The 72,089-nt window shown below is 40.4% G+C and overlaps 3 protein-coding genes across 4 annotated transcripts; 2 read left to right on the forward strand and 1 right to left on the reverse strand.

Annotated features, from left to right (window-relative positions):
* Nucleotides 1-11,090: 11,090 nt before the first annotated feature.
* ythdf2 (YTH N6-methyladenosine RNA binding protein F2) lies at nt 11,091-18,476 on the reverse strand. Its single transcript, XM_075447698.1, has 6 exons — nt 18,278-18,476; nt 18,027-18,051; nt 16,743-16,822; nt 14,256-15,950; nt 12,921-12,986; nt 11,091-12,543 (listed from the first exon to the last, which is right to left on the reverse strand). The coding sequence occupies exons 1-6, from the start codon at nt 18,302-18,304 to the stop codon at nt 12,520-12,522; spliced, it is 1,917 nt and encodes a 638-aa protein (XP_075303813.1). The 5' UTR covers nt 18,305-18,476; the 3' UTR covers nt 11,091-12,519.
* Nucleotides 18,477-26,267: 7,791 nt separating this feature from the next.
* Nucleotides 26,268-31,224, forward strand: vgll2b (vestigial-like family member 2b). 2 transcript variants are annotated; one of them, XM_075448645.1, is made up of 4 exons: nt 26,268-26,603; nt 26,971-27,316; nt 29,170-29,582; nt 30,173-31,224. In XM_075448645.1, the coding sequence occupies exons 1-4, from the start codon at nt 26,517-26,519 to the stop codon at nt 30,356-30,358; spliced, it is 1,032 nt and encodes a 343-aa protein (XP_075304760.1). In that variant the 5' UTR covers nt 26,268-26,516; the 3' UTR covers nt 30,359-31,224. The 2 variants fall into 2 exon arrangements, with proteins under 2 accessions (XP_075304760.1, XP_075304761.1); XM_075448646.1 differs by having other exon boundaries at nt 26,271-26,603; nt 29,170-29,616; nt 30,173-30,317.
* Nucleotides 31,225-42,052: 10,828 nt separating this feature from the next.
* On the forward strand, nt 42,053-44,894 carry ctsl.1 (cathepsin L.1). The gene is made up of 9 exons (XM_075447849.1): nt 42,053-42,150; nt 42,405-42,509; nt 42,675-42,817; nt 42,962-43,159; nt 43,248-43,439; nt 43,800-43,965; nt 44,101-44,206; nt 44,382-44,485; nt 44,653-44,894. Exons 2-8 carry the CDS (start codon nt 42,410-42,412, stop codon nt 44,479-44,481), a joined length of 1,005 nt encoding a protein of 334 aa, XP_075303964.1. The 5' UTR covers nt 42,053-42,150; nt 42,405-42,409; the 3' UTR covers nt 44,482-44,485; nt 44,653-44,894.
* Nucleotides 44,895-72,089: the final 27,195 nt, after the last annotated feature.

Genomic DNA, 72,089 nt, shown 5'->3' on the forward strand with positions numbered 1-72,089 from the left:
CCTGTTGAAAGGCCAGGAAAAAGCATTTGGGTGACAGATACTGCTAGAAAAGGAGAATGAAAGGTAGGGAAACAGCGACAGATGTAGGCCAGTGAGGAAGAATAAAGAAACTTAATGTAAGTGGAAAGAAAGAGACCCTTGAGCACAAGAACCTGCATGAATTGGATGCTTCAATGATAAAACAGCATGGAGGATACACTGAAATGATCAGAAGATGCTGAGCTTATAATGTTAATGTCAAATTCCTCGTTTAATCATAATTAGTCAGTTTGTCCAGCACTGTTTAATTTGTTCTGATTACACACTGTGTTCTTTCACTTAAAAGCGTGAGTACACGTCGATTAATTTACAGAGATCATTCTTACGATTTAAAGCAAACTGTAGTTTCCTCAACTCTCAGACACTGAGAGACAAATTACATGTAAAAAAAGAGAGCCAAACACACAATTTGAACATCATGGCATTATTGTTTATGTAACACTCCTTGACACATGGAGGTAGGATGGGATACTGAAGGTATTCTAAAAAGGATTGGGAATATGAAATCCAAGTTACACATGAGAGAGAGCGCTTACAAGAGAGAAAACATGTTGAGAGAAGAAAATGTCAGAGAATGAGAGGAGAAACAAAGAATGTTCGTACGGATTGTGCAGGAGTGCAAAAATGTCCACAGAGAGCATGAAGGAAAGAGCAGGCGATGTAGTTAATGGATGTAAATTAATTGCTGTCATGTGGATTTTGATCCCAATAAATCAGGGTCAGTGTGGTCTCCAGTGCCATCTCTCCGTGGCTGGGAAAAGGCAGGAATGAAGATCCTTGATCTGATACACTGAGACACACTGGCACGCTCATATACATCCACGTGAAGTTAGGAAAACACACAATTTAGATGTGAACTAGAAATATAAGAATTACTGATGCAAGAAAACTATTTGTAACTTTTTTGCTGTACAAATTATCCTAAATAAGAAAATAAAATAATAATAAGTGCAGGGAAATTATTAGGATACTGAAACATTACTGAAACAGAAAGTGGAGAAATTGCCAACATAACATTTTGGGTGCCGAGTCCTTTCCCATAAGATCCTCTTCTTCATCACAAGCAGCTTTTTAAAAATGTACTTCAAGTCAAAACAGAATACAGGATGCCAACTAGTGCAGACCTAACTGGGTTATAAATGCAATGTGGTTCAATGAATTAGCAATGGTTATTACTGAAAATAACCACTGTGCTTTCTGCTTAGCTAGGCTGCAAAATTGATTTACCTTATTTCCTCAGTCTATGACCATCACAAAGACATCCTGTTATTATGAGGGCTGCGAGAAGTATTGTACGTGTTAATCAGAAAATAGGTGAACCATGTACTTTAATTACAAATCATACAAGGGCAATTTTAAAAACAAAAGCTCCATAATGTGTTGCACACACTTTAAAAGAAGCTGCCACACTGAATTGTAATTCAGGGATGAAAAAAAAAAATGCCAGTGCTGATGTTAACGTTTCCATATTTTTTTAATACAATTTACAGTAGAGTATGTCCATCCTGGATGCTGTACCCTGTGTTTTCTTTGATACTGTGTGACCCAAAGCAAATTCACTCATGTTCAAACAATAATATCTGAACACGAGCAAAATGGTGCAAAATGGGAAGTAGGTCACATCGCAATTTATTTGACAAAAAAGGATGGGGGTGGGGAACTGGGGCATGGAGTATGCAGAGGCAGAAGCAAAGGGGAAGGTTTTTGGGACCACAGATCAGATAGTGTGAGGTTGTGTGTCTGTGTATGTGAGAGTGATTGATCTTGTATACTGTGCGGTCAACCCGGAACTACAGTTAAAAAAAGTTAAGACTCATTCAAATGGCTGGTGTGGAACTGGAAAACAAACAAACGAACAAAAAAGCAAGACTTCAAGCTAAAAATAACATAAACTTACTACTTTTTTTTTTTTTTGGCAATTGAATAGACATTACAAAGCACACGACAAATAAAAGACACTCACTCGTCACAGATTTTGCCCGTGAAAGTGAAACTGATATTGCAGTCAGTGGACCATTTCAGTACAACTGACTCAGAGAATGTCCGCAGCATTGATCAGCTATCAATGAACAGCCCCACTACCCCCGCCTCTGACACAACTCCAACCGTTAATATTCAAGAACTAAATAAAAAATCCACATAACCTCCCATAAGCACAGGTATTCCCTTTCACAGACACCCACGTACTCATAAGCTCTCCGGCTTCTTCTGATTCTGTTTAAATCCTGTCATCTCGGAACATCACGTCTGTATGATTTCTAAGTGCATGTAGGCCATATACTTCTGTGTTCCCCGCTGGCCTACGGTGCTAAATGCTCCAGCTTATCAGGCAATACACTCGAGGACAGTGATGCTACCTTCCCTTGTAGTTCACAGAGAGGGCCAGAATTCTGTGTAATTGCTGAAAACTGGGGTAATCACATTTTTGGTAGATTAAAAAAGGCTTCTCGGTAAAAATGCAACAAGGTGTTGTTGCTATGTAAAATCAACTGTGAACTGCACATTTTAAAAATAATACAGGAAGAGGTGATTGTGTAGTAAAAAGGAAAATTGGATTTATATTCTTTCTCTAAGATGTAGCAGATGTTCTAATTTGATACATGTATGCAGAAAAATTCTGATGCAGCATTTCATTTTGGAACCTCTGCAACCAAAGCAGACACAGAAAAAGAAAAGAAAACCTTATTGGTTGAGATTTGAAAATAAGAAAAATATTACAAATATTTCACAGAATTGAAAAATCTGATAAACATGCGCATTTATACAAATGTACGTCCAACAAAAAGACCGAGGAATATTAAGTTTATGCGGCGCTATTTGTATTTTTAAAGACCGTGTACTGTACATACTCTCGACAATCTGCACAGACAGCGCAGAGGACCTACAAAGCCACATTAACACATGAGAGAGGCTCTGGAGCACCAGTCTTTTCTAATGACTCGATAATCCGACCCAAATGCTGCCTGCTTGCTAATCTCTCCATCAGATTACCAAACTAGGGACGAGCGCTGCCTATTTGTCCCTGCCCGTCTCTCTGTCTTCCTGTCTGTCTGTCTCACCCGGCTTGTCTCTTTGTATAATCGCCTGCCTCCTTCTGCTTGTGTTTCTCTGTACGATAAAAAACTCTTTGCTTGCCTCTCTCTGATCATCGTAATTGTCTGCGAGGAGGGTTGCATGCCTCTTCGCCTGCTCTTATTCTCACATGTATGAGCTTTTGAAATTAAGGGCGAGGTGGTAGGACATCAAAATACAGAAGCAAATCTTTCTACCATCATGCCAACATGCACAGGGCTAAGCAAGCGTTATGTGAACATATATGCAGTATATGTGAAATGTAAGGCATGTAACAGAATGGCTATGAATGATAAAGCTTTAGCCTCACTGAAAAAGACTTAAAAAATATCTAACACAAATGACAGTTTATTCCTCAAAAATTTCAACAAATCAATGAGAAGAAAACTATTTTTTAATGCTTTCTTTTAAATTATAAAATCCATCTATTCATCCATCAAAAATGTAAGACCATGCTGTCTCTATCGTTTCACCTCAAGCTTTGCTGCTACGCTACTGTGCATTTCATGTAATCACATCCTAATCGATGTTATATTTGTCACACGTCAACCATGTCTGAATCTAAATGTTAACTATACAACACTGCCAACAAGGCCCCACAAAAAGTGTCTTTGATCTCACAGAAATCCCTCTGAATCTCTCTCTCTCTATGTATGTGTACGTCTGTGTGGTGTTTGCACGCGTATGTTTGGAGCATCGTGTGCCTCTGTCCTATGTACTGCGGCTCAAACCGCTGCTCACAACCTGCAAAAAAAAACTTTTGACATTTAGATTTTTGCACAAGAATATTTTAGGCCGCAAATACAAACTGAACAAGTCTTCGAATTTTCCCTTTTTCATCCCCACATGTGCGAGCAAACTGTGCAAATTCAGTGACAGACCAGAGCCGGGCTGCATTTTCCATGAAATGTATCAAATTGTATTTTCACTCCACGGAGTTGTGTTATTCTGTGTGATATTAGAAGTCGATTTTTTTTTTACACATTTTCTAAACTGAGATGAAACAGTATGAAATAGCTGTGTGTCAAATTGCCACTGTGGAGACGCGCAGTCGTTTAGCCTGTAGGGTTTTGGTAATGCTCGGCAAATATCTCACTGACTGCAGCGGCCAAACCACATGATTTCAACTTCCAGGATTATTTGAAAATATCACGATCACAGATAAGTGAACATAGGAATCAACAATCAACTTGCATTAGTGCTGCTAATGTTAGAATCACCTCAGCAGTGACTTTTACAGGGAGTGTTTTTAAATGTTGAAACACCTACAGCACTATTCTTAGAGGTATTATATATGTAGATGACAACATTATTTCATATGAAAAACACAAAATGTTTCTTTAACTGCTACATATATGACTGGAGGTAATATATGCCTGTGCTATGGCAGAGATCTAAACAGATTTTGAAAAAAAAAAAAAAGTCAAACTAAGACTGACAGGCATTATAAGAAGAAAAAAAAGTAGAATACAATAGGATGAGTCAAAAGATGAGCACATAGAAATTATACTCATATGAGATGGATTTCTTCCTGGGTAGATATGACAATTGTAGATGTCGACACATTTCAAAATAATGAGAGAGGTTAGCAGAGAGGATATCGGGATGAGCTAAGTGGTGAAGTGAGGCATGAAACGGGAAAGAGCTGGAGGAAGCAAGAGATGGGAAAGGTTTGGCAATAAAAAAAAATAAAAAAAGAGTGGTCCCTGCCATATTCAGCTCTGTTAGTGGGCCTGTGTCTGCACGCGTGTGTGTGTGAGTGTGTTCGACAGGGAGAAGGAGAAAAAGGAGGGGGTGATACTGAGGCTGTCCATTTACTGGGATCAGCTGATGGCCGCGGATGATGGAGCGGAAAAGGGTCAAGGGTCAGAGCCTTGCATTGTCAGCCTAGCCCTGCTCTCCCATGGGGTTCCCTCCCTCTGTCGGCCCCCTCTTCCATCCATGCCCTGCTGCCTCCTGCACATTTACATACATTTATCAACACTGTGCGTCGTCGTCATCGCCATGAAGGAGGATGCACTGCATGCAGTACTGACTGACTAACCGTGCAGTCTATCCCACTGCAGCTCATGCATCCATTGAAAACTCCATTGAAATATTTGTAAGAATTTTACCGTGTGCTCAGTCTTCGGTGCGTTATGTGTATGAACATCTGCATGAACTGTGTGTGCTGTTTATCTGGACAAAATGCACGTTTCCATGCACATCTGTGTGTGTAACTGTGTGTGCGTGTGCAGGACAAGACAGGAGCTCCCATCCCTCCCCCTCCTCCCCCAGTATTAGGCCTACCCTCTCACCCCTCATCCCCCCTCCCATTCCCATCACCCCCACACACACCTCCCCCACTTTGCCTGTGTAATCCCTGCCAGCTGGCCCTGTTGGCTAATCCCTCTGCACTGATCAGCTGGGCCACGCATCCAGTACGGGACAGGACAGGGACAGGGGCAGATAGGGGCGGGACACTCTATATGTGTGTGTGTGTGTGTGTGTGTGGTGTATCTGCATGTGTGTTTGCGTGCAAGTGTATGTGTGGTGGGGGGTGGTGTCGACCAGAAAGCATAAATTGAAGCCCGTGCCTTTGCCTCGGCGCAGTGTGTCTGTGTGTGAGCCAGTTGCCTGTTCCTCTTCGTCCGTCCATCCCTTATCTCCCTCCTTTTCCTACTTCTCCTTTGGATCCTTATACATATATACCTACCTGGCTTATATATGTATGTTCTACATCTTGGGCTTTTTTGTCTTCCTTTTTGGTTTTGCCTTGAGCAGGTCCAAATGGAATTTTTCTAACGGTGGTGACTCGGTAGAATTTAGCTGAGTCTTTTTTTTTTTTTTTTCCTGCTAACCTCTCCTCCTTTCCCCCGACTGCATGCGTGACACCCGCCTGCCTCCCGTCCCTTCAGCCCCCCTTGTCCGCCATCCCACCACCCCCTGTGTGCCTGCTCCCCTGCTCTTCCCAACCCTGAAGGACCTTCACAGGATGGAGCTGCGCAGTCACAGCCACAACTACAGAAACAACAATAACAAAACCAGGAGCGAGGACCTGAAGGCGGAAATACTCTGCAGCTTCCCTGCTATTTTTTGCCTCGTCTTTAGAGAGGAAGGATATATTTGATCAGGGAAAAAAAAAAATCTATTTGCGCGACAGTAGTGTTCTGTAGGTAAAAAATAGAAAAGAAGTGAGCGCAGTGGTCAAGAGAGAGAGTTTAGATGCAACACTAGCATTTTTTTTGGAGTCTTGTGTAATGGCAAAAAAAGCTTCAATTCTCTCAAATTTTTGCTTTGCATAAAACTTTTGTATTTCTTCTTTTCTAAATGATCTATTTGTATGGTGTTATGAATCACAAGATGGAGATTGTTGTTATTTAGATTGTCTTTTTCGAGCCTATACATGGCTAGAGTTACATGCGCAGAGTGCACAGAGAGAGAGAGAGAACAGTAAAGGGATGGAGAGAGTAGGAGGGAGGGTAAGAGGGAGATAACGACACAGCTTTACCAACTGTAATGAAGAACTGCTTGGTCTGGTTAAACCGTACCAAGCTCTTAAACATAAAAGCCGAGCCAGTGCTACGATGAGGATGAGGCATTGCGGTGCATCGTTGTGTGTCCTCATAAATATCCAGTCGTCATCCTTTGTTTTGCTCTGAGGGGAAGATGGTCTGCAGGAATGGTAGCAATCAGGTAGCTGGGCTGCTGCTCTCTTTATGGTGCAACAAAGGTAGCTTTGCTCGCTTGCTCTATCTCACTCCCTGTTTCTCTGTGCTCTTGTCTCTCTGTGATGTCTTTTTTTTTTCTTTAAATGATGTGCTGTACTGTGTTTAAACAGAGGTTATTTGAATGGTGTGAATTCTTGCTTTGATGATCTCTAGATGTTTTTTCACATTTTGCTGCTGGAAACACTTTTTTTTTTCCGCACATCTACAATTGCATGCATGTACACACTGTGGGCTGTTCAGAGGAATCACAGCATCTCCGGTTTATATCATGTATGTGTCTTTTTCCCTGTATTGGCTGTATAGAAAACCTGTTTTCATGACGAAGTGAGAATGCATGTTTGTGTGGGATTAGCATGCAATGTAATTCGACGTGTGGAAAAACCGCATAGCCGTCTTTGAGCCTACAGGGATGACAGATCACAGGTGTGGAGGGTGGAATGAGAAAGTCAAACAGGGATGGACTGAGGACAGACACCCCCCCCCCCCCCAAAAAAAAGATGTACTTTCACGTCGAAAAAAAAAAAGGCTGTAGAACATCGTCACAAAAAGTAACTCAGAACGCTTTGCAAGTTTGGGTTTGGGCTCTTTGTGTTCACAGTGGACCTTGATTTAATTTCAATACAATTAAGGCACGCGGTGAATGCCAAGAGAGAAACCACAGTCCTCGCTCACCTGAGAGACCAGCGTTTAAGCTACAGGACAGGAGAATGGTTCCGGTGACTGCACATATGGATGTTCCTCACAATCCTATGAGATTAACGAGAGACGCAGGAGAATGCACATTAGGCAAAGTTACAGAACAGTGACCTCAGACAGATGTACAGATCAGTGAAGGCAAACCAGAGAGGGTATATTGTTAAGACACAGAGGGAACATCGCAGAGCCACCGACGACATGATCACTGGGCACCAGTCTGCTAATATACTGGTTTCCATAATGTCAGAACAAACAGAGCCGTAGGCAGTCTACCAGTGCCGCTCCTGTGGCCAAATGGACAGAGGGATCACACTAGGGGGATTTGCCATGTGGTGACAGAGGACCACTTCAAAGGTCTGCGTGTTTACGCATGAGAGTACAGAGGAAAAACAGAGAGAATATGCTATTTGGGCAAGATGTGCTGCTGGAGAATTTTAAATCTCCTCTGCTATCAGTCCCATCACAAAATGTAACGGCCTCCTGGATCACTCATGCGTGTTGATTTATATTTCCAATGAACAAATTACCATCAAAACTCTGAAATACATTTTTGATGCGTTTCAAATGATAGTTTTGTGTTTGCTTGTATTTTTGTTGTGCAAAACCTCTCAATAAAGAAGTAATTTTATGAGCTGCGTTTCTATTTGTGGTATCTAGTATTTCTTCTCAAAGTAAGAAGAGCCCAAAGCGTCAAGTAATTTAAATAATGAGCGTCAATTCTACTCCTATAATCACAGCGCTGCATCAAATGATTCAAGCAGCAAATTGCTGCAGGCAACAGAGATGTGAGTTGACCTACATCTCAGATGATGGAGGCAGAATACGCCATAAAAAACAAAGCTGTGAATTACCGTATGAATCCCTTTCAGTCTATTTTAAATTCCCTATATTGACTGTAGTGTTAATTCTAATTTTGTTCAGTTTTTAGTCCAGTGAAAATATGACAGTATGACCATACTCAAAAAACTAAATGTCAGAGTATTTTCAGAATTTAAGCAAGAGAGATTTTAAGAGAAAAAAATAAAGAATATGTACTACATCTATTGCAGGTTTCTATGCTCCTTTATGTTGACATGACTGTCAGCTCCACACAATTAGAGCGTGCAGGGGGTGAGTGTGCCACATATGTTGAGACAGAGGTCATCAACTGTTGTTTGAGCCCCTTTGCCTGTCTACGCATTATGCATTTTGATAACAATACAATTAGGAGACCTGAAGAGATGAGGGGGTAACACTCAATGCACCAGCACTGCGGGACCCCTGGAGATGGAGAGCAGGTGACCGCATACAGAGCCTCCTTTTTGTGGTAAAATCATTTGTCATTGTGACATATTCTTATACATAAATAGTCCACATATCATTTCAGCTGCAAAGGCTTTCAGTTATGGTGCCAAATAATGCTGGTAAATTAATGACTGTGTAAAATTACAGACCAAGAAAATACATATTTGAGCTATGTTGACTTCAATTTTTCCCCTCATATTCATATGTAGCATGTAACAAACTATTTTTTTGCCTTATGTAGTTTATGGATCATGTGTGCAAAACAGAAGTTATAAAGAGACGGAACATGTGAATTTAGAAATAAACGTTAGAAATAGCCAACACATGGGCTAATATAGCCTACATTTCAAATAAAAAAAAATTCAGATCACATATATTGATTATATGGAGTGTGTTTTCAAACCTTCCACCACCACCAATTTTGATATGCGCAGGAGCTTTTTCTTCCTTTCAAAGAAAATACTGAAAAAGAAAATCTAATTTAGGCATGTAAATAGATGTCGGGTTGGCGACATGGTGAAGCGTGACTAATGGAAGAAAGAGACGGATGCCTTATGATAATGAGGGGAGGATAAAGCAGAAGCATGACCTTGCAGTGCAACATTAAGCCAAAGACGCTACTCTTTTAACGTGAAGCTCTCAGACACTCTGCACGGGACACCGTGTAAGAGAGATGATTCTAAACATGTTTTAACTGTGTGAAAGAAAGGCAGGGTCACTGGCTTGTTTGTATGGCGAAATATGTAATTATCTCTCGAATTAGTGTCCCACTTGCATCCTGACTATTCTGAAGAGTTTGAATATATTTAGCCTGTTAAGCTGAATGAGATATTTCGAAAGTCAGCTAAAGCTAAACATGGCTTAGGATATATCAAGTTCCCTCTCTGAAAGCATTCAACACGTCGACTTTCTGAACATATGAAAAGTAAGAAGTCCTTCATCTCACACTTTTTTTTTTTTTTTGCTTCTCTCCATCTCCTGCACGCACACTTAGCTTGGTGTGCGCTCCTCCGTCACTTTCCCTTTCTTCTCCTCGGTAGCGTGGCATCTCCCAGCGCCTCTGCTTTATGGCCGCTCATTTGCATCCATGGGGGGGCTAAAAGGCGTCCCCAGAGACGCTCAGATAAGGGCCACAGGAGATCCCCTCGAGGCAGCGTGCCTGCCACGCACACACGGCACGTGCCGTCGACCTCCGTCCAGACACACACACACATACATACAGAGTTCTCTTACTAAAAGCTGGGACCTTACAACCCCCCCCCCCCTCTTCAAATTTAAAGATTAAGATTTATCCTCGCCTGGTGTGATCCTGTCGGGCCAGAACAGACCTTTGGTTTGTGCGCTGAAATTATGTTAAGGCTATCCTACACAGTGTGGACTGTGGTACTATATGTTGCCAGCAACAGCTCTGTGATTTTTGTATTTGTTGTGCATCGTAAATGAGAGCACTCATCACTGAATTTAGACTTCTTAGACTGAAAGTACGACCCAAAGAAACCGGCGCCGTAACCAACTACAGATTCTGGCATGGGACACATGACAGAAAGGGGAAAAAAAGAAATTGGGGTTTCTAAGTGTTTTGTGATCAAAACAATAGGATGCCAGGAGTTAAAAGGTGTTCGCAAACACACAAACAGGCACCAGAAAATTCTGCATTTGCCATTTCCATGTGTTCGCGCCGGTTTTTGAGGGCTATACAAATAAGAACGGTTTGTGGAGAAAATTTAGAAGGCTATAGAAGAAATAAACAAAAAAAGATCAGTGACTAATTTATATCCACTGACAAAAAATTAAATGAATAATAGTGAAGAAAAAAAACCCGCTTAGGGACCCATTCAAGTCCAAATGTGACAATGCAGGGCCTTCATAGCTGGGCCCCGTATTAGAAAAAAGGAGCAGGCTTAAGAACCTGTGCAGAGCAGTGTTGTGTCGCCCTCTTGTGTTCGCTACAATTACTACAACCTATAACCATAAAGGACAGAAAATGGCGGATTGCAGATTAATTGTACAAAGGGTTTATGCATTCTAAGAGGACATCGCTGTTCAAGTTAAATGTTCACTAATCCAAGAGTATACCGAAAGCGTTCCTTCACAGCCCAATTCTGAATATGTAGCCCCACTTTTAATGCACCCACAATCAAGTCGTTCATTCACACCAAGCATCATCAATAACAGCATACACATCAGTGATAAGGTGCAAATCAAAGGATACTAACCTAGTAGACACTCAACAGGTACAGTCGGCCACCAATGTGAATAAAAAGGGCCAATGAGGAGAAGAACCCACTATACTTTGTGGAGCATTTTTATTATGCCACAAATAAAAGCCAGTAGTTCTGAAATAAGTTTTTTTTTTTTCTCCTTTACTTTCTTTTTTTTTTTTTCTTAAACTCAATGACATTCTGAAAATGGTTGCAGCTGATTGTGGTTGTGACTGGCTAAGCAGAAACAAGGATCTGGGAGTGTGGAGGACAAGGAGGGATCGGAAGGCAGAGAGGAAAAGAAACACACAGTACCGACGGGTACAAAAATCGGAAGTCTCAGCTGGGTGGGATAGCAGGCTACATGTGAGGGTGAGCAGAAAAAACAATCACCGATACCATGTGAGAAAACAAATGATGCACAGACAACACTGCTGTCCACAGTCAAACAAGGGGAATGCACACTGTTCTGCTGAGTATACCACATTTATTACTTTTGAACTGATTAATAGAAAGAGTGGGGGCAAGGCCACTCACATAAGTCTTAAGAAAATGGAGGAAAGAAGGGAAAAAAAACAAAACAGCCCATAGCAACAATGAATTAACGTATCCAAGAGAAAGAAAGAGGGTAAATTAAGTCCAATGAAGACTGTCAACAGAGGGCCCCATTTCTTTTTTTTTTCTTTTTAGACCATAAAATTATACATTGAGCAAAGCTCATCAACTTAACATTTCCTCTGAATTCAAACACTTGACCCCGTTCCCTACTGTTCCTCTCCAGATACTCCTGACCCTACCTCCCCTGCACACTCCATCCGACACATGGGAAAACAAAATGGAGGGCCTTTCTGAACATCTGCAGTCCTCTCAAACAAAAACATGACGAGCATGTGCAAAAGACTCTGGAGTGAGCGTAGTTGGCACCGGCCTACGTTGAAAATCCACTGACGAGGAAGCTCCGCTGGATCCTGGTGTGAAGGTTTAAGAATCCTCTTAAGACAAGAGGCCAGGGTGGGGAGGGCAACAAAGAAAATGAGACACACCACCCATTCTTCACTTTGGGACACTAATATTAGCCAACACTACAAATTTCTATCAGATTTGTGTGTTTGTGTGAGAGTTACAGACTTGCTCTTGGACCATAAAAAAAAACAGATGATGATCCTTTTCATTTAAAAAAAAAAAAAAAAAAAAAAAGGAAAGAGGAGAAAGCAGCATACAAGGGAAAAAGCATATGTAGTGGAATGGGGTGGGGGCAAACAAGATTTCACCTAAGGATGCTATGCATTTAGTTGTAGTCCTATGAATAATCGTTTCCTTTTTACTACAAGTTCGAAGTAAGTCTTTAAAGTCAAAAGAAATCAAAGTCTTCATTTAGTTGTTTTTTCTTTTTTTTGTCCTTTGTTAATTCTTCACCCCTATTAGAATTTCTTAGAGAGATCTTGATGTAACGGGGTGGACAGGGCTTTGGGGGGCGAATGGGGGGCATTGCAGTCTTTTGACCAAAGCACCAACTGCTACTTGACTCGTCCTTGGCGCTCCTAAAAAAACAAACAAACAAAAAAATAGGAGGACAGCCAGTTAGACATCACAAAAAACAACATAACCACGCACCTGCAAACCACAACAGAACCCTCCAGTTTATTCTGTTTGATCATTCACAAAGTCAATTATGCAAAGCCCGCTGGGGGGGTGGTCACTTTTTGATATTTAATGTTTTACAACTTAGACTTGGAAATGCTTGATATCTTATTGTTGAGACACCTTTAGCTGTAGATATGCAGAAAAAAATAAATAGATGATTTATTCTGATCATGAAGCTTGTGAAAAACTACAAGAGCTGCTTTCTTCATCAAAGACTAAAAAAAACATCACCAAGAAGGCTTTGGAGATCAAAATAGAAATAGAAATAAGTTACCTGAAGCCTGTAATGACTCCTGTTGCTTGGGTTGCTGGGATATGGCTCACTGCCTTGGACCTCCACCTGTCACACATAGGAGTGAAAACTGAGCACAACTGAAGAAAGTCGAATGCAAACAAAGCAAGTCTCTGTATCCGTCAGATGTTCACCACTAACAGGACCAAACGGATGATTCAGAAACTAGTCTGGATTAACCAAAGCAGGGGATTTTTAAGTAGAGTACATCTCTGCCCATAGACAAAAAAAATAGAGCCAACAAAATGGGGTAGTACTCAAATTTTTTTTAAATGACTGCCCTGTTAGAAGACAAGCTTTATAAAATGAGTTTTTCTGGCAGAGATCATCATTAGCAGGTTCTGCAATAAGTAACTATATAGACCCTTTCTCAGCCATCAACAACATGTGTCCACAGGATTTTTCAAGTTCTAAAGTTTAAGGAAAAGGCTACGCAAAAGGAGGGACAGCTGCTTTCGAGAGCTGTTGGTTAGTCGCGATAAGATTGTGCACACTGAAGAGCTTGCTTGGAATTTCAAAAATGAAAACAGTCGTGCCACCACTAAAAACAAAGAACATTCAGAATGAATGTCAATAACCATACAACTGTGGTTGTTGCATTCATTCATGTTGCCATCGCGTGTAAGAAGGCAAGCAGACAAAGCCAATGAATCCTTAATAATTTCATAAGCTCACAATATTTTAAAATTACTGGTCAACTAAAGGTTTCACGAGTCCATGTATTCTGACTTTTAAGCTATTAACAGTAACCTTCAGGCTGCACATTTCTCCTGCTTTACAAAGCTGCAAACTTTCCCTCTGAAGCATACTTTAACCACATAAATATCAGTGGAATTGATCAAAAATACCATAATGCACACACACACACCTATACAGTAACAATTTACATGAGGTTAACAAGCTGTAAAGTTAATATAAAGGTAGTGAATTTCTGCTAAAAGATCAAGAGGAAATGGACAAATATCACTATTTATACACTGTAATACAAAAGTGCTTCCTTCCATCACCAAAAAGTGCTCTGAGACAAGAGATTGGTTAAAAAACAAAACAAACAAACAAAAAACAACTTGCATAGGTAACACAAAGATGGCTGTCAAAGCTCAAGACAATTTAACTTTCAGACAATATCACGGAATATTTAACAGACTAAATACATTACTACAAACTTGGAACTTTACTGGTGTGTTTCTTCAATACAAAAAGCAACGTACATCTGCACCCCCCCAAAACAGACTTCATACACTGGAACCTTGTCCAATGCAAGAGCACACGAGTCACTCATTTGTGATCACTTCTTTTCTCTTTTTATTTTTTTACCTTTTTCACACACTCTTCCTCCTCTTGACGCTTCTCGTAGTGAGAAAAGTCATCGAAGATGGAGGTGGTGTGTTTATATCCAGCGATGATCTTTAACACCTGCCTGGCCTTGTCCAGCGGCACCTCCTGTGTGTCCCGAGAGTTGGTCACTGGCTTATTTTCGTTGTTCTCCAATCGAATGTGCCTCAGCTGACTGTTGGGAACGTCCTTAACAAAGATCCAGCGCACATCAAAACGGCCCTTCCACTTGTCCTGTGACCACACGCCAGCAGACGTGTTGTAGTCCACGGGTGAGCGCATCTCTGCCACACCACAGAAGTGACCACTCCCATTGACACTGAACAGAAGATAAAGCGGCCCTTTGCCACCCAGTGAACGGTAAGCTGCATCAAGCCTCTTGTTGCCATGCTCCGTGCTGCACCAAATATTGTACTTGATGGAGCGGTGGATGTCGTCCTCGGAGTAGCTCTTGATGATGAACACCCGGCCCTGCTTTAGATTCCAGTCAAAGTCCTTGGGGTTATAATTGTTGACCATGCGCAACTTCTCTAAAACAGGGTGAGGTTCTGAAGGGACCCCAGGAACCACACCCACACCTGAAGGAGTGGGAGGTGACTGGCCCGTTCCACTCCCACCTGCATCCCCAAATCCATTGGCCCGGTTTCGTGGAGGGACCCAGCGAATAGGCTGAGAAGGTTGCTGCTGTTGGTTTGGTGGAGGAGGACCCTGGGAGAGAGGAGCCTGAGGCATTGGAACCATACCTGGCTGACCAGTAGGTGGAAGTTGATGCTGCCCCATCTGGGGCACAGGTGGAACCAGCTGTCCATTGCTCAGGGGCATTTGTGGGTTACCTGCAGCTGTAGCACCAGGCTGTGGTGAAGCCTGATTCGACGGCTGCCCGTTGCTGGGAATAGAGGGCACCTGCTGAGGAGTGGCAGCTTTAGGCATGGTGCCCTTGTTGTCCCAAGTGCCAATGTCCATGTTGTGTTTGATGGGCGGAGGAGGCAAATTGGCACCTGCCATGCCACCCTTGGTTTTAAGCTTGGGCTGAGGCTTGGCTGGTTTGCTGGCAATGTCGGCCCAGGAAGTGGGCTTGGCAGGGGCAAGTGAGACAGGAGGCATGCTGGGAGGTCCAACAGAGGATACAGAACCAAGGGGGCCCCCACCAGGTAAGCCAGAGCCAACCACCTTTGGAGCCATTTCCCCATTACCACCTGGGCCGGCACCACCAATCTTAAGCCCCGCCATGCCCTGGTCAAGGCTGTTCATACCAGGTGCCTTGTTCAGGGGTTCGTTGGCAGCAGGTGCAAATGGAGACGGTCCATCAATCATGGCACCCCCAAGTGAGCTGGGAGCATAGGCATAGCTGCTGCTGTAGCCAGAGCTCTGTGGTGTCCCCGACTGTCCCTGAGAGCTGTTATTGCCCCACGCTGAGAAGTCGATGCCACTTGGAAAAAAGTTGAATCCATGTTGGCCAAGGAATGGGTTGCTCCCCAGCGGGCCTGGCTGGCCAAACATAGCGTCCGGGAGGTAGTGGGGTTCCCCATTGCTCAGCTGTCCATAGGAGGCCAGGTAAGGCATAGGAGGGTCCCCACCTGTGGACCACGCTGCCTCATTCAGGGAGTAGGAAAATCCAATGGAGGGGCTGTAGTAGCTGGGCATGTACGAGTCCGACATGGCCGTATAGGCATTGCTCTAAATAGAAAGAGAATTAAGATTAACTGACAAGTTTTAAATATACCTGTAATAATAATAATAATAATAATAAAAATACAAGGTGGGGGAAAATACAATTTTTTTTCTCTCTACCTACTATTTCAATGTGTACAGAAGGGGAACAACTTTGATCACACACTAAATGGAAATTAAATCCAAGACCAATGAAAAAAAAAAAGTAGCAAAACGATTGAGTGTTACAGTATTTAATGACAAGAATGCAAGAACTACAAAAGTCTTCTAGGCCAGCGTAGAAAGTCTACAAATGTGTCTACTGAGCCAAATCAATAAAAAGACAGCAAATTTTGTGTTTGGTTTAAGTTTCCACTAAGTCTCCAAAGCATGTTAAGCTTGGATAATCTTAAATACCTAAAAATTGTATTAAAAGGGAGTTATTTTCCCATTTCAGAAAAATCAGTTCAGTATATGAAAACAAAGACAAATTCAGGTGAGTTAGCCATCACTACTATCAACTCTGAACACATAACCCACCCCAACAAATTGAGCTACTTTCTTATTAAATTTACTTACAAATATACACAACTGACACTCCTTACATCTTGAGTCAAATCTAGGTAAAAGTTAAATGCTGGTGATTTTATTTATTATTCTATTTTTTATTAAAACTTGACTTAAATATTCAGTGGGCCACAAATGACAATATCTATGATTTAATAAGATTAAAATCTTGATAGTTAAGTCATCCGTAGTAAAAAAACAAACAAAAAAAAACAACAACTAAGAGTTGGCAAAAACATGTCAAACGCTCACCTGTCTGGCCTGAGTATTCAGGTAAGGCTCAAACTCATCGTCATTCAAGGTATCCTTTTGGGTCACGGCTCCGTTTTGCACTGAAAGGAAAAACAACACCGATGTTAACAGTAGTATCCATATTTTACACACTCCATACATATCAATCGGTATGCATCAGTTCAATTTAGATCAGCATGGTCACCTGTTACATAACAAGACCACTCCCTGAAATTATTTGTCAGTGTCATAAGAACAACCTGAGCATGATTATCAGATACCATGACCTCTGAATGTACTCTAAGTTACAAAGCACAATGAGATCAATCAAGCCTAGTGAAGAATCAACTGGATTCGAAGTGGTTAGAAAGCGACAAATGGTGAAACAAAATATATTGTGACGCCCACATTCAAAAGGCAAAATATTATGTAATAGACTGTAGCATTTCTTAAAAATCAACAGCTAATTGAGTAGGTGGTGGAACAGTAGTATTCTGCCATAGGTGGCTTTAATGTGCTTGGTGATATGCAGTTATTTCAAAGCTATGCTTTAAACTTAAATAAATATTGGTGAATAAAAACTAGAGTAGAACGCATTCTAGTGGACACATGCTTTCTGACTTTACAGTCTTGGTGGCAAAATGACGGAAAGCACAGGAATAGCATGTCGGAAGACGTGTCATCTTAGGTTAACTTAGCAACCAGCTAACGTTAGCAGGCAAGCTATGCGGTCAGCTGCATGCAGTTAGCAGCGTCTCCATGTTAACGAGCGCCAAGAGTCCTTTCAACTTGACGGACTTGGCTAACATTAGCAGAGTGGCCAACGTGTTAGGATGGCACCTGTAGCGTAACACCACCTAAATGTCTTATCATGTCTGATACCAAGTGGCAGTGAATGGTAATAATATGGTCTCGCACCTATTGGTTTACGAAAAAGCCGACAGTATAAAAAAAGAAAGGGACGGTGGTGTGCATCATTTTGCCATTTAACATTAGCTAGTCAAGGGATGGCTAGCCTAATGCTACCTGTGGGAACCTTTCGAGTGTTACTTCAGGGATGTTAAGGACATCCAAGACTGGTGCCTTAAAGGGTCAAAAACTCTTAAAACAAACTGTGCTAGTGTATTTTATGTTGGTGTTAAAATCAAATTCAAGTGAATTTCAAATACTTTTACAACATACACAGACAGGCCTATCCGTCAAGATGCTAACATCACTCACGCACGCAAGATTTTCAAAGCGCACGGCACGTAAAAAGATCCGCATTCACACAAGTCAATAACATCAGACAGTTTGTGCTCTTACCTTTATTAGCTTGGCCTTTCGGTCTCTGGATTGGGTCCAGGTGATTCATGAAGGTTTGATTTATGAGAAGAGAGGAAGGGGAAAAAATAGATGAAGAGATATATTTTCAGCAGTCAGTTCCTTTAGCAGGTGGTCAGGCCTACTGCACAACTGAGCCACAGCCGCTGCCTCTGAGCTAAGCTATCCGCGCTAGCCGTCGCGATGCTGACAAATTTGGCCCTCGTAAATGTTCAGAAAATACCTCTCTTTACCTGTTCAAGAAGGCTGCTGGCTGACATGTCTTTCCCCCCCGGAGCCTGTGTAACTGTATTTACTCCTAAATAAAAGCGGCAGGGTGTAGAATTAGTCTAGCTATTGAGGAGTTTCAGCCAAGCACCCTTATCTCTCTACAGAGCCTGGTTTCTACACAATGGCGGGCTGCAGTTTGCTTGACAGACTCCTCAACATGGCTGGGCGGCCCTCGTCAACTCGCGATAGCATTTATTCACAGCGAACAGGCGCCCCACGGTGGTTTGGAGGAGCAGGATATGTATTTGACATTGACGTGTGTTTAAAGTATTTAAAAAAAGAGGTTATTTGTATACGTTTTCCGAAAATAAATGTCAAAATTAGCAAATTTACAATTTTTGACGTATAAAAGATTTTTAGAGGAGATTTTTAGACATTTCATCTGTCATAAATCAGGAAATTGTCAATGAGCAAGAAAGAAAATCCAGATATTTTTCAAGTAAAGCTGTGAATTATATGAATATTTAAACTCCAGAATAAAGACCTTTAGAAAACATATATGAATACAATTGCAACATTTGATGCTGATAAGCAGCGCCGAAGAGGAAAAAGTACGAGAGAAAACACTGCTCAACGCATAACTATCGCTTATGTCATGACTTACATCATAAAGAAATAATTTTTTGATGCATTTTTTATGCAAATTTGCTTTCATGATAATCTTCATGAAGCAGAAGAAAGGAGATAACAGCGAAATCCTTCAGAATCCTTATTTTCACAGCATGAAAATTAGACAGTTAAAAATGAATTGGGCCAAAAATACAGTGTTTGGCATTCATGCATACAAAAACGGGTTAGTATCTGTCTCGTTTCAATATTTTGTGTTGTTGTGTCTTGGCTTTAGGGGATGTGCATTTTGTGAAACCATAATTCTGTTGAGAAATATGTCCAAAATTTATTTTTGGATGGTTTATGCTTGGATGAATTGAGGGATTATTCTACATGCTATATGTTGGAAGTTAACAAGCTAGACAGGATGGGTCATATAAATGAGCAGACACGGAAATAAAATGTTAATTTATTCACTCATTCATCACAATATTAATAAAATATGAAGACCTGAATATAGCCGTTGATTCATGTTCCTGACAGTGGGCAGTACCGTCTTCCCCTGTTGAATAATGACCAAAGGAATTATACTTTGATCAAAGTATTCTCTACTACAGTTGAGCAGAGGATGTCTTTGTACCAGGAGGTTTCTTGTAGAATAAAAGGTTTTTAACAGATATTTTATAGCTAACAAGCCCATTTCCAAATGCCATCTGCCATTGTGAATTTACAAGGTAAAATTTAAGAGGAACAAACATTAGTAAAGACAATGATCGTGCAACAATACACAGAGGGGTTTTTTTCATCATAGCATCTGATTTATATCCATTTACATTTTGCTTTCAAAAGACATTACTGTGGATGCAAGTTTGATATAAAATGTTGTGTAACAGTATTGTCTGCAATAAAACTAAAAGTTTATGACAGACACTCTCAACAAAGAGTTTAGGACTCATTTAGAGGCGTTAGAATAGAATATCACTTTGTTAACCCTACATAGGTCAATTATATAGTTGCACTATAATAATGAATTATTAATGGTTGGAACTAAATGAATTACACAAACAATTCATCATAAATAAAACAGTCTTTTTAAAGAGCAGTTGTGTAAACCTATTAATGTGGGCATGACTGAAGTAACTCTGTTGTTTCATCAGTATGTTGTTCAGCTGGTTTATCATGTTGTTTAACAGTTTGTTAATACATACTGCTGCATACCAATACTGCCTTGTTAGCTGTTTTGATTCAAACATTTTACGGGACAAGTGAGACAGCTACTCTCTTATTACCCAAACCTGCCCCTGTGGAGCTGTGGCCAAGAAGACACAGGGCTCTTGCTGTGCTGTGGATGTTGCAGGGAAATGTTCCTGAATGCAGAAATTTATAACAGTGTTTCCCATTGGGTAAAAATATATAGACTCTGCAATAGTTCAGCAGGTATAGCATTTGTTATACAGAATGCAGCCAAGAAAACACACACACACACAAAAAAAAAAGATCATTGCATGCCATTTTACTCGCCCGCCACAAGATGGACTCGTAGTCGCTTTCATGATTTTTTGGTGCTGTAATCAAGAAGTTATGCTCATTTACCCTGAAAGTCTTTTGACTCTAGTTTTCAGTGGTTGAAATGTTCATGGCTCTTTGATATTTGATCAACCTCCATGTTTTCTTATATCATAAGCAAATTAAACAAAAATGACCTTAAGTGCAGAGCAGTGGGGATAAATGGTGACCCCTGAGCCCCCTGTACATGGCGTGTGACTAAATTGCACCTACGAACACATGTCACAATGACAGGAATAACCTCATGCGCACACACACACACACGCACACACACACACACCTCAAATCTGTGCTGGGATGAACGAGGAAGAATGACTTGGTGGATATTACAAGGTTTCTTTAACAGATTGGGAGAATTTTATTCTAAATTCAAATTCACAAGCAAAACTAAAAAACAAAACAAAACAATGCTCACAGACGGTGCAAGAGCAAAGTGGAAAGACATTTCCCCAGTGATGAAGCAATAGGTTTGCGTTGAATCAGAGGATGCACAACTGACTCAGTGTATAGTAACAAAGGCAACTAGGGATGGCAGACTAGCAATGCCAAGACATTTGACTTGGGAAACATGCCTAGGGCAGTAGCATGGCATGCATGTATCGTATTCCACCTTTCAACTCTCAATCATTTTTGGGTTCTCGCCTTTTTTTTTTTTTCTAAGGGGCTTGTTGACTGGTGGGGATTGGACAGGTGGCAAAGCACGGAGAGGAGTTGGACCATTACCAGCCAATAAAAATAGCTGTGGTCTCCATGATGTCACCGGTGAGTAAATCACAGATCCTGAGTGTAGAGGGAGAAATAAAATGAGACATATTAAAAAAGTATGTGTATTCTTATATCCATTTATTTGTTTGTACGTAATGTCAAGATTTTTCTCTCCTCTTTGAGCTACTTTTATCCATCCTCGTTTCCTGTTATTCACATTCACTCAGTGCACTTACTGTCATTCTGTGCAATTCCCCCAACTGGTTTGCCTACATTTAAAGAGCTAAAGTTGTAAAATAAAAGGCAATGAAAGACTACCACATTCCCCATGCGATCACAAGTAATGCTGCCATCTTCAGCCGGTCACACCAGCTGCAGTTGCCAGAAAGAGTGAACAAACTAAAGCTGGAGTCTGATCTCACTCCCATACCTGGCATTCTGAAGCCACAACACCATGCTGCTGATGAGGAACCTGATCAGTCGTAAATCTCCCCTGTTTGACCATGTGACATGCCAAATTTGTGAACCTGCCCTCTGTCCACCCTCCGCATCTCTATTCCTCCACCCATGGTGCCCTTTTCACTGCCGCCCTCTCTGCCGCACTGATGCAGGACTGTTAGGGAGGAAGGTGACAATCCCACATGCCCAGATCACTGTTTCTGTGTGCATCTTTCTCATGTTTGTCTGATTTCTTTGGCTTTATACGCGCTTGTGTTTCTGTAAGTATGCGAATATGTGAATTGCGTGTGCCTTACTCGGGTGACCCAGCAGGAGGGTGGCAGCAAAACAGTTTCGGTAATAGGATATTAGGAATGTAGCACTCGTCAGCCTCTCAGAGGATGTAGTTAATTCACATTCTGTCCATTTCAGAAGGTTAGCCTTTAATAAACAGTGTGCTTTTACCTGTGAGGATGGTCTCCGTTGTATGGTCTGGAGTGTGCAAATGGGCTCCTAACCTGAAGGTGACACAGAGCAGTCAAACAAATGGTTCAAACACTGGCCAGTTGTGGCTATTCTGCTTTTCTCATTTAGTGGAAAGAAAAACACAAAACACCAAGATTTTCACTTTTACTTCTATTTTCTGAAGGTTTTAACAGCGGAGCTCGTCGTTGATAGCCTGGTTTATTCAACAATTCTGTTCTAAAGATGTGATTTTATTCTGGTTGTTGGAGCTATATTGATTGACTTTATTCTCTTTTAAAAGTCTGTAACATCTTTTTTAAAAATATTTTTTTGGGCTTTTGATGCCTTTAATGGATAGGGCAGTTGGAGAGAGACAGGAAGCAGAGAGAGAGGGAAGACATGCAGCAAAGGGTCATCCAGTGCGGGACTCAAACCGGGGCCAGCTGCACTGAGGACTGTAGCCTCTGTACATGTGGCGGCTGCTTAACCCACTACGCCACCAACCGCCCCAAAAGTCTGTAACTTCTTTCATAAGGGAAATAACATGTCAACAGAATGGAGCAGACTTTTTGGCTTCATCCGATGGAAAGATTCCTAATCTCAAATGTGTGAAAATCAGAGCACATTTAGCTTGATAATGCATCATTTGCATAGTTCAACATAACATTTCAGTTGTCATATAAATATTGCCTTGACATAAGTTCTCAGCTTGGGAAATGTCACAGTGTTACTTATTAGTTAAAAATCTTCCCCTGTGACATTTGGTGCTTTGATGATATAGCTTTCTTTTAGTTTGTTTTAGACATCTTTTATCACTATATCCTACAGGGATCATATTAAACGCTGCACAACAATAACAACAATAACAACAATAGCAGAACAATTCAGTTATTTTTACATATTTAAGTAGGTCAATTCATTTAGATTTTAAAAGTACACAAGTTTTAGATTTGTGAAATGTGCTCCCTGTTTTCGACTGTAAATTTGACTTAAATTCAACGTGAACATCAACTTGCAGGAACTTGACAAGTGTTTAAGAAAGGTAATCTGTGATTGATGGATTCAGTGCTGGCTGAAAGTAACAACTTCTTAGATTTGAGTTACTAAACGCCATCATTAAAGAGTATTCACAGTCAGGAATCAGCACACATCTGAATGTGAGAAGGATCTTAGATGTTTTCTGAAAATATTTAAATGGCTCCACACATCAAAATGCAATGCGAAATCAGCATTTCAGGATCCAAAATACTGAATGATGATGTATCTCTATCAGAATCAAATTCTTCCCTGCTTTCAGCTACATGAAAACATAGATGTGACAAACTAAAAAAAAGCAAAAATATTTGATCCTTTTGATCTTAAACCCTTCAAAATGCAGTGAAAGAGATCGTTTCTTAAAAACTGGAACGGATTCATAAGGGAAATAGCATTGCTTTGGTGTGTGGATGATGAAGTAATAAAATAAAATGTACAATTCTTAATTTCATGCCTATTACAAGTATGATCCTTAAAATTCTTTTCCATTAAACAGACTTCTTGTCTCTGGAATCTTGGTGGTCTGTGAGGACAATGGGTGGGTTGTTTGGGAAAGAAAATAGCTGCACACTTGCACATTCTATCAGAGAGGATTTATCACCAACATTTGTGTAGAAGGTTGAATGAGCAAGACCTGTCCATATGTGGCCCTTTGTGAGTTAGTGTGTGTGTGCCAGCACATCTTTCTGATGACACTCGGTGATCTTTTTGAACAGCTGAGATGAGTTTTGTGGAACTGGACAACGAGGCAGCTGTACATCTATCTCTTGAACATATACTCACACATACACATACACAGTGAGGCATATAAACAACAGTGGAATCCTGACGTCCAACCCTCTTGGGACCAAGCCACAATGAGACCTTAATAAAGGCCTTGTTGTTTCAGGAGGTAGCTTATATGGTTTCGGGTTCAGATTGCAACCAGCCCCACTTTAAAGACCATCAAAAAAACCTCATTTTTCTTTTTATAAGCAAACACTCTAATAAAGTTACATTATCTGTGACATTTTAATTTTAAAGACCTTCTGAAGGGTTGACAGTAGTTCACATGTTTAAATTATTTCTTTAATGTATTCTGGTTTATCGAGCAAAGATTATAAACTATTAATGGTGATGTTGCAATTTGAATAGTGGTCTAAATAAAGCCAGGTTGCTATTACTACCTCAACTGGCCTGCAACATCTCAGCCAATGAAAGGCTTCTAGTCAGACCTCTTTTAAGGGGGGCGGGGCCTCCATGTGCTGAAGGGTCACAAGGAGTGATGTAACCTGTGTTTATTTTCAGCATATACAAGTAAATGTAGACACCTCCACATAGACCTGCTCACAAAAACACACACAAGAGCAACTGTGTACTCTTGAACATACTGTTCTTCACATGCAAAGTTTTTAGTATGCACTTTTAAGTGTCACGAACAAATGCTGCTTTGGGATCACTGCCATGCTTCTGCAGGTTGGCCGTCTCGCTTTCTCGTTTGGTAAAATGCTACGTGCATCTCTGCACGCGCTCTCATTGGTGCATTCACACGTGTGGAGAAAAGGTTTGTGTATCACAAGGGAAGACAAGTGGGAGGTAGAGACAGAAAGCGACAGAGACATTTAGTCATGGCCATTAATACTAATAGTGGTCTCTCTTCCCTTCCGTCAGCTGCAGCTGTTGATCACGCTGGTGTAACAGCGAGCTCTCTGGCATTGCATCACTCTTTTCTCCCTGACTCCTGCGCTGTCCTGCATTACCCTGCATAAATATGGATCTAGTGGATCTATTGCACATCTTACTCCAAAGGTAATGGACTGAAGTAGGATTACAGCCCCAATAACAACACTAATGATCTCTTTAAAAAGTGAATTTGCACAGTTAAAATTACTCATAATATGACATAGATACTGACACTATATCCTAAGATATTATGCAGTGCAGTGCTATATCAGAAGTATTATATTGCAGAGATACTCTGTAAAATCAGTTTATTAAAACAGAGATGCAACAGGTCAAAGTGAGAACTTAAGTCATGCTTGTCAGCTTCATCCACTGCTATTTAAGAGCATGTTTGATTCATCATCATGCCAATAACCTGCTTCCAGATATTCATACTATGTGTGATGTATGCGTAGCAAGTTGTTGGTCATGTTCTCCATCTAGAGAACGCAGCAGAGGGACGATGTAACTTCCCGAGAAGCTCGTCCACTAGCATACATCAGAGACATTCCACCTCATCTGACACTCGTCCATGGAATTCTGCAAATTTTCCACACTATTCTCCCAGGCATTCTGAAGTGCCTGTCAAAAAGACTGGCATGCCCAAACCCCAAGAACCTGCAAAAAAGGAGAAACAGACAATGTGTCCAAGAAAGTGTTTCTTACTTGTTTTCATATTAAATGATCTTTTTAAAGTCTTTTTGCACCTGGATACACAATTAATTTGGCGCTTCTGCAGTGTTTGTGATTGTCACTGAGTATGTTTGTGTGTCTGTGTGAAAATATCTTCTGTTTGCTCTGCTGATAGGTGATAATTTGTCATAGATTTGTGCAGAGTCCCTTTCTCCTCCATGTTGGTATGACCAGTGTATGCAACCTATAGTTGACACCTATGTGTCATTCTGGGAACACACTAAATACTTCAGATGACTTGGGGGTTTACTTGGCAACCGATGGCTGTTTTAAGACCATGGATACACTTTCAGCTTGGACTGAGCACAAAGTTTTCAAGTGTCCATAGTACATAGAGATTAATAAAAAAGTCACAGAATCACATGCATCATGTGGTCATTGTTGTGTTGCTGGTTAGCTCAGTGACTTCTTCTAAATCTATTTGTGTAACTGGATGACATATTGAACTATTTTTGACACCAGGAATAAGATGTTGGGGGTGGGGCACAAATCGTCACAAGTTGTTTCCAAGTTTTCTAGAAAACACTCATCCATGTTTGATATTTGACTGTGAATGTTGAACCCCCCCCCCCCCACACACACACACACACACACACACCTTGACCTGATTTATTCATTTGATATATGATTTCCATGCTTTTAGGCAATTCATTTTTCTTTATAAAATGAAAAAATCCGTTTGCAGGTAAGTAGCACATTATATGCTTATAGATCTGGTGTAAGAAGGAGTGCTGCTGGTGGTGATAATGTGGGGGGTGAACGGCTGCTAAAGGTGGGAGGGGTTGACTCAGAGATGTACAGGACAGGACACACTGATGCTTGCTTCATAAACCTCACCGCATTTTGCCACCGCAGCTGTTGTGGCGCACGCAGGGAGCGGAGAGGTGCGCTCTTTCTGGAGCGGCTATGTCAAGTCTGGCACGGGCTTTTTTTCACGCGGATCGGCGATCCCTGAGCCCGTTTCTCATCGTCTAAAAACACGGAATGTTGTCGCACTCTCGCTATTTAAGGTCGGTTTCAAAAGAACAGTGAAGACATCGCTCATTTACCATGAGCTGTTTGGATGTTATGTACCCAGCCTATGGACATTACGCACCGTACGCACCGACTGCTCCTGCTTTTATCAATAGCTTACAGGTAGGAAGTGAGCAAATATTTAAACGTTCCAATGATAGTTTTTATTTTCAACAGAGATGAGGGTCACTGAGACGAGCTTATGCGTAAAAGCATATAACCCGATTTATACAAATGCATTGAAAAAGTTTTGGATTCAAGAATGAATTTGAATGAACAAGTATTTCTTTGGCTATTTTCTGTAACTGCTGTAACGTGTATCGTATCTTAGCTCAAGCACTCATGTTTGCGCGCACGCAGACACATGCCGGTGCTGCCACACACAAAACATTGTGTCAAAATGTCTCAGCTACTGAAGCGTTGTCGGCAACACCTGTCTTAACCCTCTCCCTGCTCCTCCTCCCCCTCTCCTCTAACCTCCCCCCAACAGGCTCCCACAGGTCTGAGCAGCACTTTGCCGCGCAGTCGGGATTTTATGGACACTCCCAGCGTTCCCGAAGGGATGTCTGGGGGCCCAGGCACTGGAGGATCAACTTCCTCCACATCTTCATCCAGCTCTTCTTCTTCTTCTTACACCCCTGCGGCATCAAGGCCAGAGGAGGGCCCAAAGGGGAAGCAGGAGGCCCCCGAGGCAGAATACCTGACTTCTCGCTGTGTACTCTTCACTTACTACCAAGGAGACATCAGCAGCGTGGTGGATGAGCACTTCTCCAGGGCCCTCAGCTCCTATATGGATGGAGAGGGCAAGCGGCGAGTGTCAGACCAACAGGGCACAGGTATATGACATTACTGTTAATAAAAATAAAGGTGCACATTTGTTCTTGTGTCAGTAATGCAAACTTGCTGTGCAAATTAGATAATCTGGGACATATTCAACATTTTTCAGTAAAGATAGATATGGTCTTCAAATATTGTAAATAACAGAAAATACCATTTGGGTTGGCTACACTCCACGATGTAATGATAAAGACAGTTTTAACAACAACAAAAAAGCTATAGTTTTTTTTTAATGCCATTTTCTAACAAGATTGTGACTTACAATGATTTTTACAGTGAATTCAGTTAGTTAAATGGAGATAGGGTGGTTACTCTCCTCATCTACATTGCATATTCCTCCCTCAGAGGGCAGAAGGCAGAGTTGTCGCAGTTAGGGTATCTTGTATTTTTGAGGCCACACAGGGTGAGCTGACAGCTCTGCAGACCGCAGCAGAGGGTCAGACAGGTGATGTGATCAGGTGACATGATTGAAGGGTTGCTTGTGGGAACTGTTGTCTGTGGCGAGGTCAGGGCATAAGGTCATGCAGGTCAGGAGTTTTGGGCAGTCAATAGGGACTGATCTTATTCTGAGTGGGCTAAAAACTTGAAGAAAGACCAATTGGAATAAATACAGTCTTGTTTGTTGCTGATTTTGGATTGTTATTCAAGAATCTGAAAGTTATTATAGACAGTTTATCTGGCTAAAAATTTAACATACAGATATGTATGTCATGGCAACCTTTGGGGCTCATAAGCCTTAAAAAAATGTTTGAATATGTTTAATTCTTAGTTTTTTTCTTTTTCTTTGATTGCACCAAAAAACAAAAAAAAAACAAAAAAAACAACAAACAATTGAAAATCTTCTGCACCTCTCTACCAGCAGGTTGAGGATATCCCTTAGATATCCATGTAGGGCCTGCAGCCTCCACACTCCCTCGTGCTGCTGTGGCCGTAGTCCTTGTTCAGCCGGACGTCTTCATTTCGGCACTGACACACGCTCCCTGCCTCACAACAGATGCTATGTTTATACATGGCCGTAAGCGCACAGCCTCGCTGGCGTATCCCCTTCAAACGTCTCCATGGCTGCCATTCTGACTCTCGCTCCAGCTCTTGCCCCACAATGGTTGCACAGTCAGTTGCCTGCCTGCCGGTCAGATTTATATATGTTGCGGTCAGCGTGATAGGGGCAGTGGGAAACACTACCTCCCAGGGTGAAGCATGGTGTCTTTTTTCAGAGGAATAGCTAAATATAAAATGATACTGCTAAAAACATAGTATGGCTTGCTGACATTTTGTCAAGGGCGAGGAGAGAGTGGGAGGGGGCCGAGAAAACAACAGGTGGGGGTGCGAAAGACAGAAGAGAGGGGCAGTGGGTGCTAACATGGGGCCAGAATTGCTCATCTGTGTGTGTGTGTGTGTGTGTGTGCTTTAGTGGGTTGGTAGACTTTCAGGAGTACTGGGCTGACATGAGAGTGAGAGGTGTCACGATAGCAAGTGATTTAAGACTCTGTGAGCCTTGGGCTGCCTCCAGGTTACAGCGTCTGCCTTATATAGAATTCTTGGATACGGGAACGTCTCTCTTTCTACCTTGCTCTCTCTTTCTCTCTTGCTCTGTCTGCGAGAACGTGGTTATGTTTATTTCTGTGTCTTGTTGGGGCTAGTGCTGTGTGACAGTATGATCCAATAGGGAAGATATCTGGGCCAGGGCGTGTAACAGTCATGGGAGTGACATCTATGTTTGTATGTGTTGCGCAGTTTCAGCCCGTGCATTTGCTTCTATAAATCAAGAGATTCACCACAAAGAGTTGCAACTGTTCTTGACTTGGCCTCTAAGTGATCATTGTTAACCTCTGTTTTCTCCCTCCCCCATTAGACAGTCCTTCACCTAGCAGCCGACGAAGCTTCCCCCCGTCCTTCTGGGACAGCAGCTACTCATCACCTCAGAGCCGCCCCCACTGTGAGACGGGTGCACCCTCCTATTCCATAGACCCATACGCATCGGGGCTACATCCGGGCCTTCCGCACCCACATGCTCATCCTCATCCACACGCTCATCCTCACCCCCACCCTCACCCTCCGGAGAGCTGGGGATATCCTCAGGCCCAGGCCTATGGCCCCCCACGGCCTCTTCATGAACTGTATTCACCGTCAGCTTTGGATCCCCACTACGGGCCCCTGCTCATGCCCACTGTGAGGCCGCCTCATCTCCCTACTTTGCCAAGCCACTATGAAGTAAGCAAGCTGGAGCCCACCGCCTCGTGGCCCAGCCTGCTTCCGCCTGGAGATGTAAGCCAGACTCTGGCGCTCAACATGGATGCAGGTATCCACTCAACAATGTCTGGCTTTTTTTACGTCATATAAGTAATTCCTTATTTACAGTTTAGAAGCTATAGTCAGCCCAGTTATGAAAATAGGAACATCCAAGGCCAGACACTAACACTTCAGTGTAGGTACAAAAATATGACAAACAAAAGTGTTTTAGTACTTCTCTCCTTGTAATTACTGCAAGGCTTCATAATCTGAATTGATAATGTTAAAGTAATTTAATCAGATAGGCTATAGAAGGAAAAAATTTATACTTAAAACCTTTCACATTAACGTACAAACTCCTGCACAAAAATCTGTATCACCTTTCAATTCTGAGTGGCTATTAACTGCATGAAACACATGCACGGATCCAAACATTCTATGTAAATTAGCCCCACGTACACTGTGCTGACACACACACAAACACACAATACATCATAATCATCAGAGAAGTTGCCCCCCCCCGGCTCTAAAACAGGATGTTTGGCCAAAGTAGGCTCCATGACAACCTGTGTTCTGTTGTTCGCTGTTGTCGTCCTCATTGTTTCCCTGTCTTTTTCTTTCCTCAGGCCTCCAGCAGCACAAGAAAGGCAAGGAGCTATACTGGTTCTAACGAGCCCTTCAGTCACACTGACCTGCCATTACCAGATCCAATTAGTCCCTGGACCTGCTCCGCTATTGAAGCAGCGTGTGTCTTTATCCCCCTTCACACACACTGCATCCCCATCTATCCACCCCCTTCTCTCTGCTCTTAGCTTCCCCTGCCAGTATAGAGCCTTGCTCCAGGTCGACATGTGTGCACCATGGAGATAAAGCAGAAAGAGGGAAAGAGAGAGTGACAGAGCGTCTGAACTGGCTACAACCTGTGCTCTGCTCTCTCTTTCTTCATCTCCTGGCGCTGCTGGTGCAACACAGAACCTGGCAAGGTGGAAGCTACAGTGACCTGTTTGGACTGAGAGAGACAGGATCACAACAGACTTTTGCAGGGGACAGAGAAACAAAGGGATGAATAGCAGCGAGCAGGGATTTCCTCCAATGTCCCCGGTTATCCCTGTTTTTGGCTCAGTGTTGGTACAGTTGTTGTTTATTATCCACTAATCTGCATTTCACAAATGCAATGCAACATGCAGCGATATCCAAGAGCAAAAATGATGGCGGTTTATGCTTTGTGACTGTCAACATGAGGCCTTTTTTTGGTTTTTATCATACAATATTTTGCTCTAAAATAAACTGTTTTTATTTATTGGTGTTAATGTGCATTTCTCAGATGATTGGTTGGCCAGTGTTCTGAAATGACTGTGGTTCAGTTTATTGTGTTTCCAGACGAGGACGGTGATAAAACTGCCCATGCCACATGCTTTTGGTGGTGTTTCCCATCCAGCTTTTATCAGAGTATTGTCAGTCATTCATCAACGACTTGTCAGAAATTGTTCAATCTGACCCTTCTCAGATGAGACTGTATTTTCAATTTGATGATGTTCCATTTTAGTTCTCTTCCTCCATCATTCTAAGATGTTTGGAATTTGGAATTTCTGAATATTTTGGGGTTTTTTTGTGTGCGTTTCATTTCTCATTTTTGTTGTCCAATGGTAACGTCAATAAATATTTTTATGATACATTGTCAAATCTCTTGGATGTTTATCTTCCTCAACATTGGAAGTAGGGATGTCCCGATCAGGTTTTTTTGCCCCCGAGTCCGAATCATTTTATTTTGAGTATCTGCCGATACCGAGTCCCGATCCGATACTTCTACAGTCCATTAAAAAAATTAAGAACGGCGAAGAAACAGATCCAGGATGTCCCTGATTTTAATCTTTGAATCTTATTTTCATCATTTAACACTTATAAATAGAGCACTTCTGTGAGGTAGCTTGAACAAAAAAAGTAATCAAGTAATAAACAAATTCTTCACATTGTAGTTTAGTGCAACAATGTCTTGAAATTTGAATTTGAAACTTGAAATACCTGGCAGGTATGTAAACAAATAAGCAAATAAAAGTGACTGTTATAAAGTAAGGCCAGTAATGTGCTTTTCGGAACTGCACTCCTTACTCTCCTCCTCTGGCTTCACAGAAGGAAATGTCTCACAGTTTGCAATCGCAACGTTTTGGTCATCCACTTTAAAATACCTCCACACCGCAGACATTCACGCCCCAGCTTCAAGCTGCTGCCGTGTTCTGCTTCGCTTTACGGCACGCAGCAAAGTGACGTCATGCCGCATGCGTTGTTTCTGTGTGTAGTTGAAACCATAGACATAAAAATTCGGGGAGATTATTGTATTTGGGGATATACATCTTCCTCAGTCAAAATGCAATGTGGAGGCATTGGAGACCCATCCAAGATGGCGGCTGCGCTGACACGTCAGCTCCAATAGGCAGAGTCAGTCTATGAGGTGTCTACGTATATTGTGTCTATGGTTGAAAAGCTCTGACGGTACCATCACAAAACAGTAAATACTAAGCTGTTATTTTTTCCCATTTGTTTTGAAATATTATAGTTCGGATAAATAACAAATAATGAGAATAAATATACCTATATAGATAGGCTATATATCCGATCCCTGATCAGTCAGAAACCATGTGATCGGCTCCGATTTCCGATTACGTGATCGGATCGGGACATCCCTAATTGGAAGTTATAACGGATAACACATGGGACATTGTGTGTAAGCAGGGCCGCCGATAGGGGGGGACAAACGGGTATTTTGTCCCGGGCCCAGGAATGGGGGGGGGCCAAAAAAAAAAAAAAAAGGAATATGCGCATTAGTCCGCAAATATGTCCAAATGTTTCAGGCACGCACACCAATCAGGCTGAATTGATTTGAGAATCATCCCCGGTCAGCTGAATGACAGCCAGTGTAACGCGGCTCTGGTTTAACCTTATTTTGTTTAAAATAAGCCAGTATAGACATGGCAACGTGTGAAATTGCCATTTAGATAGAGTTGAATGTAACGAATGGGTTATAAAGGTGACATTTTGGGGTAGCCTGTAACTTTCGTTTAGACTGATTTAACTTGACACTCGCCAGATGAATGGGCTCCGCCTTGTTCGCCGAACATTCTCAGAAAGTTCAGCGGACATACATGCTGGTCTGGCGATAAATAAAAGTACCCTTAACATGATTCCCTTGGTCAAGTGAAAAATGGTTGATGAAATGTGCAGTTTATGAGCTCTAAATGAATAAAATAGCGTGAGTTTTATTGTGGTAGGATTTTGAAAGCCATAACTCCACTCAGTCCATATCCATATCCAGGCAAAGTGGTAAATAAAATGGGGGGGGGGCATTCAGAGAATTTTGTCCCAGGCCCAGCCAAACCTGTCAGCGGCCCTGTGTGTGAGTGTAGTAGAACAAACGTATGAACACTTCTAGATTAGCTTAAATAAATTAGGCACACTATTGTGAAGAGTAACTGGTAAGCAACATAGGTTTTGTGGAGGCCTTGATATCAGTTTCTGACTATGCACACTGACGAATGAGCTGATTTTTGAGTGACTGTGGAAAGACAGTAGCACAGCCAGATGTGATCAAGGTTACTCTGCACTACTCACTACTTATTTTAAAGGCCTTCCATTTGAATTCCTGCTCACATTCACACTTTGTCACCTATAAAGTGGGAACGAGTGGTGAATGCCAGCAATGTGAAACCAGAGAAGCCAGCCATCCCAGCAATGCCCCAAATGTTGCTGTGTTATTGATCCAATAATCAGCTTATGTGCTAAGGTATGCCAGTCTACGCAACTGTCACAATTTAGTGGCTGTTACATTATATGTGAACCCCTCTTGAGAGCAGCCAACTATGTGATTGGCTTTAAGCTGAGGAAACATGTAGCGTAATGAAATTAGAAGAGTTTACCAGGCATTGCTTTCTTCTCACTTTCCAATTCCAGCCATCTTATTGGCCTTTCCGACTGGCATTTCTTGTCACACCTGACCTTCCAGGATCTACTCCATAGTCATGCTCCTGAAAAATGTTGTCACATTATATTTCTTAGCTGTCAATAAACCCCACATAACATCAATAGTTTACATTTCGACCACTGCATACTTTAGTAGTTACACAAAGCTCCATAAAGATGAATTCATAATGAGCGCTGCTGAATTTTTCTTGGCATATAAAAGGGACTGAATTAGCATGCTGAAGCTGCAAATGGAGCAGTAAGACACGGACACTATTTTACTGTTAACATACATTTAGCTGGGTGGGAGACACATTTCAAACATATGAGAAAAGTCTGTGGAAACACTGCCATCTTCTGGTATGTTTTAAACACTGCAAAAGCTGCGCCATCTGTCCATGAGCAAAAGATGTTCTTATCAGCTGTAACATGATGTAAGCATGCCTTTTCTGCCGTCAGTGACCAGCTAATGCAAATAGGAGTTTTCTCCCGTTGTGTCATCAGCAGATTGAACGAGTCCTTGGTGTCAGATTTCGTAAATGCGCATGTCGCTGCATGGCTACTGGGAAGAGACCAAGAAAATTAAGAAAAAGAATTATGAAGACAAATCATAATTCAGAGTATTAAACTGTGTCATTTTCAGTTGAAAAAGTTTTTGGAAAAACCTCCTTGTACTATAAACCTTAAAATAGGGAAGAAAGTACGGTGGCCGAGAAGGGCAAAACAAAATTACAAACTCTGAAACACTTTTACATTTTGGAAAACAAAATAACATTTCCCAAAACAAATTAACATTTCAGAAAACAAATTAACATTTCAGAAAACAAAATTACAAACTCTGAAACACTTTTACATTTTGGAAAACAAAATAACATTTCCCAAAACAAATTAACATTTCAGAAAACAAATTAACATTTCAGAAAACAAAATTACAAACTCTGAAACACTTTTACATTTTGGAAAACAAAATAACATTTCCCAAAACAAATTAACATTTCAGAAAACACTTTTACAAAGTCGACAATATTACGGAAAGGGAGGTTCCAAACCTCCAAGCTCCGAGGTTGACCCGGAAGTGATCCAAGATGAACAGCGATATAGCAGCGTTTTGAACATAGACATCATATAGAACACTAGACCACAGATTCTATAATAGGACAGATACGCCACTCACGGTGCATTTCCGGTTTCCAACGAGGCGATTTTGGTTGCAGTTCCACCCTCTTTCCACGTGGGGCGCCCAATTTTGGAGACCAGAATGAATGGAGTCCTATGGAGCTATACGCCCTTTCGTGCCCTTATCTCAAGATATAATTTTTTCTCTAGTAATTCGAATGTTGTTTTCGAAAGAGGGTGTTTAGAAAATACCCATGGCTGAGTTTTAGATTTTTAGAGCCACTCATTTGCTTAAAAAAAGGATTTGAAGTGTAAATGACGTCATACATAGCTGGTCGACCAGCTGTCATTAGCACAATGCTAGCGCGTTGTGGACAACAAGAAGCCAACCTGTAAGAAATCAAAGGGATATATGTACTCGTTCAGTAGATTTTTTACTTGAAACCCATGTTGAGCTCTCAGAAACTACATTCAAATCTGAGCGCTCTTGAGGAGACTTAGGTGAAACTGACCATTTGTAGCATCTAGCTCCATTGGGCCCCATTCATTCTGATCTCCACCGACGCCCCCAGTGGAATTCTGGTGGAACTGCAGCCAAAAAGCCGGTACAATGGGGCTTAATACAGAGTGGCAAGGCTGTTCGTTATAATGGCTGTGACTAGACTGAGCAACGAACGTAACGCAGGGCCGCCATATTGGAGTGGTGATTCGCTCCATTCAGTATAACCGGGTTGATAGGAGCAATGAACAGTGTTTATGCGTTTTAAATGTCATCCGTGAAGCACTGATAAAAAAAAAACATGGTTTGGCGGGATTTATTGTTCCTACTTGGCATAACGTAACACAATATAGGCCTACATAATAGTTCATGGTTCACCTTTGAAAAACAAACAATGAGATAACGAGTCATTTTTTCATTTTATTTTTATTTTTAGTTCTTAAGTGAATCATACACGGACCTTCAACATTACATTTCAATATTGTTTTTTTTCACACTTCTTTTTTTCCCCACAATTATATATATATATATATGTGTATGTACATATATATATATATATGTAGGGAAGATATCCACTGGCCATTAATATACAAAAAAGAGCACTACAATTTTGGATGCACCTCAAAACAAGTCCCTCAGACACACTGCACTTTATTGCAGCAAAAACAATGTGTATAATATAAATTAATCATTACATGTTCATTATATTTTATGCTTTGGCAATACATTTACTTTTTCATGCCAATAAAGCTCATTCAATTGAATTGAATTGAGAGAGAGGGAGAGACAGAGAGGACTAAAAGCCCTGAAAGAGAACTGCTTTGCATGAAATGTTGGCTGCATATTATGGAATGATCCGTTGCTGCGAACCCATCTCTCCTCAGCGCCACTTCCCACTTTTTTCTCAACTCTGTATCCTGTGGAAACCTTAAAAAGTGTCAGATGTAACTTTGGTCATTCCTTGTTGTTCATCATGTTCACATTCATGTTCTGGTTTTCATTTGTAATGTGCTACGTCTCCACCACCCATATCAACAGTGATACGACTCAGTAACCTTAGCATACGTTCGCCTAAAATGAAGTTCATAAAATGCTGTACAGTTTTTTATTGTTTATCTTTATTTTAAACTTTGTTGTTAAAGTATGTCATGTTTTCATTTCCTTAATTTCAAGCCATTTATATAATAGGATGCTATGGTTGATGCCGAGCTGTCAGCTCTCAGCTGTCATCTGTCAGCTGTTAGCTGATCGGTCATTCATTTACGATGTGGTCGCATAGTGTTAATACGCCAATATTACTCTGCCGTTGCCCTCCGCTATTAGCCTGGCTGACGCGTCCACAATCTCGATGAGATGGTGGTCTGGGAACTAGGTGTGCATTTTCTCGTATTTGAGGCGTGGTTTACGAATGCCTAGAGCCGTTTATTGGGCACTACGAATGTCTATCAAATGACGTCAGGTATTTCCCATGCTGCTTTGCGCGCGATTCATAGCCAATTGTATCACTTATACCAGATGACGACAGAAATTCGACGAGGAAGAAGAAAAAAATGGAAAATAAAAGTAAACTTGCGCTCTAAGCTACTTAAATTGACAACAAAGTAGGCCTATATGCTATATTCTACATGAATTTTTATGTTGTAGAGTTGTGAATTTATTTTAATAATGGAGAAATTGAGCAGCCTTGCTTTGTTGTCTACAGTAGTAGCTCAACCCTCATCTTACTTTGAAGCTCCCAGCTCCCAGAAGTGACGTCGACGTAGCTTTAGCAGCAGAAAAGCTATCAGGCTTGTGTTGATGATAATAATAAACTCCTGGACTATGTACAAACTTCCAAATGCATCGTTTTGTGAGTACAGACCATATTTGTACTACTGTAGAAGTTTGGTTTCATGACATGTGATTTTAGTGTGGTAATTTTGGAGATACTGCCAGGGTCCGTTAGCGCTTGTACTAAGCTATTCGGGATAACTCAGTAACTCAGCTGATGTTCAGCCAAGATCGGAAAAACTTCGGGTGGGCTACTTGGCTGGATGTCACGGTTCAAATGACCCTAGGGTGAATCTACTCCGAAACACTTTCTAAGGCTGCATTGAACGGTAACGTTGTGTCCGCTGTCATGTTGAATTAACACTCTACAAGCTTCGGTGTAGCGCATAGACGTCGTCATCGTCTTGCTGCCGCCGCCCCCCCCCCCGTTCTGTGATTGGTTCCCAAACTCTGGCAAAAATAAGGGCGGTGGTTTCCAGGCTGACTTTGCAGTGAGAATGAAATCGAGCGCAAAGCAGCATGGGAATTCCCAGGCTACTCCACTATTACTTTGTTGTTCAAGTAGCCTATGTCATGTTTTCATTTTCATTAATTTCATTATCATATAATCAAGCCATTCATATTCATTTTGTGAGCTAATCTAGCTAGCCACGGCCTCAGGAGCATCTATTTATACTACAACACTCTGGTAAAACAAATAGATTCAATAGTACGGTAATGTTAAATCTTACTTGTGAAAAGTAATCCCACGACTTCTGTTTTCCTTGGTTCGCTCGTTTGAGCAGTTGTATGCTGAACACCAGCCAGGCATCTTGACAAGTCTCTAGTTGCAAATTCAATGACAAACGTTATCGTGAGCTTGACGTTCACCACTCCAAGATGGCGGCCGTTTTTCTCGCGTCTCAGCAGCCAATGCTCAGTCTAGTGTTCTATATGGTTTTGAAACGCTGCTATATCGCTGTTCATCTTGGATCACTATGAATTCAAATCGAAGGCTTCCGTTATAACTTCCGGGTCAACCTCGGAACTTGGAGGTTAGGAACCTCCCTTTCCGTAATATTGTCGACTTTGTAAAAGTGTTTTGTGAAATGTTAATTTGTTTCGGAACTTGTAAAAGTGTTTCGCGAAATGTAAATTTGTTTTCTGAAATGTTAATTTGTTTTCTGAAATGTTAATTTGTTTTGGGAAATGTTATTTTGTTTTCCAAAATGTAAAAGTGTTTCAGAGTTTGTAATTTTGTTTTCTGAAATGTTAATTTGTTTTGGGAACTGTTATTTTGTTTTCCAAAATGTAAAAGTGTTTCAGAGTTTGTAATTTTGTTTTCTGAAATGTTAATTTGTTTTGGGAAATGTTATTTTGTTTTCCAAAATGTAAAAGTGTTTCAGAGTTTGTAATTTTGTTTTGCCCTTCTCGGCCACCGTAAGAAAGGGTCATTGTCTGGTATAACTTGAGCAATTATGACCGATGGCCTTTGCAGAATCAGCTCAGTAGCTTCTCCAAACATGTTTGCCCATCTGCTAAAAACAGGCTGATATGTTCTAACTCAATCTATTCTTCAGTTAACAGAAGCACACACAAACCTTGATCTATGAACTTGGACAGTATATCTCCCATTCTTGTATTTGCTGTTCTGCCGACTCATGACTTGATCTTGTCACATGACGGTTGTAAATGTTTTATAGAGGTTAGGTCATACCCGAGGGTAGAGTTGGCTGCTTACACACACACACAAACAACATTTAGGACAACGACAGAGACAGCGAACATAACAGTGACAACAGTGCTCCAGAGCTCCAGAGCTTGGCACGAATTACAACCATTTTCCTGGATATAGCGTGGCAAAAGCATTTCCCAACTTTTCCCCTTTGCTAATCATAGCGGATTAAAAAGCAAGAATTTAAAAAACTCACTCGGTGTCCATAGGAATCGTGAGCTTGACCAATTTAAATGCAGTTGACAAACTTTGAAAGTACGAAGCATTTATCTATTTTAAACCAAACTGCACGTTTAATGTACATTTGTCTAACACCAGTAGCTACCTAATGGGTGATTCCATGCTATATTACACATTGTTTTAACTTATATGCTCAAGGATATGGATTGTTTAGGAGCCACATTAATCTTTGTGTGGTCCCCACAAAAAAATGTTTGGAAAGGCTTCTTTTTGGGAAGCACTGGCGTGTCATTCAGCTACAACAGCAAAATGCTGCCTACAATTTGAGAAATTACTTTAAGTTATTGTGCAGTTTGATTTACAGCATATACCCAAGTACAATATACGCAAGTGTGTGCACTCCTGTGCAACATCAAGTTACATGTCATATGATTGAAAACCATCATGCATATGCATGCGCAGTGTTCATGCTGACAGGAAGAGTATTTTGCCTTGAGAAGAATAAAAAAGACTCATAAAGGTGATGTTAGAATTCAGGATCCAAAGTTGAAACCCAGGGCAACAAAAGTTAATATACCTGTGATCACTAGCACAGATGTGATTTCCATTTAGCTTGTTTGCATGAACAGTTATAAATATAAACCGTTAAAACCAGAACCCTTTAAATTTTGGAGCAATGGGCTGTGTCTGTCTGAGCTTTCACACAGATGGAAAACAATACCGGAGGATCCGGGACCAAAGAAAAAAAGATTAGACAAGACACAGCTGCTGCAGTAATCACAGAGTAAAAAAAGTAATGTGCCTCAGAACCAGAACATATCTGAGCAGCAGTGGCTGTCCCTCTTAGATTATGATTCACTCGCACAAACTAGTTTTGAAAAACAGGCACGCAGGCTCAGCACAGGGTTTAATCAATGGAAATAGGAGTTTCTGTTAAAGCTCAGTGTGAAGGACATGGCATAATATCAGCCTCTGTGGATGATGTGCAAGAAAAACAAACATCTTCTTACACCTTTCTATCTTAAGCAGCATTAAATATTGCAGCAGTTTCTACTCCAGTAAATCCTCTGAGAAATCAGACGACATGAGCCTGCCTTTACATTCAATGCACATAAGTTAACCTCAAACACCCATGACCTTGTTGATTCCCTGGTTGTTTATCCTTAGACCTCCTTTGGTACATACTAACCATACAGAGAATACACAAACAAGACCTGACATTTTGGACATGCTTTACAAATCAACAGCAATTTAAAAAATAACATTCTTCACTTGCTGCCTCTTAGATTTAATCCCTTGACAGGTGCCAGGTGTTAAGAGAAGATCAATGTTATTTACTTCACATGTAAGAGGCCTCATTGTTGTGGCCGACGGGTGTATGTAAGTCACGGGGTCATTTTTCTGTTGTATGGTACTTTTGACACTTTCTACAATATACTCATGAACTGCATGGTATTTCCTAAGAACAGAGGACCCTGTCAACTTCTTGAGTCTTAGTCACAGTTTACAACAAGACAATTCATACCTTAACCCACATGTAGCCTCAACGATAGCAGATCATGTGACTGGTTACTGCTGGAAGTCCCATTTGCAATATACAGAATCACATAAAAAAAAAAAAAAAGTTCATATAAAGGAGCTAGTAGAACTATTAGAAATGTCACATGATAGTTAGAAAAATTTTATAGAATTTTTTTAATGGACAGTTCCCTTATGTTTTACCATATGTAGAGAAGACACCAAAATAAATAAAACTTCTGCAACTATTTCAGTTTTGTGTCAGTTACTGTAAAACATATTACTTGCTCTTTCTTATAGGAAGGAGCCCACGCTTGTGTGCTAACTTCAGTTAACTTCAGTTCACTTTTTTTTTTGTGGGTGACCAGCAACAAAACAGGAAGATACAAGACACAAAAAGAAAAAAAGTTTAAGGACATCTGTAAACTTTTAGCTTCGTTCTCGGTTTTTATTTCTCATTTCACAGCAACTTTATGGTCTGAAGCCCGGTCATAACACTGAAAGCCTTGTGACCATCCATGAGACAAAGTCAGACATTAGTTTGTGATATGCTGCTAAGACCGCAAGACAGCTCAAAGATCAGGTACACACATTTTTTGCCATAATTTCCAGACTAAAATAAAATGACACGTTAACTCATTTAACTCATGACACGTTTAAACATTTCTCAGCATTTTTTTTTTGCTTATTCATGATTACTCGCCTTTTTCTCTATTCAGAATCAAAATCAGAATCAGAAGAATTATTGCCAAGTAGGTTTGCACTTACAAGGAATTTGACATGGTGCAGCTGGTACAGAATATAGATATATACACAGAATCTATATACAGAATTCAGTTATTTACTGGGATTTTCGTATGTTCCTGGCAATGTAGATTGGTAAGATTTGCTAATTTCAGAAATTACAGTAAAGCTTAAAAAAAAGAAGAAAAACAAGATGAACGTGTGGGAAACAGAGAGGAAGTGTTGAACAACTGTCAGCGGAAACAACCATGAATCATACGAATCAAACAATGTCAAATGCAAAGAAAAGATTTTCCGAAGGTGTATTTTGTGTTCAGGGCATTTCAAAAGCAAAATGGGTGTGAGGCTGGCTGAATTAGTTTGTGTACATAAAGTGAAAAAGTCTCAGTCCAGCGTTTCTTGAAGAGGGATGATGGGTAAACACTTTAAGTAAATCCTGATATTTCATGTAAACCACTCAAGCTTTCAGTAAGTGGGTGTCAGATGAAATGCTGCCTACCTTTTCCAGAAAGAAAAGCACACGCTCTACTTGTATACATTATTTTCCAACGTGGAAACCTTTTGCTTATGAGGTTTCAAATGAAACAAGTGGGAGACGGCCCACGTTAGCACAGACATGGCTTATGATTCTGTGTGTTAGTGTCGGGGTTGTTCTGTCAGAAGGCCCCTCGTGTCTTTGACTGAACTCAGAGCCCTGAGAAGAATTAAAAAATCCCAGCTGTGGTTTTCTGTGTAAAAATATTACGCACGCACAAACAGTTTCTTTTTCGTGTGACTTTCTGATTTCAAAACAGCAACACTGCTGAGTAATTTATGCTCATGATCGTGCTCTCATGGAAACTTGGAGCTCTCGTGATTATTGTTTTGAAGTTTTGAAGTTGATCATGATTAACATCATGTTCATTTTCTCATTATTCATAACTCCAGGCATTTCTGTTTAAATGATTAACTCACTCTCTTTTTGTTTATGAGCTCGTGACAGCCACCTGACTGGAATAAGGCAGTCATAACTGTAGTCCCTTATATAAGCACCCATCTAGGAAGCAGATCTCTATCACCAGCAGGTGTTTGTACCACAGTCTTCGTCAAACACACCGACACAGAAGCAGGTAAGTGGCTACAGCACAAATAACAAGACAGGCAACAACAACCTTTACCTCTACTTTCTGAAACCAAAAAAAGGAGGAGTTGGAGGGAGAGATGAAACTGGGAAATAGAGCTGATGTGAAGTTGTGCGCGTATCACATCAAACATCATGTCAGGAAGCATGTTTGAAAAAAAGCTGAAGTGAAAGAGATCAGCTTCAACCTGTGTGGTTTCCTGCAAATCACAAACGATCTCTGCCTTTTCTGCTTGTGTTCAGTCAAGATGAAGTCACTGCTGTTCGTTGCTGCTGTTCTGGCTGTGGCCAGCTGTGCCAGCATCACTCTGGAAGACCTGGAGTTCCATGCTTGGAAACTTAAGTTTGGTGAGTGGCCGTTTTCTTTGGTCGAACTGAGATAACTATGCTTTGTTCTTGTTTTACAGTTTTACAGATGTTTCATTGAGAATGAGTTTGTCTTTTGTCTGTCAGGTAAAAGGTTTTTTTCTTTTCCCTCTTCTATTTCTGACAATTTCCTTTTCTGTTCCCCAGGAAGGTCTTACAGCTCTCCATCAGAGGAGGCTCGGCGCCAGGAAACCTGGCTCAAAAACCGTAAACTGGTGCTGGTGCACAACATCATGGCAGATCAGGGAATCAAATCCTACCGCCTTGGCATGACCTATTTTGCTGACATGGTATGTAAAGAAAAACAGATGTGGTTGGTTTTGCCATAACACAGCTTGTTACAAACCAGTTTAGATTAGTTGTAGAAGTTGTGATTTGTATGTAAGGATAGTATGAATATTATCATGAACTTGAATTTGGTGCCTCTCCACCAGGAAAATGAAGAGTACAAGCGCCTAATCTCTCAGGGCTGCCTGCACTCCTTCAATGCCTCCATGCCTCGTCATGGCTCAACCTTCCTCCGGCAGCCCAAAGGCACTGATCTGCCCAATACTGTTGACTGGAGGGACAAGGGATATGTTACTGATGTCAAAGATCAAAAGGAGTGCGGGTCCTGCTGGGCCTTCAGTACAGTATGTACAAGAATAACCAGATGTTCTGTAATCCGTCAAACTTTACACAACTCTTCTCTGGTTTAAAATGCTCTTCTCCCTGTTCTAGACTGGCTCACTGGAGGGTCAGAACTTCAGGAAGACAGGAAAGCTGGTGTCTCTGAGTGAGCAGCAGTTGGTTGACTGCTCTGGTGATTATGGAAACATGGGCTGCATGGGTGGCTTGATGGACAACGCCTTCAAGTACATCAAAGCAAACGGAGGGATCGACACAGAGGAATCCTATCCTTATGAGGCAGAGGTAAACAGAAAGCTCTGTGGATAAATAAGTGTTAGGTGTGATTCTCTACAGATATTACCCATAAACTTTAAATGTAAAACATTTCGTGGTCATAAGCCAACTGTCACTATAACGATTAAAAACAATGGCCGAGACACAGCAGAGGCGCACAATACTGGCATCGTGTGGACAGAATATGTAGTTGCACATCACCTTGAAACTTACTGAGAGCAAAGCCTACACCCCCCCCCCCCCCCAAAAAAAAAAAAAATCCCAAACAGTTCTTAAAAATCTATGTTGACATACAGTTAACCTTCATTTAACAATGTGCCAGCATGCTAAACTGAGCTTTCTTTCGTGGAATATTTTTTTTTCCTTTAGGATGGACAGTGCCGTTACCAACCTGATAATGTTGGTGCCACATGCACAGGCTACACTGATGTCAGTCAAGGAGATGAAAATGCTTTGAAGGAGGCTGTGGCCACAGTTGGACCAGTCTCTGTGGGAATTGATGCTTCTCACTCATCCTTCCAGCTCTATGATTCAGGTAGATGCTTTTAAACACCGTGGGACACCTGCTAAGAAATGCTCAAAACAACAGAACACGAAACGAAATAGGAAATAATCTTTTTTCTTTGCCAATCCACAAGTTTATGTAACCCAAATGTGTATGTGTTTTAAGGAGTGTATGATGAGCCTGAGTGCAGCAGTACAGAGTTGGATCATGGTGTACTGGCTGTGGGTTACGGTACTGAGAATGGACATGACTACTGGCTGGTGAAAAACAGGTAAATCATACCTCTTGCTCATAAATTTACTTCATGTGCTGCTCCCCTGCTTCATCGTTGGGTTTGGCAGTGAATACACTGAGGCTGGCTAAGTTAACAGAGAGTGGCATTGAGACTTCTTGTTTATAGCTACCAAAATAGAAGTGAAACGTTGCAATTTTGTATCTTTCCATAGCTGGGGTCTCGGATGGGGTGACAAGGGATACATCATGATGAGCAGGAGCAAAAATAACCAGTGTGGGATTGCCACTGCTGCCAGTTACCCCCTTGTCTGAAAAGGTGAAATAAACTATCTTAATTTCTTTTTCTTTGGGCACAAGCTGTGTAAAATACCATTTACCCAAGTTATAGATCTCAGCATTTGCACAGATGAGGCTAAAATTATGTGCATGATCTCTACAGTTTATTGGATCTTATCTTATTGTTTATGTTTATTGGATTTACAGGTCGAAGACTATCCTCGGTGAGGAGGAGAAGAGTGAGATAATTTACTTTGATTTTTCTTTTTCTTTTTTTTTTTTACATAAACAAGCTTCTGAGTTATGTACAAAATGTATATTTTGTTCTTCCGGGGGAAATTGTTGGTGTACATAATCTCTCTTTGTCCTGTTTGCACTTCTAATGTAGCAGCTTTTTATGAAGACTGTAAAATATGTGAAGAAATAAAGTATTTCATATAACAATTGCAGATATGTGTTTAGTTGTGTGGTTGTTATATAATCTGTAACACATACATAATGTACATAATAATACAAAGATTTTATTTGGCAATATGAATGTTGGTTTGCTGGTCCATCCACAGAAATCCAGACTGACATGTTTCACACTTGTGCCAGATTATTAAGAAATGTAGTTACTGAGCACAAATTTTATGGCAACTGGTGACAAAGGAGGAAGTAGCATTGTGAATGTAAAATTGTTCTTATTGTGGCTAATTTCAAACGATCAACAAGCAATTAAAACTCCATTATTGATAAGACATTAAGGCAAAACAAATATTAGTTTAGACTTGGTTAAGAAAACTGGCAATGAAGTAATCGGAATGAAGAAATGCAAACCTGCTCTAATAATAACTAAAGGTTTATTGTAGTCACCTTTTTTTGTAATCTGCCATAAAAGTATTCTTCTGCATGTCTTTTCTCCAGAGCTGACATGTTTTTCTTCTGGCTTATAGCTATTGAATTGTTTCACCATGAAACACCACAAAGCACGAGCAATGAGTAAACACATGCAATTTTTTCAACTATGTCTGTATTTGCAGGAAATGTTTTTAGTTGAATAAGTTGTTGAGACAGCTGACATCATCATGTCAACATTTTTCATGTATCTAACACTTTAATTCATGGTCAAAACAAGAATGATGAACCAAATTTGACCCATACTGCTGACAGGGGTGAATAAATGAGTATTCATTTAGCTATTTCGATTGATAGAGCAAGTTAACAATGAGCATACCTGAGATAAAAGAAAATCTTCTGCACGTCAAACAAGCTTTAGCGGCTGTGGCTGTGGCTTCTGGCTACAGTAGTTTGCAAATGTACAGGATGAGTCATGCACCTGATGGAGGGAAAGTTTGCTTTTTCTCTCAAAAAAAATAACAGTCATAGTTCAACCAATTGTGACGGGCAACATGCAGCTTTACTTTTTCATTTTCAAAACTGTGCATTTCCACGATCACTAAGTATGACAACCCAAAGATGTTCTTCAAGAATCCAAGAAGTTTCCTTTACTGTATTTCTAAGATATTTGCCTACAGTCGAGGCTTAATAAATTGTTCTCCATGATAAATAGATGAAGGGGCTTTTAACATTAGAGATGTACTTCCTTTATTTTATTCTATGGCTTTTCTGACGCATCAGGTGGACTGAAAACTTTGCTTAAGGACACGTGGGGCATTTACTAAACACACATTTAAAAAATTCATCTTTATATCTTGGGACTTCATATCATATCTTGATTTATTGCTTTTACTAGTTTTAACTGACACAAATAATTAATTAAAAACAAAAGACAGCGGATACAGGATGCTGCTGTGGCCTTTGACTCACAAACATCAGGCTAAGGATAATAGCTGCATGCATCTTTTTGAAGTGTGAAAAGTTCCCTTTGGTAATGGAATGACTGGTCTTCGGTCAGTTATTTTTACTTTTAGTCTGGGGCAGTCTGTGATTTCTGAAAAAATAATCTAAGTGTTAAGAACAGAGCCTGAGTCAGAAGTTGCACACTCAGGCTGAAACTCTTGTCTGATGTGATAAAAAGCCAAATAGAATTTAGAGAAACACGACAGCAGTTTGTATTTTGACCTAATTTACGATTCTGCCAATCCAAAGATTTTTTATATCAATAATAGAATTGCCAATAATACAACAATGTGTAGTCAGGTGTTGTACCTTCTTAGCATGTGAAGTGCTGTGATGACTGCATGCTGACACACTTAAGTCATTAGTAATATGATTTCCAGTCATCACCACATCTTCTTTTACTTGTGTGCTTTGCTTTGTTATTGTGTTAAGATTTCAATCAGCTGTCATAACATGTAATTATCCTATTGTGTTTCTTGTGTCATATTTGTGGTAAATCAATATTCTCATCTCCTTGTTCTGCCCTACAGAATCGAAGCATCACACGTCATAAAATACTGTTTTTCCTTTTTTTTTTTTTAAACCTTGCACTCTTTGGCTGTCAAGGACATCTTCCCTGCACAACACTCCCACGCTGGGTTCAAACATCAACACCTTTTTCTGAGATAGCTTTTGCTGGTCCAATGCTAGTTTAAAAAAAAAAAAATTGCATCACCTACAACTAATGTATGTAAAGTAATCCCGTAATGGAATGTGGCCTCTTTCTACAATAATTTGTAATGCCAAAGGGTTTTGCTTGTAATCCAAGTAAATAGCCGTGCTTAAGTAATTTTTTCATACATCTTTACTGAACCTTGGGCAGTTGAAGGCTGCTTAACTCTTCTGCAAACCATGAAGTTGGTTATAAATAAATTTACAATGCTTGAAATTATTTTGTTCATTTGTCACGGGCTATTCAGCCTAACAGCATTTCATTTCACTGCATGTAATGAAGGTGAAGGAGATCAACACACAAATCCGTCTTTTGCTTAGTTGCAAAAGACAGTCACAGATGATATACCATTCTCAATTTGACTAAAGACATTTTATAGCCTTCTGGAAAAAAGAAACTTTGCTTTTAATTATTCTTACTTTGATGTGGGTGACATCTGTTTTAATCTTTTATAATAGATTCTCTAATGTAATGAATGAAATCACATTAAGCCTTTGCAATTTACCCATGCTAAATGTCACATTAGGTCTGCTTGTGATAATATTTGATTGGAGGCGGAGGAATACAGAGGCACGGATACAGAAAGACAGAGAACATATTAAGGATTTAATCAGCTTGTCTGACAAAATGTGACCTTGACGTCTTATTTTCTCCTCCCCAAGCCGAAGCAACAGCAGCAGCAGAAAGAGCGACACCACGGAAGCAAACAAATGCACGGTCAAAGTAATTGAGAGAGATCTAAATAACCTTTTGTCAGACAGCAGACATAGAAAAAAATATCTTTGCTATTCTATCAGCATCCCCCAATGTGACCGTATTCAGCCAATTAGGCTTGAATGATTGTTATCCAGTGACATTATCATCATCATTTCTTTTATTTTTGGGAGTATGAAGGAGGGCATTAGAGAGTTGGAAAAGCAAAAGATGAAAAAGCTCCCAGACAGAGACAAAAGGGAGACAGAAGGAGGGCGCGTAAGAGGTGAGTCAAATTAATTGGTTTTGCTAAATCCTCCTGCAACAGCAGAAGCCAATGTGGTTCCACAAAAGGCCATTACCGGTAATCAATTTAAATCTGTTTTACCCTTCCCAAGGAAACCAATTAGGCAATTTAATTTGGCTTTTTTGATTCACAGCATAACCACTGCACAGGACAGGACATCCAATTCACTTCCTGCTGGGAGGGACAAGTGAAAACACTGGGAGGTGTTGCTGAAACAAACAAAGCTATTGATCTGTGGGAGGCTGAGACATTCAGGGTGGAGTGAGAGGGAGACACGGGAAGTATGGCAGGATGAATGAATTTGAATGTAATTACAGGAATAAATAGATGTAGCACCCCAACCCTGCTGTGGTGGTTAAAAACTTCCTTTATAAATGAAGTTTAACACAAGCGTAACTCTTTGTTGTATCCACCGTTTTCTTGCAAATGTGACTGTTCATTTTAAGCAGGTTGCCATTTAGTCAATTTCGGGTCAATTTCGATAAATTGACCCGAAAATCGCAGCGAAATGTGCCTTCTAACAGTTGTTTTAGCATTTGGTGGACCTATTTTTCCGGACACCGTTGAATAGCAGCAGCAAGACATCCAGCCACTAGGTGGCGATAGTGCGTTGTTTGTGTACAATACAAATCAATGAAGACGGACAATAATGGTAATATAACTTCTCTGGAAGCGTTATTTCGCGGTGATTTTCGACCCAACGTATCGCTGTCCACCACAGACCACACGGTGAGTTTCATGTCTCTGCAAACGAAAGTTTAATGCCGTTTTATGATTGTTTGCTTGAGTGGTCATTGACTCAATGCAAAGGTGGGTGGGCTGCAGCAGTGGATACCTAAATGCTCCGTTCAGCACCAAATGTCCAAATTGTGATCAGAACATCTATAATTCACCCCAGACTACCTAAAAACAGGGCTTAATGTGCAAAATGGCGAACTAACCCTTTAAGGTTCAACATTTGCTCCTTTGTGCCACTAGATGACAGCACTTGACAACTGATAATTATCGCAGACCCAGGCTTAAATCATGCAAAGCTCAAAGTCAAATGCATTCCTTTGATTTTTACAGTCACATGTCCTCAGAACACACATGGAACACACATTCAAATATCCCTACAACACATATAAATTGACTAAGATTGCATTTCCTTGCACCAGTGAACTCATCACATTGTAAGGACGCACACACCGTGCACTGAATGTCTGCTTAATCAACAATGTCACAGCACAATTTCGGTAGATTGGCTATTGGGTTGGAGGAAAGTGTCAGTCAACCGTGTCACCCATCATAGCGAACAAACAGTCTCTCTCGTGGGGATACAGACGAGGCCACAGCATTTCTGCACCAATGTGTTATCCATCTCCTGTCACTCCTTTGTGTGTGAGAGCATGGAGGCAGCCCCCTCCATGTGTGGAGAGCTTATGTGTGTGCGTGGAAATAGGATGTCAGCTGGTTTATCATGATAATGGGGAACATGTGGGATTGTGACAGACAGGAGCTCTGCTTGACTGCTCACAATTTGGATGCACATGCAGAAACCTTACAAACTGATCGAGTTAGGAAGAGCTGAAATATCTAAAGGTCCAGTAGAGGAGGCCAGAAATTCATACTCAACCCTGTATTTGACTTTTTTAGAATTTTTCAGAATAATTCTTCATTTCCAACCCTGTAGTTTTCTTCCATTTTCTTCCCTCCATCTTCAGTTAGCCATGCATTCCTTGGACGGTGCTCCTGGCTGCGGTCTGAGAGAGGCAACTGAAGCAAACCGTTTGAGAAAATCAGCCCTGGCAAGGCCAATTACACGCAGACAAAGCACTTAGCATGTTATTGTGTTAAAGATTCATGCTTGATTGACTGAATGGGTTCTAATGAGACTGGGGAATGATGTGCGGGAGAGAAAGAGGCACTTCTTCGTTTCCCTGATGGATTGATTCACCTGCAACCTCGTGCAGACAGACAGATTTGCGGGGACAGCTACAGTGCAAAGGTGCAAATTCACACTGGCATGAACATGGGGGAACATACAATGAGAACACATACAAATCAAATGTCTACTTCTCAAAATTATTGCTATAAAGTGTGTACAGTGCTGATCTGTGAGTGTGTGCTGTGGGTGACAGATGAAGAGATATTAAAGTGGAAAGGTAACTCGGTGCATCGCCTCTGCAGACGCTCCTATAGTTGAAAGCTTCACTCCCACTGGCATCCTTTATTAGTATCACTTGACTATAGGCAGAGTTGCATATAGCAACAGATGGATTGGTAAAGCCTTCAGCAGTTATAAAAATGTTGGCTGGACTTGCAGAGCAGCTGCTAGTTTTACTTCTGTGCTAGGTTGTGCGCTAGGCCTTAACTCCATGAAGTTTCACAAGTTTTCTCCCTCCACGGAGCAAAATTTGAAATTAATATTGCTAGCCACAGGGCAGTAGCAATAACAAATGCCAGCTATGACGTCTGCAGGATCGCTGTCAACAGCTTGCAATGTGAAAATGAAATTAGCAAGCACCCCTGGTTTAATCACTCAATGTAAAAAGGCACGCATGAACGTATAAGATACAGAGTAGCAGACAAGGAGGACAAGCATACATATTAAAGACTTGAAAAAGAGCATCTTAATGAGTTTTTAAATGCTTACAACATGAGTCATATGTAAACAAGCCATTGAACTAGTCTTTTTAATCATCTGTGCAATATGCTAATTTTATTAGATTCCCAGATCCAGCATTTGTATACTTGAAAGACCAGTGTACATGGACAGACTTCTCCTCGGGGCCATTTTGTGTCTGTTTGTGAGAATTTTTCCATTCTTTCTGGTCATTTTGCTTTTTTGTGAGAATTTTTTTTTATGTTCATTTCATGTGCTTTTTGCCCATCCTTGTAATACTTGTAATGTCTGCATCTGCATGGCTCAGTTTCTCCTTCGGGTCATTCTGTGTCTGTTTGTGATAACTTAAAAAAAAAAAAAAATCTGTTTGTGATCATTTTGTATCTCATAATGTTTGATATCGCTTCGTAATCTTGTTTCTCTTTGTGATGGGTTTACATCCCTTTATGGTCACGTTGTGTTTTTGCATTTCCTGGTGGACATTCAGCACCTGTGAAGTTGCTTCTCTCTGAAGGCCTGTGCCCTTTAGGCCCATTCAGTAAAATACATGATGAGAATCCCCTGAAGAAGATTTACAGCAGCCCTCTCCTTCCTCAACATCTTCCCTGTCTTGCTTTTTCCCTCCACCTGCTCCTTTCCTTTTCTTCCACAGCTCTCCCTCTCATTCATCATTTCTTGTTGCCCCTCCTTTTGCTCTCGGCTCTATCGGCCACCTCGTCCATCTCCCCTGCCTTACAAAGTTCAGGGTGAGGGGTCAATTGCTCAGATGCACCTCAGAGCCTGTTCTTGAAGGAGCAGTCATATATCTGAGCCCTGTGTTATCTTTTTAGTTTCTATCACCTGAAGTTTCTTTCCCTCAACAGTCTGCCACGCTTCTACCAGCTGTAACCCATTACTTGGGCTTTTGTGTTTGAACACCTCTCTGTACGCACGTCTGTGTGTTTGAGCGTTTACATGTGTGAGTGCTGCTTCATTGCCTGCCCCCTTTTACCCACCCTTGTTTATTTACCCTGTTAAGTTTCCTCCTTTTGCCTGACCTTTTTCTCTCACTGCCTTCTCTCCTCCATCGATAGCCACAGCTAATAAGGCAATTAAAGCCTAATTAAAGGAGTCTTCTGAGAGAGGGAAGGTCTCGGGCAGCTTCATGAGTGAAAGCACGAGGTGTGTGTATTCACAAGCTCCCTCTCACTCGCTCATGACCATCACAACATTGTAACTAAAAAACATGGAGATAATGAAATGTCAAAGGAGTATAATTAACACAATCCCCTCACTATTTCCACTGTCTGCAGATTCATTTCGATATTCTTAGAGCTAACCAAAAATTGGTAACGCAAAGTATCTAGTCAATTTGTTCAGCCTCCAGCATACTTATTCAACCAGAGTCAGCTTACTCAGTATGTCAAATTTGCCAGCACAGATCAAAGGGCTGGGTGCAGCGTGTCAGCCAGGTTACCTCTGCTTGGCAATCTGAATCAAAGTCATGGATTAAAAAGGGAAGCAGGATGGGGGAGGGGAGAGGTTCAAGGCCATGTGAGGCATGATGATCCTCTCTTAGGGAGCAGCTTGTCACAAGGGTCTGCTACGAATCTCTGTTTTGTTCTTATTTTTTTTGTCGCGCACATCCCAAAGTCCCTCTTACATCCCGATGTATACGATCACTGTGTGCACTTGTAGTTTGAAACAAAATCTTTACCCCTGATTTAGAAGGCACTTACAATGCATTAGCCTTGTGGTAATTACTAGAAACTCAATTAGAAGAAACCGCTGAAGACCCAAACCAAACTAGAGGGCTTAAGCTGCAACGCTGGTAAATGGATTTGGAGTTAATTTAGTGAGTCAGAGGGTGAAACAGCCATCAGTGATGTTTTAAGCTGCAGCAGCAACCTGAGCGCTCAGAGCTCTGTACTGTGGGCTGATCTTCTCTGTAGTCTGCTCTCAATTGGCATTCAGCTTCACTTTGAATCGAGTGTTACAATTAAAATGCTGGAGGAGTTTATTTTTCCCATTGACATGCACAACCTCTGTGTGCCCATGCATCTGACACCCTGATGTCGACATGCTGTTTTCGGGTTTATTTTTTACATGTGTACATTGTTACCGGCTCCGCCTTAGATCTGCTTCAGACTAAAGTTGCATATTTTATTCATGAATATTTCTTTAAACATGCCTCTGGGCATTTTATGGCCTTAAGCTGTGCCTGTTTCATTCCAGCAAAGCCTGTATCAACTCTTCTTTTGTCTGTTTGTGATCCAAACAAGAACATTTCAACATAAACCCATGAGAAAACATTCTGGATAATGGCAACATGTTTTCTAAAACGTGTTCTCTTGCAATTACTTAAATGTATCATTGGCTTGTTATTGCATTATATTAACCATATTGGTCAATCTCTTGTGGTTTCTATGTGTACTTCAGACATCTGTACCTACTGAGACTGTAACGCACCCCAAGCTGGCAACTTGCAGTACATATTGGAATGCCATCTAAGTATATGGAGAGAGCAGATGGACTGCACCTCGGAGAAAGAGTGGGTGGAAAAGCCTGCCTGTCCCTGTATATGTGCTTCTGAACGCTCCTTGTGGTGCCAGCATGGGTGCTGGCGTGTGTATCCATGTTGGTGCAACTGCAGGATCTTGGCTTTAGCTTCGGAGTGAAGTTGTGTGAGTGTGTCTTTGTGTTTTGTGGGCTGTTGAGTGGGTGTGCATCGTGAGAGTACACTACTGTGCCTCCCTCTTCTGGGGACCAGATGGTGATGGAACTGGCCGCTCCTTTTGACTGTTTCTGACATCGCCACTAAAAGACAAGGGGAGAAATAGGAGAGTATAATACCAGAGTAGATAGAGAACAGACAGAGCATTTAAGAAATATAGTGAATTGCAAACTCCACACAGAAAGGCCCCGTTGAGATTAAAAAGGGAAAACCTGAGAGATGACCAGTGCTGATCCCCACACCTCACAGGGCCACTGTTGGCTGTACAATTAACCTACTCTTTTGAAGGCAATGTAAACACAGAAATTCTTATTTTGAAGTGATTAGAGTGATTAGATACTATTTAGAAAATAGTTTTGAGTATCATGATGCATTTCTGGAAGTACCTCACCCTATATGTTACACACTGTAACTCTGGAGGTGCAATATATGACCCAACATTCAACAGTCTTCTCAAGGAGGTAGGAATATTGCCTCCTGTCATTGAACAAACTCACTGTTCGCCTCGATCTAGGCAACATCACATGAAATATAATTTCACCGAAATTGCACAAAAAACTGCCACAAGAAGCAAAATTTCTACGTTTTCAGAGGTCTGAAAAATATTACGTGCCAATTGTACCATACCTGTGTTTCAGATCATGTGAAACTGTTATGTTACACAAATAAACTATAACATGTTGAGGAGATTGATCGTGGAACGACTCGAACTGTGGCGTCACAGAATCAACTTCAAGCACCATCTGTTCAAATACTTCCATTCCAATCACTGTCACCGTCACCATCAGTGCACGGTCAGGGTCAAAGATGAAAAAAAGGGCTGAAAAAAAAGGTTTAAGTTGAATATCAAAAGTGAGATGGTGACAGGTTTGCATCACATTGTGTTAAACCTGCCTTATAACAAACAACAGGCAATGTATAAGGTTACCATGTCACAATTTCTGTCTTCATATTGGCACAGCTACATTTTTAACACGAGGACAAATGTACCTGTGACAAGTTTTCTTGTCAGAATTTGGCATTACATGCAGATGGGGTCCAACTCTTAGAATGCCTTTAATCTACATTATCTTTCCTCATTTTAAACCTTTAAAAGTACTTTCTGTACAAGTATTGCCATTTAAAATTGAAGTAAAAGAATAGAATAGAATAACCTTTATTATCCCTCGAGTGAGAAGATTGCATCTCACAGATATTAACTTTAGAAAGATTAAAATGTTCAGTTACTCTTTTTGGGAAGTGCACGATCATTATAACCCTGTAATTTATAACCCTGTACCCTGTAAATTGTAGCTTAAACTAAGAGGTCTGGATATTTGATTTATTCATTTAAATGAGTTGAACCTAAATAAATATGGAAAATAAGGTGGAATATCTTTGAGAACATAAACTCTGCTGCAGTTCCTGAAACTGTATTTGACCTTCATGTAAGCGCATGGAAAAACAAGGTGGTACTCTTTGTTTGCTTGGTACGGTCATTGGGTGATTTTTGCAGCTTCTCTGCTGCCTTGGCTTTCTGTGTATGCACATGGGATGGCTGCTGCTCTCCCTGCCTAAATCTCAAGAGAGGTCCTAGAACAGAGCCATACTGTCAGATATAATGCAGTTTATGCATGTATATATGTGTATATATAGTATGTCTGTGTGTATTTTCAATTAAGCTAGTATCTCTGAGACAGAACGCAATGAAAACATTTCAAGAAGTTGCAGCAAATACAAGCAGGGTAAAACAACAGCATTAGCCAGAAGTGCTTGATCAGCATGGCATTTCACTTTTCCCTTCATTTCACTGCTCAAGTGCATGCTGTGCAATATGATAAGGACAGGTGTGCACATTGCACAAGGAGAGCTAATCACCAGCCACACTCAGCTGACAGGCTGACGCCGCCTTGTGATGCTTTGCCTCCACTTTTCTCAAGAGAGTGTCTAATTACATGTGAGACCGTGGAGGCTGAAAAATACTGAATGAGAACATATGTCTCAGCTACATTAAGGACCATGAATTACAGAGTGTTAATATCCTCATTCCTTTTTTTTCTGTCTATTTCTGATTTTGAATACATGTTATTGATTTGGTGAATGGAAGAAAACAATCAGTTATTTATTGCAGTTGTAGAAGATATTAAGAATCAACAATAATGCTGCAATAATCACGGTAAAATAATTAACAAACTGATGTTCGTCGGCTACAGTTGTTAGAGGAAATGCTTTACATCACAGTTCTTTGGGGTAAACTGCAGTTAAAATGATACTGTAGGTTAATTTTCCTCTCTGGAAGACTGAAGTTCTTCACTATTCCCAGAATCCCTCAGGTCCAAAATTACAACCAGTGCTCAGTGGATTAAGTCTCCGCTCATATGTAAAGGTCATACGTGACTATTAATGAATATCTTTGTTCCAGTCTCTGTCTCTGTAGCTTGCTAATTGCATAAGTATCTCTGTCCCTTCATCCCTTAGATGTACAATATGCTGATGCAGGATGAGACAGTTGACAAAAGTGATTCTTTTTTACTTTTTTTTTTCTCTTCCAACACTGCTTGCTGTGATGAACGTAGTCCCAGACAGAGGCGTCCAAGCCCACGACTTCCCCTTCCTTCACTGCCTGGTGTGCAGTGACATGGCCAATCAACTGCTCACACAAAGGAGGAATTAGCATATTCCCTGGCACAAAATTGCTCCTTTAATTGCAGCTGCATTGAGTCTGTGTTCTCCACACCTCCTCTCCACTCTCTGCCTCTTTCTGTTTTTCTCCCCCATCACCAACCTCTCCAGCTGCTTTTTTTTTTGCTGTTATTTTTTCACGTTTCTCTTCGTTCCTCCTCCAATCATTCAGTCCTCATCAGACAACAATTGTGTGAGCTCAGGGGGAGAACACAGAAAGAGAAAGATGGGGGCTGGGAATGTGTTTGGCACGCTGTACTCTAGGAACAAGGTTGTCAGTCTCAAATGATGCTCTCATAATCAGCACATTGGAGCTGGGCTGCTGTACAGAATGACAATATCAGCCTGACGCCATGCATTTCTGTGGCCTCCCTTTTGGCCTGTCAATCTTTGACTCTGTTTGTGCTGCCTCTCACTGTTTCTTTTTCTATCTTGGAATCTTGTTTTTTCCCTTTAGACTCTCTTTCTTGCCCAGTTTTCTGGCATTCTTTGGTCTCATTGGGCAAATTTCTTTGAGCTATAGCACCCTGTTTTGCCTCAGGTGTTTCATCTCAATCTTTTGCTCTTGTTTGCCTTTCACTGCCCAATTTGCCTGAATCAGTCTAACCATTTCCTCCTTTCAGTTTCTTGTGAATTGCAAGAGCAGGGTGGACTTTCTTTGGAGATATATTTGTTTACCTTAATGGCCAGCACGTATCTTTTTTGTGCTTGAATCTTGTCAGTCTGTGCAGATTCAGTCTTTCTAAGAAGAGTAGCTCACTACAATACAAACCTTAGTTATGATTGTAGTCCCAGTCAAGCTTTCAGTCACACTGTCACTGCCTCCACCAGCTATCATCTTTCAAAGTTTCCTCACCCAGACCTTCTCCTGCACTGTCATATTCATTTGGATCTTCTTTTATACTATCACACCGGTATATCTGCCTCCTAACTCTATTAACATTGCTGGGCTCACACACCTATCTTTGCTAACAGTGTCACAGCTTTATCTCCCCTGTCGTATACTGTCAGACTTGTGGTGTGTCTGTCTGCCTCCGTTGTTGCTCATAGTTTTTCTCCCAGCATTGCTGTTGTGGTTACAGTGTTTATTCTGCCAGTCAAAGATGAGGCAGAGACAGCATCAGTCACCCAAGTGTTGAGGAAAGAAGCTGAGTGGTGAGAGATAGAAAAATGGGAGGCTGCAATCACAATTCAGACTGCAAAGAGTCCCAGGTGGTTTACGCGGTTGTGTATTTGAGATAGGCTCTAATGTAGAAACTCCATTCAGATGGTATACTAGTGCCATGATGCAGGCACAACTTAAGTGTTTTTTTATTCAGCAGAAGTCGCATACAGCAAGGCTCAACCTCCTTATCATACAGTTCACTTTTTAAATGTTTTTTTTTTTTCAGTCACATCTCTGATCTTTTGAAATCAGATCATAGAACAATAAAGCCCGACATTTGTTTGAAATTTGCAGGAGAGAATTTTATGATATGGATACAATTATTCTGGTAAAGCAAATATTAGTTCTCATCACCCCAGTGAAACGTTTTGGGAAAATCTACCCAGGGGTACTTTGAATTAACAAGATGAGAACATCTGATTTTGGCTCATCAAGCAAATGACATGAATCAGTACTTCATTGATTTGACAAGCATACAAATTACTCACAAGGACCAAATACAACCAGAAATATAAAAGTGATACAAAAACTTAATAGCAGACTTCATGGTCTCTTGCTGGTGTGAATTTGCATATCTCTCCACCTACACAGGGAGAGGAAAAAGGGTTCAACTGTCCATTTTTCATGCAAATTCAAGGAAGACCAGCACTTTCCATGCTAAATTGGAAAGATGCATAATTTGTCTGGATGTCCATAATAAAAACAAATTTGTAATGCAAAATAAAATTACAGCATTTTTGTACCAGCCGATCTCTTCAATTATTCAGGTGCAATTAAAAGCGAAGACTACTTTAAGAAGCTTTTTGTAGGTTAAAATGATTAGAAGCTATAAACCCACTTTGTAAATTAACAGATGAGCCATTTACAATTGCAATCTCTAAAGTCTAACATCTGAAACAAAGACAGAAATGGGCCGCCATCTTATTTCAAGGCAGCACTTGATGTCACTATGATCTTATGTGGGATGAAATGTCACAATTTCAAAAGCAAATAATCTAACTACACTTGAATCATGTACGGCCAATGGGCAAATGCTTTGGAAAAGGGAAGGACTTTTCATAAAATACTTAGGAGGTGAGTGGATGAAGCATCTGTGAACTTCAACCGATCAGATAACCCAAGCTGAAACACATGGAACTGCTCAGTTAATGGGAAATACCACTGTTGATTATTGCCAAACCTGAAACCTGCTCATAACTACGGTGACTGATGGGAGCTTTTGTGTTGCAGCCACAAACTGATAGTTTGGACCCTGTTAAGATCGAAAATACCATTGTTTCAATCCCTATCATCCCTCATTTAACTTACAGCTGAACAAACAGTTGAAATTATTACAGAAATTTGTTTAAACTGCATTTTAGCTGTGTGTAACAACCTGGTTGGACACTGACATCTGAGACAATATTCTGTTTTCATCTATTAAATGCTGTTTTGCTAAAATGTGCTCATTGCAGTTTTTTTTTTGGCTGATGGTTATACTGTAACCGTTGTGATTGTGAAACTTAGAGTGTATACTTTTTGTAACTGTTTATTTGCCAGGCTGAAAGTCTGTTTATCTCACAGGGAAAATTATTTTAGGCTCATAGATATTCTCCACTGGCATCAAGCCTTTAATAATAATCATAATAATAAGTTTAATGTGCTCTAAAACTGCTCAACTTAAAACTGAAATTATTCTATTAAATTACTTTTTTTTTTATCATTCTATCATTATGTTGAATTTACAAACGAAGTAACTATTTTTCTATCATTTGGAGACTGTTGTGTTAAAGCTAACCCTGTTGATAATCAGCTGGATTATATCAGCTGATCCACTTTTGTATGTCTTACTGACATACAAACAACTGCTCCTACACAGCTGCAGTTTGTATCCCCCCCCCCTTTTTTTACCACTTAATGGTATTGGTATTTTCTAAACAATTTCCAAAGATGTTGTTCATCTTGGTGAGTTTTAACATCCATATCAATCCTGTCTCTTTGATCACTTTCAGGCTGAGAGGAACCCTTCACCAAATCCTCTAAAATGTTCCTGTCACAAACTGCTTGTGTTATTAGCATATCTAGTCTTCTATGATTACAGTGCAATATCACAGTAAAGAGAGTCATTTCTCATATAATCTATTTCTTTGCCACACGAATAGGTAATTCCACATGTCTTTGCTCTTCCTTGTTTCTACTGACAGTCTAATAGTTTAATATAACAGTTTGGCAAGACGTGGCAAATGATATGACAGAAGTTGTTCAAAAGCCTGAGGACATTTTTCAAAACATGTCTGCTGATGATTTCTTGTTGAAATAGCACTAGCAGTCATGGAGAGTTGAAAGATACAGCAACAAAAAGTCATGCATGCTTTAGTATCAATTAAAAAAAACCCAAAATGGACGATCATTGCTCATTGCGGTGTAAATGTGCTCTTTTGTTTCTTTGTCACCTTCACTAAATCATATTTCAAAGTACATTCTTGATGATATACATTTAATAAGCATAGCTCTGTGTTTAAACTGGAAGGCCTGAACAAATAGCCTCTTTATTAATAATGCTTGACACGGTTTCTGGTTGGGAGCTAAAGGCTCATTAGAACATACTAACTAGTCCCTGGTAGCAGAGACGCATGGCTGCCGCTGCTGGTCTCTAATAAAGAAGAGACTAATTGGCTAATTACATTCACAGACAAAGCTCATGAGTGCATCGCTTACGGACCTCATTTCAACGGGCCAGTATTAAAAATGCGTGGTGTAAAACCAGGGTCACTCTTAAGGAAGCTTGCTGTATAATGAAGACACCTCCATGCATCGACAAATGCAGTTACAGTTGGCAGCTCGTGCACACAAACATGCACAATGTGTTAGCAAAACAGGGAGCAGTGACTTTGCATCATCATGCTCATTAAGGAAACTGACTTCATTAACATGTTTTGCCTCTACACTCTTAGTGGACTTGATAAAGAAATGGAGATCTGCCTTGAATGAAAATGTGGAGAGAACACGGAAGTGGCATCATAAGTCTCCTCAGAAGTTCTCAGGTTTACAGTATATTTCTAGGAAATTTCAGACTTTGCGCCACTTTGCGCCTCCTGAAACAGGTCCCAGTAGGAAGCTAAATAAAGAAGAAACGGGAAAATTGTAGGATGAAGAGTTGGATAAAAAGAAGAGGAGGTAGAAACTAGGAAAAAGAATGTAGCTGACCTGACAGGAAGTCTTTGACAGGGACCCACACGGCAGGTAGCAGAGGAGCAAGACTCTGACACTGAAACTAAGCGCACAGTCATCCATCACTGTGGCAACTCTGGCTGTCAGAGCAGCAAGCCGAGGGACGAAATGGCGGTGCCGGGGCAGATGGGAAGGGAGAACGAGGCCCAGAGTCCTCTACCAGAGAAACCATGGTCAGAGGCAGAGACAGGACAGCAGCCAGGATGAACGTTAACACACACACACACACACACACACGCACACATGAGCTAAAATAGAGGCTAAAATGTGCGTTGACCGATGCCCTTCTCTGTCCCTCTGTCCACCCAGCAGGCTGGCAGAAGTAGATACAACCCATTCATCATCACGCTTCTCCTGTCTCTGAGACGTCAGAAAGTGACTGTGGTAAAATTGCATGTGTGTGTTTATGTGGACGTGCATTTGGCAAGGGCTTCTGTATGTGTGATTCTTGCTCCTTGTCCTCTGCGTGCTTTTCCCGATTACCCACAACCATGTGGTGACAAAAGGAGAGCCAAGTGTAAACATCCCTTTAAACATACCTCACTGCTGTTTCATTAGCAAGTACTGGTAAAGGAATGCATGAAGAGGTTTATGGAAGCCCTGTTCATCTCTGATGTAGTCACAAGGAGGGGATTGATTAATGTTGCTGGCAACACAACATTGTGTTTGGTATAATGCTTCAAGCAGATCAATAACAATCAGAGTTATTCAGATGTAGCCTGAGCTGTAAGCTCTTCCCTGCTTTTTCTCGGTGTTAATTTCAAAATCACATCAAATTCACAATTCCAACAGATTACCACCATCACCGGCATGTTGACAAAGAATCACCAGAATACAATGGTAGTTTTTTTGCAGTCAGATTAATAAGTATGAGCAAACAATCAGGCTTTCATTACAGCATTATAAACAATTTTATCTAACTATTACTGATAAAAAGTTCAGTCAAAGTCCCTCAGGTGCAGCGAATAGTGGAAATGTAAAGAATAGTCAAACTTTGTTTAAATGTTGCGTTACCAAAATGTTAATGACCTTATTGACCACCAATGCTGTGCCAGGATAATTATATCTGTCTCAATTTTTCTTTTATAACACAAAGAACAGTTTCAAGATCCTGAAATTCTTCTGCTGTCAGATCTATTTCACTGTGTCAGTTTAGCATAAGCAGACCGACCCATTTCATTTAGACACTGTAAGTGATGGTGCTTGGATTCAGCTGAAGATTAAAGTGTAACTCAGTTTAGAGTCTCTAAGGGAAAAGGCCATAATCAGAGTGTCTTGTATTGAGTTAAAATCGTGTGAAGCAGATGTAGTGCAAAGTCTGATATTGATGTAGCTCTGTATTAGACCAACAGTCACATTATCCTCTGTGATCATGTTGATGCTAAAGGTGCCAGAGTCAAGGATCATTTCTGTGACAAAATCTCTGGAGAACCTATGATGACATTAAACCCCAACTCATAAGATTAGATCCAAAATGAACTAGATGGACAGAAAACAGATGGGAACATCCACAATGTCAGAGGACATAAAACAATTTCATGTTCCATAAAGCAAGTAAATAGTTGGACAAATTCCAACTGTAAAAAGTCTCAACAGCTAGAATACTTTGCTCTGGGGACTTTGATCTGAGAGTGGAGGGAATCTTTAACTGCAGCCATTTATTGCTTGTATCAGAATATTGGATGAGAGATAGCTTATTCAAGACCTACAGTAGCAGAAAGGGGAGGGCGATGCTTCTCTGATCGATCCACCTCATCAATATTGAATTGGCTACATGGGTATACTACACAAGGCTGGGGTGCAGAGGGGAGAGGGGAATGGGAAACAGAAGCAAAGCAGGTGGGGAAAAGACAAAAATAAGAGAAAGATGTAGTGAAAAGGTGGTTTGTGAAGTTGAACAAGACAAAATAATGTAAATTACTAATGCAGCCTTTGGGAGAAACCCAGAGCACTATCTATCATAAACTAAAGATTGACTAAATCACCAGCAGTGGGGCTTGCAGAACATTGCTTGTCAATGCACATCATAACTGTCTCCAACTCCTGTGATAACCGAATTGTAGCACCGTAATGTGTGTCTTTAAAACGCTCTATGTGCGCAAAAGAAGCAAAAGCAACATTTAGGACTAATTAGTACATGTTGAGGGAGTTCACAGAAATCTGTATTACATCTTGACGAATGTCGGTAACGAAAGTGCCGAGACGTTCCCTTTTCAAAGTGCGTCTACACCCTCATTTGCATGGCTAAAAATGTAAAACCTCTTATTTCTATAGGCAACACTTGAGAGACTTATCTAATTGGCCCACATCATGCATATATAAATGTGTGTATTCGTGTGCATGGGCAAGTGTATGTGTGTGTGCGAGAGTACATCCCCCAAAATAGAGCAGCAGAGACCGCTCACATCTGTGGCTTCCCAGTCCATTAAAGCTCTTAAAACATCAACTCAACAGGCATTACGGTGGCCTGCTCCATTACTGGAGTACAAGGAGTGAATGTCTAGATCACAGTAATCACCTCCTGTTGCTCTTCAGTAGTTTGAGTGATGTTCCCCTGAGGTTACTGTACTTGCAAATGTGCGTGGAGGATGATGGGTGTGTATGTGCAGGCACTTTTTGTCTTTTGCCATCCGTGCACGTCTAGAAATGGGAGCTTCACAGAAGTGCACAAAAGGCTACAAAATGGTCAGGCAATCATTATGCAACCTGTCTTGACTGACACGCTTTTATGTAATTTTGATTCAATTAGTGCAATTTATTGGGCTGAGTGAAGTCAAATTAGAACTTCAGATAAAGTAAAATGCAAATGCTCTGTTTTAAACAAATGCTGTAAGATCATAATACTGCTTTAACAGCTATCTTAATATTGCTAAATTGCTGCTCTTAACTAATTGCGACCCAACGTCGTTCCCTTCACTTCACTTCAACCATCTCTTCAACCATTAGCGTGTAGGCACTTTCTTCTTGTGTGCGCTTAATTGGAGTGGAAACAGGTATGTGGGAAGTCAGGCCACTAGGTGCACATCATCGTTGTCATCCTACTATGCCATAACACATAGGGTACTATCAAGTATTCAGTCAAAAGTTAACTCCTCCAGATGATTCTTTTTTCTTTCCTTGACCTGTTGGGAAAAGGTCATGAGGTTCAGTAAAAATGACAATCAAAGACAAAGACAATCACGCTCAACGAGAGTCTGAAAACACGTACAGTGAGCTGTAATGTGGGCCTACAAAACTGAATCTCCCTCCCTCCAGCCTTGCTTGGATACCTGTTTTGAGCTACTCCGTCTCTGCCTCTGCTTAACCCCCCGCTGCAAAAATTCTCAGCTGCTCAGCTCATGACCTCAACCTACCCTCTATAGCCTTCTCCTTTGATTTCACCAATAATTTATGATCAAATTACCTGCTTTAAACTTATATATATATATATATAGATATACTGTATATATATATGTGAGTCTCTGAGGGTAAAGGCAATCATCTAAGTAGGGAGAGCTCTGGAAATCCCCATAAAATCTCAGGCTTGTCAATTACTTCTCAACAGTCATCTTTGTGAAAGGTTTTTTAATTAATCATTCAAAACCAAGAGTTCATATCTGCTTAATTAGTATTTGTTCTTATTTGCACTTGTCTTTTATTCTATTGTGACTGTTTTATGGTTGCTGCTGATTGTGGACATTGAAGTTTTAATTCTGCTTTCCTCAGTATTTTGTTTTGTTGCTGTTTTAACAGCCCAGTAAAAAGCATCATTTCACTTTTGTGCTGTGTTTCTATTTGGTGCCAGCTAGTAAATAGAGTAAATCAAGTATAGTGCATATAAATACATTTTCTTTTAAAATTCCAGTTCACATACGCTTGATGAATTAATCACTACTTCGGGATTCATTAATACAGATCTTCCCAGACTGTTCTCTAGATACTACACTACAGAGTATTTTATGAACTCCTCATTAAGTATTCATCTGTTATCATTTTTAAATGTTCCTTGTTTTTTTTTTTTTCATATACTCACATTTTAGCTTTTGGGTAAAAAACAGTGTCATAAACTTGCCCACTCACATTTGGTGGTTCTAATGATTATTGTGCCACTTCCTCCTTTTTTTTAAAGATATTTTATTAGGAATTGATCTTAGCTTAACAAACTGAAGTATGTCTTGCTATTGAGATATCACAACTAAATTGGAAAGAATGTATAGTCTAATGTGCAACTGGCATTAGTGCATCGGCTGAAACTTACAATGAGCACAGTCTTCTGAGAATCTAAAGTAATGTTTAGGACATATCTTGAGCTAAATGTTCGAACGATATAGAGAAGACTTGTGTACTTCTTTACTTCTTCACTCAAGTGAAGCCTAAAACTAATCCAACATTAAACAAAACAGCCCAAATCAGAGAGCTCGTCTTTCTTATCATCTCTGTGATTTTTTTTTCCATTTTTTTTTCATTATTCAAATATTTACAGGATATAAATACAATTCATTATTCACAATCAGCATTGTGAATTACTGAGTGGGTGCTAAATCCCATTTTATAATTGGGATAATTCTAATGCATTATTTTCAAAGCGAATCTCCATCTATTTTCATTTGTTCTCTGCTAATGCTGGGCTATAAACAGCTCCCAGTGTAATGGTCATGCATAAGGATTGTCAGTATTTTACTTTGAGTTCACATTTCCAAAACAACGAACACTACATTGAACACATCTTCTTTTCTCCACTGCTCTGCTGACTGCCTCTGTTTCATATATCTAATAACTGGTGGTGCAAACAGCATTTTTTAGATGCCAATAATTTATTGAGGGAATGTCTAGATTTATTCATGGCTTAAGCTTCCGCTTCCACGTGTGCGCACAATTTCAAGATAAGCGAGATTTATACATGAAGATTATGAATAAATACACCTTCATAAAGCTGACAAAAAGAACGTATATGGATATTAAACCACATTTCGAGAAGGTAAACCTTTAAAGAGAAAACATAAATGAGCTTTTAAAACATTTGTAAGCAGTTAGGTGAAGCAGATCAGACGATTTTCAGAACTAGGGCTGGGATAACTAGGATAATTTAAACTTGGTCTGATACCTGGTAAAAAAAACAAACAGTTGACACCATTCCAGATGCCACATGGAGAAAAAAATGACAAATTAGGAGGCATAAAAAGTGTTTTAATAAACAGCTCGAGGCTAATTTCCTCCCACTGTCCAAAAACAAGCACGTCAGGTTAATTGGTGTTTCTAATTTGACCAAAGCAGTGAGTTTGCATGATTGTTTTTCTGTGTGGCCCTGTGATGGATTTACGACCTGTCCAGGGTGTACCCTGCCTCTCCCAACGGCAAGCTGGAATAGGCTTCAGTCCCCCTTGCAACCCTCAATTGGATTAAGCGGGTATAGAAAATAGATGAATGGATCATTTGAATTCAAATTGCAGAGCAAAGTGAGAGTGACAGTTAAGATTCTGACTGACCAGACACAGGCAGACGAAAGGCTGTGTGGGTTTACCTATCACCACACAACGTTGTCATGATGCAGCGCTGTCTCACTGTAAAAGCTTATTGTATGGATTCTTGTCCACAGAGAGGAGTTCTGGTGTTTGTTGGGCCACTCGACACCAACATCCTGCTTTCACTCCCCGTTTTGCCAGCATTCTACACAATATTAACTACTTTGTTAAAGTCAGGTGTTCAAACAAGAGGTGGTTAACCGCAAAGTTAAGGTTAGGAAAACATAATGGCTTACATTAAAACAGACATAGTAATAATGTATTGCATCAAAATACACTTTTCCTGAATTTCTGGCTGCCGTGTCCTTCCCCCTCTGCAAAATACAAACAACAAGCTAGACACACAAACCGCATGTTCCCACTGAAAATACTGAAAGTTGGTTGGATTGTGAAAAAAATGAACAGTTAGTTTTATGAATTGCAACTATTTTGTGTTTTACTCTGAGCCTGAGCCGTATGATTACTATGATACCCTGAATAAGCTGCAGCAGGTATGGAAAATGCAAATAATAAATCAATCAATCAATCAATGACATTGATGTGCCCAGTTGTAAAGTATTATTTGTGGGCTGCATGCAGAAAACTTCTGTATGTCTAGATGATGGCTAAAAGAGAACTTTTATTATAATTGTGCTCCATGTTTTGCTGAAATGAATTGGAGTCACCTGTTTTCTTACTGTTTTCATTCAGAATACATTTCTAATTTGCAGGAGATCATGTGTTATGTTTAATTTCTTGTCCTTGCAGTTTGTCGTATAATTACAGAGCCCCTTCCTGAAGCATGCATGCTTGACTAAAACGTGATTATGGGTCTTGTGTGTTGTGTGTGCCTTGTGTTCTTGTTATTAGAGAAAAAAAGAGTGAAATAACTGCTGCTACAGATTTACTGTCAACTAAAATGTTCGCTCCTCTGTTAAACCAAAAATTACCCAGAATATCATTGCCATTGTCACAAAACAGTGTAGTTGTCACTTCCCTGAGTAATATTCAAATATATTTATATATGGAATTTAACAGGAAGCCATCTGTGAGCAGGCATCTTCGCAGTTATGCAGTGACATAATCAAGTGTTAATGCTGAGCACCGTAGCAATAAATACTGTACGTCAGGCATAGAAGATACTAATTGACAAAGAAGCTAATGAGATTGATTGATTGGTTGCTCTTGTTGCTAATTGCCTTAATGAAGAATTAATATCATCTCTGAATATTTGTGAGAGGTATTATACTACCTTAATGTTTCATGAATCTACAAAAGGAAACGTGGATGGTCTGCTGTCAGCTACCTGCTGTAGACTGAATAGCTGTAAACAAAACATCCTCTATTAGTATGGAAGTCACACTTCTGGATACACAGCTAATTAGTCTCAAGCTCAGTATGGGCGCAGTTCCAATTATAAGTCGATGTGCCCTTTTCAGTGCACAGCAGTCATTCTCATGACTGTTGTGTGAGTGTTGCCCTGTCTGAGTGGCAGTGACAGGCCAGCCAGTGGTGGACCATAAGCTGAGAGGTGATGGATGGTTCTCAAGTGCAGGGTTGAGCAGGAGCAGCTCAAGTCTGTCTCTGAGACTCAGAGATTTATTACACAATCCACTCATCCCAAAAGCACACAAGTGGACATGGATATAAGAAACGACCACTTACCACCACACATATGCATCACATATCACAAATCATATGAATAATTCACTCACACATTACCAAACCCTTCTCCTCCAAATATTACCAATGTGTGTGACAAATACTTTATTAAAGAGATATAGCTATGGAGTATACTGTGTTAGCACCAATGTTTTTCTTTTCCAAGACCTGTCCAAGTTCTGCAAAGCATGACACTGTCACAACGAACTTGTAACTTACTCACCTGGTTATGAGCATTTCAGCACGCGTGGCTCACCTATCTGAAGGGTAATGTGACAGACTGGAAGTTTAAAGTGAAAGCTCATCATCTTTAGTGAAAATAAAACTGGCTGAAAATGTTAGTCACTGGACTCTTCAACCTGGTAACCAAGGAAATGGAGATTTTTATTTCTGACACAAGAGGGGAGCCTTTGAGTGTGTGGTTAACATACTGAAAAGCTGTATTTTCCCAGTCAAACCTCAAACACCTCAAACAGGACACAAACTTGTGTCTCTGTGTGTCATGTGTTAGTTTGGATTTTTTCAATATTAAATTAGTATCCTAATCTTTCAATAACCCTAAAAAACAAACAAATAAACTGTGCTTATTTACAGGTTCATTAATGTTTTAGGGGAAAGATCTACAAGTTTAGGTTTGTGTGCTTTATTTTTCAAAAAACCAATATCTCCAGTTTAGCTCCTGCACAAGACTTCAATCCCAAATTGCCCAATTAGTGCAAAATGGAGGGGTGCATGACAAGGACTCAGCCTGAGCTCAAATTGCCTGCTACTCCCCTATTTAGTCTACTATACAGTGAGTTTGCCATTCTTTAGTAGCGTTTGAAAATTCAACAAAACTTTTTTATCCACTACATAGTGCACTACAAACAAAAAGTAGCACAAAGATGGTGTATGATACATTGGTAGACCATTAACCATCCTACATTGCAGCTTTGAAACCAGGAGCTAAGGAGGCATGCTAATACTAGCCAAAGATCCTGCTAGTTGAAGTGAATGTTTAACCGACGGAGAATACCTGGTGAGCAAATAATACTCGTCAGAAAAAAACATAAAGTGCTGAGTCTCTTCTTCTGTGTGAAAAGAAAGACTTGAGAAATGATTCGTAATAACTGTGCAGGAACCACATTTAAAACGTAAGCTGTTCGGGTTAAACAGTAAAGATTTTAGGGGAAAGTTGTAACTCAGCTATTAAAGATTTTCTAATGCAAGCTGCTATGATGGGCCCACCATGCTTCTGGAAACAATTGTGTATCGATAGTTGTTATTTTTTATGTATCTAACTGCTTTTTTAAAATGGGTAATGTTTATTCATTCTAAGCATATTGGGGATTATTATATAATTACAGCTGCTGTCAGTGCTTATATAGGTTGATGCAGCGTCATTTAAAAAAATTACAAGATATATTTGTGTCATAAAGCTTTATGTCAGTGTTAGGGGGAGAGATGACAGTTACGGCATACTCCCATCTCAGATTTTGTGTGTATCTATCCTGCTGGCGTTTGTTAATACAACATGTGTAACTGTGAATGTGCATTGAATCATTATGAAGCAGTGCTACATTGAAGCAGTTACGGAAATGCATCGGTTGCCGTGTGCCCCTGTCTTCTAGCAGGTACTCTATATAGATAATACTACATAGTGAGTTTGTGGACAACTGTTTAAAGGAGCGTAAAACTTAGCAGACAGAAACATTGTGATAGGTGGGACTGAATAACGACATGTGCTGTGGATTTAACTTTTCAGGCGTTTAACAGGCACAAAAACATAACCCACTTGGGGAAACAGAAATACACAAAATGCAAAATAAAAACTATTTTATCAAAATTCTTTCAGCTGCGTAAACATCTAATAAATAGTAGGGAGATTGAGTTATTATGTAAAATCAGAGACAACTGTTGGCATATAAACTGTAAACTCCCATCCTGTAACCACTGTGACACAAACCTCTGAGATTTAAAAGCCAAAGGTTTGTTTTTCCCTCTTTTCTGTTCTCTTTTCCTTCGCAGGTCAGCTCATTCATCTTGAGGCCTGCTGAGACGTCAGAGCAGGGTATGGCTCAATCGATCAGGAAGTCTAACTGCCCTTTGTATGTGTGTTTCCTCATGCATGAGCGTACACACAAGAGGTCTGACTAGAGCATTTTATTAGTGGCCGCAGGGAACAGCAGCTGTGCCCTTTACCTCTTGCATCACTTTGTCACTTTTCTCCTCCCTCCTATCTATTCTTCGCCCCTTCTTCTCATCTTCTCTTGCATTTATCTAGCTTACAGTTCCTCTGACTCCTAATTCCACCCAATCCCTTCATCCGCTCATCATCCTACCAGCACTCATCACTCTTTCTCTGACCTCTACACCTAATCTGGCTCATCTCCTTTTTTTTCCAAATCTCCCTCTTCTTTTGCCACAAGTGAGACAGTTTTCAGCTTTATGGCTTTATCTACCGTGAGTTTACCTTTCATTTTCAGTACTGACATCCAATTAGCTACTTGTCATGAGAGAAGGCTGGTTCGTAGGAGGAAGCACAGTGTAGAGGGATTACTTTACAGATAACAGGCACCAGTGGCTGGATATGCAGTGAGAAGGCCCAAGCAGAGGAAAGAAGGGAAATAACAGAGGGATTAAAGTGTAGAAGGGGTGGATGGGTGGGGTGGAATAGAGGTAGGGTGATTTGAAGGAGCTGAAATGGGATCGGAAGACAGATGGGAGGGGATGAGAGGGAACAAAGAAGTTCAGGATCCACAGTGTCACAGCTAAGTTCTCAGGTGAATCTCTCGACGGTCCCTGAGCAGGAGCTAATAAAATATGTCATCCCCTCAGTGTCAGAGAGGCAGCCTCAAATAGATTCCTGCACATCATATCCCCCACATACACAGGCTTAGCGTGATAGGATATGTGATCTAGCTGAAAACTCTGGAATAATAAATACAGGCGAAAAGTATTGACTCAAGATCAGTTAAAAAGGTAGAATATGCAAAAGAAAAAGGGAAAAAAAAATCACCATCGTGTATGTGTGTGTGTGTGTGTATTCGCATGCAGTGTGTCGCCACCTGGTAGCAGCTTCTCATTGATAAAGGATGAATGACAGTAATTAGGCAAGCGGAGGCAGCTAATAGCTAGCGTGGGCAGGGCACATACTGTACATGAATTGGATTTTCTTTCTGAAAGTGATTGAAGACATCGGACTCAAAGTGTTGGTAACATAAATACACCAATTAGAAAGCAGCTGTGTAAACATTGCTGTCTCACTCATGCTGGTTACAGTAGATGGTGCAAAATTAATGAATCACGTGGTCTCTAAGTATGTTTTTTGTTCAAAACTGCAAGTATTTTTCTTCAAGCAAGTTTTTCTCATTTGAGAGTCAAAATTCAACTGTTTGGTATTTTTCTTGATAAATTATTAAAATTGTTAGGTAGTCGGACTTTCACTCAGATAATGAAAGAAAAATACTTTAAGGCCCTCAAGATATAGTGCATCAAAATCATAAATATGAAAGGTAGAGGAAAAGTGTACTTTTGTCAAATTCTAATTATTAGAAAATAGAAAAAATATTAATGTGTTGTATGTTTAAACCTGTGAAGAGTTGGCCTAGTGAAGCAACTGTCTGATTGAAATGACTTTAATGTTTGTTAATGATTCAATCAACAAATTTGAGAACACATTAAAGTAACAGTGTATATACAGAACAATGGTGTACAATACAGTAACATAACTCTTCTGGGTGAGCTAAACAGAGTTTATATCTCTGTAAGTCAACACAGAGATGGAGTTCATAGAACAATTATTAAAGGTGTGGACTGCAACTGCCATGGTCTATCACCTTTAATACATTTGAAATGATGCCACTACATAGAGAAGCTTTTATGTCTTTTTGACTTGACGCCTTGTGGTTTTTAATTGTGACAAAGGATTTAGGTCTGTATTTGGATGGAATTGTAATACATTTATACCATAATGTGCAAAAGCCTTGAGCCACTGTTGTTTGGGTGTTTTTCAGAGAAGCAACGAAAGAAATGGGAACAATGATGTGTTTTGTAACAGGCTGGAGTAACTAAGTGCCTAAAGATAAGGGTTGTTCATTATGGGTAGACCCAACACTGGTTCATCCTTTGAGTTTGATCACTTTTTTATGCTAAAATGGTACATAGGTCAGTGTTAGGCTTAATATATAAAAGAAAAAAAACATTCCTGTGAAAATGGCCAGTAGGACAGGACTGAAAATGAGTGAAAAAGCAGCCGGTGTCTCAGAAAAACTTCCACATTGTTGTAGAATGTTTTTACTTTAATTTGATTTAAGCTATAACAAAGTAAAATCTTTACAAATAAGCTTAATAAATATAAGAGTAAGTTTATCATTTTTATGAAAATGTCCATGGCATAACAGCAAGGTGTTGCATTGAGATTATCATACAATGTTGCGCATACATGTACAATTTACTTAGAGGATGGCATAAAACTGGCCATGCATTTTAAACCTGAGTTGCAGTTATTGGTTAATCACTGTGTGCTTCCTACATCAGTGTATATGGAGTGTTGAAATGTCTCATAAACATCCTCATTGATTGGTTACTGCTTTTAAATGTCAGAAATGATGTT

The sequence above is a fragment of the Odontesthes bonariensis genome, chromosome 17, assembly GCF_027942865.1.
Source record: "Odontesthes bonariensis isolate fOdoBon6 chromosome 17, fOdoBon6.hap1, whole genome shotgun sequence".
NCBI lineage: Eukaryota > Metazoa > Chordata > Actinopteri > Atheriniformes > Atherinopsidae > Odontesthes > Odontesthes bonariensis.

Bases quoted from the DNA above. Each gene is read 5' to 3' on its own strand.
- ythdf2 (XM_075447698.1), bottom strand. From the start codon at position 18,304: ATGTCAGCCAGCAGCCTTCTTGAACAG. The intron at 18,052-18,277 runs GTAAAGAGAGGT...GACCCAATCCAG, and splicing joins CCAGCAGCCTTCTTGAACAG to AGACCGAAAGGCCAAGCTAA. The intron at 12,987-14,255 runs GTAAAAAAATAA...TATGTGTGACAG, and splicing joins AGGAAGAGTGTGTGAAAAAG to GTGGAGGTCCAAGGCAGTGA.
- vgll2b (XM_075448645.1), top strand. From the start codon at position 26,517: ATGAGCTGTTTGGATGTTATGTACCCAGCCTATGGACATTACGCACCG. The intron at 27,317-29,169 runs GTATATGACATT...CTCCCCCATTAG, and splicing joins GTCAGACCAACAGGGCACAG to ACAGTCCTTCACCTAGCAGC. The intron at 29,583-30,172 runs GTAAGCCAGACT...TTCTTTCCTCAG, and splicing joins GCCTGCTTCCGCCTGGAGAT to GCCTCCAGCAGCACAAGAAA.
- ctsl.1 (XM_075447849.1), top strand. From the start codon at position 42,410: ATGAAGTCACTGCTGTTCGTTGCTGCTGTTCTGGCTGTGGCCAGCTGT. The intron at 42,818-42,961 runs GTATGTAAAGAA...CCTCTCCACCAG, and splicing joins TGACCTATTTTGCTGACATG to GAAAATGAAGAGTACAAGCG. The intron at 44,207-44,381 runs GTAAATCATACC...ATCTTTCCATAG, and splicing joins TACTGGCTGGTGAAAAACAG to CTGGGGTCTCGGATGGGGTG.